This window comes from Monodelphis domestica, chromosome 2 (assembly GCF_027887165.1).
Source record: "Monodelphis domestica isolate mMonDom1 chromosome 2, mMonDom1.pri, whole genome shotgun sequence".
Lineage (NCBI taxonomy): Eukaryota > Metazoa > Chordata > Mammalia > Didelphimorphia > Didelphidae > Monodelphis > Monodelphis domestica.
The window spans coordinates 460,081,732-460,153,820 of record NC_077228.1 but is presented as its reverse complement, the minus strand read 5'-3'; the positions used below and the strand labels follow the sequence as shown (position 1 = coordinate 460,153,820).

The following is a 72,089-nucleotide window of genomic DNA, read 5'->3' as shown; positions in this document are numbered from 1 at the left end:
AGTCTGGTTCTGGGCTTGTTCAGCTACTGGTATAGCAAGCCTGGCTGACTGGGCAACACTAAGCTCCCCTACTCCCAGCTAGCCTTCTCTCTTTCTCTAGCCTACTTTTTGCTATTTAATAAATAAACATTATAAAATGAGGATTCAGTCTCCAGAGAATTTAAAGTATAACTTCCCCCAAGGTCGGTAAGCAAAGATTAAATGACCATATTGTGACTGTGAAGCACCCTGCCCCCTTTTATGATTATCATAGTATTAGCCTCTATGATTATTTTAATAAAAGAATCATTCGTTTTGAGTGAATAGGCAAAGTGGTACAGTTTGCTTCATAGAATGATAGGGATTAGCTAGAAAAGTTAGTTTAGGGTGGTAAAGCCTATAACCAAAAGTTACTCCCAAGCCTACCACACCCTGTTGGGTGCAAGCTCAGGACCCTCAGGAAGGAGGTGGAGGCCGGCTTTGGATGGAGGCTCAAGAAGGTCACACAAGGAGGGCCACTCTTGTTTCTAGAAACTGCTGACTCCTAATATTGTCAATAAAAGCCACCAATAGTGCAATAGTGCAAAGATCTTTGAAAGGTCAGCAATAATAATCCCAAGTGGTCTTCTTTTGCATTCACCAATTAAGAACTGCCTATGTGAAAGATAGGAGCATCTTTTTCCCTTTTTTATATCACTGTCACTATGTCAAAAGATTTCTCTCTATAAAAAAGGACATCTTCTAAGGCTCAGGGTCTCTGGTGGGATCGGGGTCTGAATTTATTGGGAGGTGGGCTTCCTCTCAATGAACCTATTATTTAGCTTGGAGTTCTATATTGGTGTAATAAATTTTCACCACAGTTCTAGATTAAATGAGATGGCTATTGGGGTCCCTTTCACCTCTGAAATTCTATGTAAGAGTACTGTCTGTCCTCACCAACTATGCATATTCAATGGGTCTATATGTACTTACTTTGCTTTACCTTACCAGGGGATAAATCCCTCACAGAGCCAGTTTGCAAATAAACAAGCAATTGTCACTTCCTTGAATTCAATACTTTCTGGAACTTTTGGTAACTTTAGTTCCCTGGCACATCATGGATCTCTGCTGCTGCTGCTGCTTCTTCATTCTTCCTATTTCACTCTTCCTTCCTTCCTTCCTTCCTTCCTTCCTTCCTTCCTTCCTTCCTTCCTTCCTTCCTTCCTTCCTCCCTTCCTTCCTTCCTTCCTTCCTTCCTTCCTTCCTTCCTTCCTTCCTTCCTTCCTTCCTTCCTTCCTTCCTTCCTTCCTTCCTTCCTCCCTCCCTCCCTTCCTCCCTTCTACTTTCTTTTTTCTTCCTTCTCCCCCCCCTTTCCTCCATCCTTCATTCCTTTGTCATGATAATAATAATAGCCTTTCAACCAGCTGCAATATTCTTTCTGTTGGTGCCATTTAAGTCAGTGTTCTGCAATGTCTCTGGGAAGGATTTTGTCTGTGAAAGCCACTCTTGTCCCCCAGCTTGTCTTTCTAGTAAATCAAACCCACATGTTTGGATGCATCTGCTGTATGACAACAACTTTTGACTCCACCTGGGCTGAGTGCCCAACTTGAATGAAATCCAGTCACTACAGGCCTGTTTAAGACACCCTTCTGATTCATGGTGCTTTTTGGTTATAAAAGAAATCATCTTGGACCTTATACAAAGATGCTCAGTAAGGAACAGCTAGGCGGATCAGTGGCTAGAAAGCCAGGACTGGAGTCTTGAGGCCCTGGGTTCCCATTTGGCTTCAGATATTTCCTAGCTGTGTGGCCCTAGGTAAGTCATTTAACCCCAATTGCTTAGCCCTTGGAACCTATATTCACTGTCCAATCTAAGACAAAAAGTAAGGTTTTTAAAAAAAAATGACCAGTAAATGTTTGCTGTACTATAGTACTTTTTGCTTCTACTGGATGAAATATGATAATGTTTATAAATGATTTCACATGGTGCCTGGCACATAGGCCAGTCAGTCACATGTTTTAAGTACCTACTATGTGCCAGACACTGTGCTAATCCCTGAGGATACAGAAAGATGCAAAGGATAGTCCCTGCCCTCAGGAAACTCACAATCTAATGAATAGCAGGCAATAAATAAATGCTTGGTTCCTTCTTTCCTTCCTTCCTTCCTTCCTTTGTATAAATGGAGATTTTGAACCTTAGTCTTCATCCCCAGAAGTCCTTGGTATTTCCCAGAATTCCCTATAATCTCTCCTGTGTCTCCATATTGGCGAGATCCCATTATTGGTATTTAACTGGCAGTAAGGCCTCCCCACGTTCTCTTCCTTTGCAATGATGCAGCAAGTATGGTGGTAAGGTGGGGATGGCTGAAATGGCTAACCAGCCATGGGCACGTGGTTTTTATTTTGTATCCTCTTTATTCCTTGATTTCTAACGATCCTTAATAAACCTCATAACATATAATTTTATTATTAGAGATATAAATTTAATTTTTACACCTTCCTCCCTTCCTTCCTTCCTTCCTTCCTTCCTTCCTTCCTTCCTTCCTTCCTTCCTTCCTTCCTTCCTTCCTTCCTTCCTTCCTTCCTTCCTTCCTCCCTTCCTCCCTTCCTCCCTCTCTTCCTCCCTTCCTCCCTCCCTCCCTCCCTCCCTCCCTCCCTTCCTCCCTTCCTTCCTTCCTTCCTTCCTTCCTTCCTTCCTTCCTTCCTTCCTTCCTTCCTTCCTTCCTTCCTTCCTTCCTTCCTTCCTTCCTTCCTTCCTTCCTTCCTTCCTTCCTTCCTTCCATCCTTCCTTTCTTCCTTCCTTCCTTCCTTCCTTCCTTCCTTCCTTCCATCCTTCCTTTCTTCCTTCCTTCCTTCCTTCCTTCCTCCCTCCCTCCCTCCCTCCCTCCCTCCCTTCCTCCCTTCTTCCCTTCCTTCCATTTTCTATCCTTCCTTTCACCCTCCTAGTTTTGTGAAATTGGCCATTTAAGGCTTTTACAAATTTTGGTAAAGTAAAAAATGAGAAATTGGAGAGAGATACCCAATCCTGCTCAAAACTCAGAGAATTTTTTTCTTATAGTTAAGATCCCCTCTATCATTTCAGAGCTTTAAAAGTAGAAGGGAACTCAGAGGATATCCAAACTTTTCTCCTCCATCCCCAGGCAAGAATCTTCCTCTACAGCTTCCCTGACAAGGGGAGTCCTCCAGCCTATACTATGGAACCTCCAAGGGCAGGTTGCTACCTCCTTTCTGAAATGATTCATTCCACTATAGCCCAGGTCTGATGATTAGAAAATCCCCTATGATATGTAATTAGAATTTACTTATATGTGTATATATTATTTCCCCTAACAGATTATAAATTCCCTGAGAGCAGAGACAATTTTTTCTTTAAATCTCTGTATCCCCAGGTCATAGTACAATGCCTATCACATATTGAATGCTTAATAAACGCCTGTTAAATGGATAGATGGATGAAGGGATGGATGAATCAATGAATGAATGATATCCTTAAGGGCAAACACTATGTCTAATTCATCTTTTTGTTTGTTTGAAACTATCTTCCATCTTAGAATCAATACTATGTATGGGTTCCAAGGCAGAAGAGCAGTAAGGGCTAGGCAATGAGGGTTAAGTGACTTGTCCAAGGTCACACCACTAGGAAGTGTCTAAGGCCATATTTGAATCCAAGATCTCCCATCTCCAGATCTGGCTCTCAATCCACTGAGACACTCACTGCCCTCCTGTCTAATTCATCTTCATGGTTTCCACCATGCCTTACATTTCAGTCAATCTGCAAGCATTTACTAAACACATACTGTGTTCCTGGCACTGTGCTAGGCTCTGGGGATGCTGAGATCCAGTGAAACAAACACTCCCTGCTTTGAAGGCACTTACGTGTTAGAGGAGACAATATGTATGTATGTAATGGATGAGGGCGCAGGCCTGTGCCCTTTCTTGTCCCAAGCCAAGACAATAAAGAGGCTTGGTGAGCTCACTTCCAGACATACCTAATAGAGGCCCTGCCCCTGACTCCTTAGCACTGCAAGTTCCCTCTGACTATTTACTGTAATCATATTATATGATGACAAAAAGGGTTTTTATTGGTTGCTGAGCCAAAGCTGTGTGTGCCTTCAAAGAGCTCTAGCTCATGATCTCTCCTTCTCTCTCTTCCTCTTCCATCTCCTCCAGCCCCAACCAGATCCCCATGTATTTATGAACGCATAAAACCTGTTTCTTTTGTCTCTTTTTGTTTATTCTTTCTGGATCTCAGGAGCCAAAATTGACCTCGTGAGCTCTGAAATGTTGGAAAAGTCATCAAAGGTGCCCTCAGAGTTGCTAGCTGGGTCTGATGGCTGAATTCAATGAGGAGGTAGATGAGGAGGGACCTACTTGACCTGACTTGACTAGCACTGGATGAACCTGATAGCTGACTAGTTGAGCAAGGAAATGACTTGTCCACTAAGTATACCACCCCCAAAATGAACTTGGTGGGGATTCTGAAAAGACAGAAAAGAAGCCTAAATCCACATTATTAGTGTAAGATTCAAGTTTCAGTGGGATGAGGTTATTATTAACAGGAGAAAAGGGGCACCTGGGGGGCTCAAAGAACAGAGAGCCAGGCCTGAAGATGGGAAGTCTTGGATTCAAATCTGACCTTAGGTACTTCCTAGCTATGTGACTGGGAAAATCACTTAATCCCCATTGCCTAGCCTTTACTACTCTTCTGTTTTGGAACCAATATACAGTATTGATTCTAAGATGGAAGGTAAGGATTTTAAAAAATGAATTAGATATTTAGTGTCTGCCATTAAGGATATCATTGTTTTCTGCCTTGGAGCTAATATACAATATTGATTCCAAGACTGAAGGTAAGATTAAAAACAACAACAACAAAAAAAAAAACAGGAGGCAGGCTTTTAGTTAACCAAAAAGGGTAAGAGGAATGACCCTGAGTCCTGAATAACAAAAATTAATAAAATGGATTTAAGAGTCCCTTAGATGGCAAGGATATTAAATCAAACAAAACTTTAAAGAAATTAATTCAGACTATTCAATGGAAAGACCAGTACTGAAGCTGAAGCCCAAGTATTTTGGCCACATAAGGAGACAAGATTCATTGGAAACGACTGATGTTGGGTAAGATTGAAGGCAAAAGGCAAAGGGGATGCCAGAGAATGAGATGGAGAGATAGTGCCATCGAAGCAACAAATGTGATCTTGGGCTGACTTTGAGAGATAGTGGAGAACAGAAGGGCCTGCCATGCTGTGATCCATAGGGTCACTGAGTCAGACACAACTGAACAACAATAAAAGGGAATCAAAAATTCTTTAATACTAATGTGCATTTTCCACCACTTTTGTCATGAAGTTTTCAGCTTCGCTTCTAACACCTGTCTTTTCATTGCCCTTTGGGTTATCACACATCTGATTCTTCCAGGAGCCCCTTCCTGTCCAAGGTCTTCCAGTAAAACTAAAACCAAAGATCTTGAGAGACAAATACTTGGAAGAGCTCTTCTTTTCCAAGCTTCCTGACAACGCTCTTTTTTCTTCTTTGTTCTCTCCTGATTAGACACTGAGCCCCACTTTCATCCCTACCCTATCCTTGAAAGAAGAAACCCTCAGAATCTAGTTATCCTTGTATAAAAATTAAAATTAATGTCAAATAATAAAAATATTATATTTTAAGGGATTTATTAATGATCATTAGAAGCAAAGGAATAAGAAGGTATCAAAATAAAAAAAAATAAAAAAACAATGTGCCCATGACTAATCAGCTTGTTCAAAATCCCTGAGCTTACCACCACCATGCTTGCAATAGGAAGTAAAGAGACCAGAGCAGACATGCCCACTGAATTTATCCCCTGTCTGTAGGAAGTACATAAGGACAGAAAGTCAGTGGGCTCTAGGAAATTTAGGGGGGGGTTGTTGTTTTTTTTGAGGGTAACAGATTTTCAATTATACACTTGGAACAGTTGGATGACTTGGACCTTGCTAGACCCCCTGCCCTTCAGAGCAGACATGGATGTTCCAACAACTTGGATGAGTAGGAATACAAATAAAAGCATTCCAGTAGGCTGTTAAAAAGGAGAAGCTTCTTGCCTTAGCATCTGTCCTACTGTTGTACCCTTGTGAAAGGAATTCTTTATTCTCTTTGTCTACTTTGAGTTAACAGTCAACTCTTTCTTTTAGTACCCCTACTTAGTACCTAGATTAAGTAAAGAGAGCTCTATCCTTTTAATCCAATCAATAAGAACTTTGAAAATTCCATGATAAAAAACTTAACACCTTCAGAAGCTTATAATAAGAATTAACACCTTCAGAGATGAGAAGTAGATCCGACAAGACACTGCCTCCCTGGGTGGTTCTGGGCAGTTTGGAAGCTGTGATTGGCCCCTGTGAAGAGGGAAAGGGACAAGAAGCCACTATAAAAGGTTCTGAATTTCTGGGGCTGGGAAGTCAGGTTCAAGAAGGAAATAGGCTTCAAGAAGGAAATCTGCTTTAGGAAGAGTCAATTTCAGGAGTCATTCTCAGCTTAAGTTGTCTTGATCTGCCTTTTGGAGGGAACTTGGGTGAGTGAATAGCTGGCTTTCCTTTCCTGACTTCAGGAGAGAGTTTAACTTCGTTTGAGAAAGTCAACAAGTACCTGGCTGAGTTGAGCACCAGAGCAATATTTAATGTGATAGGCTAGACATCTTCTCTATTCCTTTTTGTATTTCTCTACTTTCACTTTCCACCTCTTTTGTAAATAAAAGCTATTAAAAGTCATTTTGACTTTGAGCTATAATACTTTAAATTGGCAACCACAATATTATTTATAATTTTCATTTATTTTAGTCAAACCATTAAAATTTCATTCTTATACTCTTCAGATTCCTGAGTATGACTGTCTGACGTTACAATATAACCCAAGAATTCCTGACCTTGCCATCTATCCTACAATATGTACCTTTAGAACTTCTTGACTTTACCATCCTTCCTACAATAGAACTATCTCTCTAGATGTTGTCTCTTCCAAATGGAATATATGAGCATAGACCATTCTATGTTTCTATTTCTATCCCCAGTATTTAGTACAAAGGGTGGCATTCCCTAAGTACTTCATAAATGCATTTTCATTTGTTATGTTGTTCCAAGATTCAGTCATATAATAGCTCCTGGTGAATACTAGATTTGAAAAGATGGGCTCTTGAGGCAGGAAGCAACTTGAGATCATTGAAATGATCACCCAACACAATAGGAACAACTTGCTGATGCAAGGAATAGGGTGCTATACCTACAGGAATGAAGACTTAAGTTCAAATTCAGCCTCAGACATGTGTGACCCTGAGCAAGCCATTTAAATTTCTTTTTGCCTCAGTTTCCTTTATCTGTAAATTGAGATAATAATACCCTCTTCCTCCCAGGGCATTGTGAGAATCAAATGATATAATAATCAAAAAACCCTTAACACAGTTCCTGGCACATGGTAAACACTATATAAGTATTAGCTATCTTTTTTCTCCAACCCCCTATCTTCCTCTGTAGTTCTAGTCTGAGCTCATTGTCTATCTTCTGTTTCTAAGCCATACATATACCAAAGAACTAATTCAATTCAACAAATATTTATTCATATCAGAAACTCAAGGCCCTGAGGGAAATAAAAAGAAAAAAAAAGCAACAGTAGTTCCTTCCCTCAGTGAGTTGACATTCTGCTAATGGGAGGTCAGAGCTGGAGGGAGTGAGGAGGACAGATCTACAAGGTAGGTAAATACATAGAAAATACACACAAAGGCTGCCCCAAGCCTATGCATGTGGTAGTTTACAGAATAAGGAAGTAAATTTTAAAAGGACTGTTTTTCAAAACAAAGCACAATTCCCAATTGAATCCATGTAGATTTTTAATATTGCAACATTTCAATCTTCCATTGAGTCAGCAGGAGTTTTATTCTGTCCCAGGTGCCATGCTAGAGGCTGGGTGTGCAAAGATCACAACTAAGCGTCCTTCCCCTCAAGGAGCTTACATTCTGATCATTAGAATGTAAACTCCATTATGAATCTAAGGCTTAGCACAGTAGCTCTCTCATGTGTGTTGACTGACTAATTTTTTCTCTAGAGACTTCCAAACAGGGTTAGAGGGTGAGGTGAGAGGGGAAATATTTAAAGCAAATGTCATGTTTATTGGGTGCTCCAATTGGCTAACTCAAGACTGAATCTGAGGCCAATTTAGAAATTTCAGGAACTAATCAAATAGAATAGCTAGGTCTCTAAGAGCTCCCTAGCAGATAACTTCTGGCAGAACACTAAGGAAACTGAGTTTATTCAAAAGCCAATTATAGAACTTTATTTGGACTGCTCAGTCTAGATAAAGTAGCATATGAATTCATGATTCCCCCAACATACACCTTTCCCTTCCAGTGGAACTTCCAACAAATAAGTTCAAAGTGAAAATGGGGGTCAGCTAAGTGGCTCAGTAGATTGAGAGCCAGGCTAGGGGAGTCCTGGGTTCAAATCTGACATCAGATACTTCCCAGCTGTGTGACCCTGGGCAAGTCACTTAACCCCCCTTGCCTAGCCCTTACCAATCTTCTGCCCTGTAACCAATACATAGTATTGATTCTAAGATGGAAGATAAGGGTTTTAAAAAAAAAGACAATGTTTCTAAGTACTTTACTAAGTGGTTTTCTTGTAGACTTTTAGAAGAAAAGTTTTAGGTGGGGTCACTCCCTTTTTTCATTTGAGGTCATGATCCATCCAAATTAGAATGCAAAGTTGGAGAAAGAGCTGGAAACATAACAACATAATAGCCAATTCTAAACACACAAAAAGGAGTGGAAAAATTCTTTCCTAATATGTCGACCACATTCCTACCCCAAAGAAGCTCTGTTTAGAAAGCATGAATTATGATATAATAAATTCTTGGTTACAGAATGACAGCATGGTGAAGCAGAGGGTGCCCTGAACTTGGAGTCACAGGATCCGAGTTTGAATCCTAACTCTGCTCTTTACTACCCATATGACTTTGGGCTAGATGCTCCTTTCTCTCAGACTCAGTTTCCTCATTTGTAAAGTGAGAGAGTTGGACTGGATGACTTCTAAGGACCCTCCCAGATCTAGATCCATGGTTTCTAATGGTAGGGAAATGAGACATTCTAATTAATTTTATATTTGATTACTTTAGTTCCACAAGATACATTTAAAAAATATATATATATATATATAGTTGACATATTGATATATATAGTTGACTTATGATAGTATCACTCTAGTTCCATAAGCTACATTAAAAATATATTGAGATATATATATACTTATATTGATATATATTATTGACTTATGGTATGATATATATAGGTATATATTATTGATTTATATTATGATATGCATTGATATATTGTTGACTTATGATATATATTGCTATATATCATTGACATATATATATATATATCGTACTATAAGTCAACAATATATATCAATATAAGTCAACTATATATATATATATAAATTTTAAAATGTAGCTTATGGAACTAAAGTAATCAAATATATATATATGTGCATATGTATATATATATTTTTTTTTTTTTTAGTAGCGTGGGCAGCTAGTAAATAGCGAAATCAAGAAAAACTGATTTCAAATCTGGGCTCGGATACTAGTTGTATAATCCAGGGCAGATCACTTAACCTTTTTTTGCCTCAATTTTCTCTTCTGTAAAATGACTGAAGAAGGAGATAGAAAACCACTGCAGTATCTTTGCCAAGAAAACCCAAAATGGGGAGAGGAAGAGTCAACACAACTGAAATGAGTAAATAACACCAACAAGGTCGTGTGGGATAGGGAACAGAGTGATACTGGATTCAGATTTTGCTTTACATACTGACTACGTGACCCAGAACAAGTCGCTGAACCTCCTAATGTCCCTAGACAAAGGCCATCAAGGATAGTCTGGGGGTTCCCTTCATAGAGAAACCTGAGGTCTGCCCACACAATATACACAAAAACCATGCAAGGTCTTGTGCATACAAAGATAGGATAAGGAAAAGCCAGTGTCTGCTCTTTAGGAGCTTACACATACACAAAGAAGAATGAAGAAATGGAAGGTGGAGGCAGGGTGGAGAATGGGCTAACAATTGGAGAAATCAGGAAAACCCTTGAGGAAGCAATACTTGAGTTAAACCTTGTATGGAGTTAGGAATTCTAGGAGACATAGTAGAAAAGAGAAAAATAGCATTTCAGACTTGGAGGGCATCAGGTCCAAGAATGAGTCTGGGGAACCAACCCAAAATGGTCCAGTCTGCTTGGAATGTAGAGTTCTTCCAACCCAGAGCCCCCAAAATGAGTCAGCCCAAGGCTCTGCTCCAGGTACTCCATAACCTCTCTGCCTCCCTTTCTAGCACAAAGTCATAAAACTAGTTAGTTGGGAACTGGAGAGCCAAAACCTCACTCTAACTCCAAACCTAATACTTTTTTGGCACAGTGAATAAAGCACTGGTCCTAGAGTCAGGAAGACCTGAGTTCAGGGTCCATTAACCCCATTTTCCTCAGTTTCCTCATCTGTAAAATCATCTGGATAGGACATGGCAAACCACTACAGTGTCTTTGCCAAGATGGGGTCACAGAGTCAGAAACAACTGAACAACAGCAATCTTTCCTCTCATTTTTTCCTTAACAACTCAGAAGATACACTCTATGTTCCTCTGGACCAGGGGTCCCCAAATTATGACCCGTGGGCCACATGCGGCCTCCTGAGGCCATGTATCCGGCTCTCACCTCACTTCCGGAAGGGGCACCTCTTTCATTGATGGTCAGTGAGAGGAGCACTGTATGTGGCAGCACTGCAAAGCTTGGTGTCGCTCACCTACAGTACTACTTCTGGTGACATAGTTCTTTCCATGGTGTCTTTTTCTTAGAGTAACTGAACAAGTAACTGAGAGTCAGGCCTAGAGATGGGAGGTCCTAGGTTCAAATATGGCCTTAGACACTTCCTAGCTGTGTGACCCTGGACAAGTCACTTAACCCCCATTGCCTAGCCCTTACCACTCTTCTGCCTTGGAGCCAATACACAGTATTGACTTCAAGATGAAAGATATGGGTTTAAAAAAAAAGAAAAAGAAAAAAAGAAAAAGAAAAAGGGGGTCTCTGGTGTGATCCCTCAGCGTTTATGAGCAACCAGTCAGAAGTGGGCCAGAGATAACACCCGGCTCCTTCAGAGCTTATGTTGTCTCCCACACAGTCATACCTCTCCTTCTCCTATGCTTCCTCACTCTACCTCCTTCCATGTGTGAATTTTAGATTTACTCTACCCTGCTTAGTCTAACAAAAACAGGAATGTCTACACCCCTACTTAAGGATTAAGTATTGAGAAGGATGGCCTATGACAGACATGTGCTAGCAAATGACAAATCAGAAACAACTGATAGACCCCTGGGCTGTCCTAAATCTAGCTTAAGCTACCATTGGTATATGTGAGACATAGGAAAGTGATGTAAAACTTCCTCTTTTTGGCCTCTTGGCGCAGAGAGATGACTGGCAGCAGCATGAGGAGCATCTTGGTGTATTGGGATGGCGGCAGCTATTGTCAGGGTTAGGCGGTGAGCGTCCTTGATACAATACTGGGGGAAGCTTAGTAACCTAGTTCAAGTGAGGCATCTTCACTGAGCTCTCTCGGAGTTTAGGCTGATTCTTTCTCCTTTACCTTCCAAAACACTATCTTCTTAGGAAGCCCCTAATCTTCTGAGAAGACCTCGTGGTGGAGGTCTTTGAACTCCCCCTGGCACAGGCCAGGTGGGAGAAATCCTATACCCTTTCCCTCTCTCTTCTTCTTAATTCCTTCCCTCTATATTAATTAAAGCACCATAAAATTTCCAAACTGACTTGGTTATTTTATTTGGGATTTTCCCCGGTGACCAATTAAATTTAGATGAAGTTACAACCCTAAAATTTCCCCTTACACGTGACAGTTTGAGTTCCTACCTTTTCCCCTAATAGCTGGACCCAGGAGGACAGTTATAGCCTAACCACGACTCTGGTGTCCACAGAAGCAGCTATGGATAGGATTATTATTTTCCAGAATTTGAAGGGACCTCAAAGGCCTTCTAATTCAATCTCCTTTTCCAGGTTCATCCAGGTGATGATCAGGATTATATTCCTAAAAAGAGGCAAGATTGGAACTCGGGTCTTTTGGCTCCATGGTCTGCTCTTTCCACAGCTTCCCCAATAGCTGATGGATCCAGAATAATTTGGCTGGTTGTCTGGAATGGTCAGCCATTCTGTAAATCCTTAGTTCATCCCAGAACTGCTAAACAAGGTCTGTGGGGCCCCTGGACACCAAAAGCAGGCAAAGGTTATCTGAAGGACTCCAAAGGAAAAGAGAATAATGTGATTGTGCCTGGGAGGAGGGGGATGGAGTCACTTCCTTATTGTTCCAAACCTTTGGCAGGCTCCCCGGGCTTTCAGCCTCATTCTTCCACTCTTTCAACAAACATTTAACAATAAAGTGCTAATTATACTAAGGGGAGGGAAGAAGAGGGCCAGGCAAGAAGAAGGGCAGAGAACAAGGGAATGAAGAGGAAGTCCCAGTTGGAGACACAAAAACTCTAATGGAGAGCAAGGAGGGGCCATTTATAAGCTGATTCCTAATGGGATGTTCACGGAGGACTCGGTCCTCTGGGGTGAGGGACTTCTTTTTTTTTTTATTTTAACTTTATAGGTAATGAGGGTTAAGTGACTTGCCCAGGGTCCCACAGCTAGAAAGTATCTGAGGTCAAATTTGAACCCAGAACCTCCCACCTCTGGGACTCTCAATCCACTGAGCCACCCAGCTACCCCCTATCATTTTATTTTTATTATCAGACAAAGCTCACTTCCATCTTGGCCACTGTTGTAAGGGCACATTCATACAAAACCAACCCCCCACATAAAACCATAAATATGCCAACGGAAAAGACAGTATGCTTTGATCCACATCCATCTGACTCCAACAGTCCTTTCTCTGAATGTGGACAGCATTCCCCATTATAAGTCTTTCAGGATTGTCCCAGATCGTTGCATAAATAATTTTTAAACAGTCATTTTTAGGACTTTTCAAAAAAATCACTTATGGTTTATTCTGAATGATAAAAGGAAGATTAAATAATTTAAAAATGAATCTGGGGAGATCTTTTCAGCTGGTGTGTCACAAAGGATAAAAAAGAGGCGGCTTTGTTCAAGGAGGCAAAGGAGAGCTGATGTTCTGATTGCTCCTCTATGATCATAATAATTTATAGTAAGACACACCCAACAGTAGCACAGTAAAGAGTGTGTACAGAGATTTTGTGTTCTAGTTGTTTTAGATTCCCAGAGTCCAAGATAAAGCTGAATGTCAAGAGGGAGCTCTGAAGCCCAGTAGATAGAGAGCTTTTGGGAGATGGGAGGTCCTGGGTTCAAATGTGGCTGCAGACTCTTCCTAGCTATGTGACCCTGGACAAGTCACTCTAGCCTTTACCACTCTTCTGTCTTAGAATTGCTGCTAAGGGGTGAGCTGGATGGCTTGGTGGACTGAGAGCCAGTCCCAGAGGCAGGAGGTTTGGGGTTCAAATCTGACCTCAGACACTTCCCAGCTGTGTAACCCTGGGAGTATTAACTCCCATTGCCTAACCTTTATGATTCTTCTACCTTGGGATCAATACACAATATTGATTCCAAGATGGAATGTAGGAGTTAAAAAAAAAAGAATTGAGAATAGAGGGCAAAGATTTTTAAAAATAAATAACGTTGAATGGGAGTTGGTTGGTTGGTTGTTAAACCCTTGCCTTCCATCTTGGAATCAACACTGTATATTGGTTCTAAGGCAGAAGAGTGGTAAAGGCTAGGCAAAGGGGGTCACACATCTATTGATTGGTTGCTTTTAGATTCTTTTTTTTTTAACCCTTACCTTCCATCTTGGAATCAATACTGTATATTGGTTCTAAGGCAGAAGAGTGGTAAGGGCTAGGCAAAGGGGGTCACACATCTATTGATTGGTTGCTTTTAGTTTCTTTTTTTTTTTTTAACCCTTACCTTCCATCTTGGAATCAATACTGTATATTGGTTCTAAGGCAAAAGAGTGGTAAGGGCTAGGCAAAGGGGTTAAGTGACTTGCCCAGGGTCACACAGCTGGGAAGTGTCTGAGGCCAGATTTGAACCCAGGACCTCCCATCTCTAGACCTGGCTCTCAATACACTGAGCCATCCAGCTGCCTTAGTTGGTTGCTTTTAAGTGACTGAGAATATTAGCTTCTTAAAGGTAACCTTAAAGGTTCCAGATACTTTTTCACTCTTAGGCAATGATGCCTTTTCATGGATTTGGGGATTCAAGGGGGGAAAAAGAGGTAACAAATTCATCATAAAATTATCCTGATTTAGGGTAGTGAAATCTTTTTTACTTCCCTGTCTTAAGGCTCTCTCTTCTCTCATATTCTGTAATAGCACGGAGTTTTCTTGGTCGGGTTTATAATCCTGTCATTCTTTTCCTGGATCCAAATAGGTTTCCTTATCGTGAATCTAGCTAATCATTAGAGTGACTCTTTCTTTTGCTAATCGCACCTTTCACATCTCATATCTCTCCCTTATTCTCCCTTCTCATAGAGGCTATCCTAGGACAGGTCATCTTCCTCTTGGCCTCTTTTCATTCCTGAATGTCTTCAAGACAGCCAAAGGAGAGCCTCTTCCCTGGAGCCTGTCTTCACCCCCTCAGAAGCTGGGACCTTCCCTCCCTAAACAATCGAGGACATCTTTTGTACTCTATTTTATAAATATTATTTTCTCCCTCTATAGAATGTAAGTTCCTTAAGGGCAGGAATCATTTTTTTCCCTTTGTGTCCCAAGCACCCAGCACAGTGCTCAGTACTTACAAGTCAAGTCAAGTCAAGCCAACTAGCATTTACTGAATATAATGGGCTAGGTGCCAGCACTAGGGATAGGAAAAAAAAAGGTAAAAAATTGATTGATCACCTGACACCTGAATTAATCCAGCACTCTTCTAATCGATCCTTTGCCTGCCATCTTTCATCTTTTCCTAATCCATCCTGTCCACCATCACTAAATTAATTTTCCTACAACTCCACTTTCATCTTGGCATTTTCCTATATACAAATCTTTGATGGCTCCTTCCCCAAAACTTGCCAATAGGATCAAGTCCAAATTTCTTATCCTGGAAGATAAAGTCTGATGTAACCTAAACTCTCCTTATAGCCAGTATTTATATATTTAAGGTTTGCAAAGAATTTTTCAGATAGGATCTCATCTGGTCCTCTCCATCAATCCTGGGAACCATCATTATTCCTCTTTTACAGATGAGGAAACCAAGGCAGACAGAGGGTAAGTGATAGCTACTGAGTGTCTGAGGCTAGATTTGAACTTGGATATTCTAGAATCAAGAAAATCCTGTGGACAGCCTTGGTGTCAGTGGGTCATAAAGAGTTGGACACAACTGAACAACAACAAATTCCAGAATCCAAGTCCAGAGCTCTATCCGCTTAAGCCACTTAAAACTCTTCTTTATCTCTTCAACCCAGGGTAGACAAGGGTTCTCACTGCTGTTGCCTGGACACCTGATCTTCTTGACTTTATCTTATGCTGTTCCCCTGCCTAGTGTACCCTACTTGTCTTCTAGCCAAATCTAACACTTCTTTTAAACTTTAAAAGATTTATTTAATTAAATTAAATTAAAATTTAATTTAATTAAAAAAAATTAAAATGTAAAGCCTTACCAGATTTCTGCCTTTTTAGTTTAAAACCCTTACCTTCCATCTTCGAGTCCTGTGTATTGGTTCTATGGCAGAAGAGTGGTAAGGGCTAGGCAATGGCAGTCAAGTGACTTGCTCAGGGCCACACAGCTAGGAAGTGTCTGAGGTTGGATTTGAAATCCTGAGATTCATTATCAAGAAATCTAATGAGGGAGCAGCTGGGTAGCTCAGTGGATTGAGAGATAGATAGATTGAGAGTGGATAGAGATGGGAGGTCCTGAGTTCAAGAGATGGAAAAAACTTGGAGTTCATCTAGTTCAACCACACCTAAGCAAGAATTCTCTCATTCAGCCTTGTCTGAAGACCTCTATTTAAAGAGGAGAATCCCTTCTCTCCAGAGATAGTTCATGTTGCTTTAAAAAAATGTTTTTTTTCTCCTATCAAGCCTAAATATGTTCCTTGGGGTTTCTACTCATTGTTTTCCATTTCTCCCCAAGTTCCAAGCTGAATAAAATGAACCCCACCCCCACCCCTTTACATGACAACCCCTTAAATACTTGCAAGGCAGTTATCACATTTCTCCTAAGTTGTTTCTCATCCAGGTTATTAATGACTTTGGAAAGCTTGGTAGAGTAATGGAGATAGGAGCCAGAGTCCAGGAGGTTAAGTAGTGAATGGGCCGTAGAAAGAAGGCAGAGGCTATAAACGATTTTTTAAGAGAAAAAAAGTTGGACAGTGGAAAGAAAGAAAAAAGCTGGTCAATAGTCTGAGGGCATAATAGGGGCAAGCAAAGTTATTTTTTCTTTATTTTTTAACATAGAGAAGACCTAAATTTATTTATCATCAGAGGAAGAAAATAAAGAGGCATCAAACAATTCATGGCTGATGGGACAAAGTCCAATAATTATTTTTTCATTCAAAGATATTTATTTTCCCAATTATATGTAATAACAATTTTCAACACACATTTTCTAAAAATGTAAGATCCAAATTGTCCCCTCTCTCCCTTTCCTCCCCCACTCAGAGATAGTAAGCAATTTAATCTGGATTGTACATGTATTATCATGTAAAATATATTTCCATATAGGTCATTGATATGAGAGAATACCCATATAAAACCAAAACCCCAAAATAAAACTCTATAAACTAATGTGGAAGAGAGTATGTTTTGATCTACATCTGATTCCAACAATTCTTTCTTTGGAGGTGGATAGCATCCTTTGTCATGAGTCCTTCATAATTGTCTCAGATCATTATATTGCTGAGAGTAGCTAAATCTTTTACAGCTGATCATCAATCATACAGCATTGTTTTTACTGTATACAATGTTCTTCTGGTTCCGAGTATTTCATTCTGTGGATCAGTTTGTGTAGATCTTTCCAGCTTTTCCTGAAATCATCCTGCTTATCATTTCTTATAGCACAAGAGTATTTCATCATCCACTTGTTTAGCCATTCCCTAATTGATGGATTGATGGACATCCTCTCAATTTCCAATTCTGTAAGTCTTTCCCCCTTTTTTAAGATCTCCTTGGAATACAGACCTCGCCATGGTATTATAGGATCAAAATATATGCAATTTTATGGCCATTTTGGCATAGTTCCAAATTGCCCTCCAGAATGGTTGGATCAGATCACAATTCCACCAACAATGCATTCATGTTCCAATTTTAAAGCCTTAAGGTTCTTAACATGGAGATCATGGTCCCTCAAGGGGTCTATGGGTAAATTTCAAGAGGTTTACAAATTTGGATGGGGGGAAAACTGCATCTTTTCCAATAGAATTTATTTTTTGTAATCCTAGATATTTTATTTTAAATATTTAAAGTAAAAAAAAATAAATATTTAAAATCATTGTTCTGAGAAGGGCTCCATAGGCTTCACCAGATTGCCTCTTGGCTCATTCTTCCTGACTACAAACAAGCCCAGGTCCTTAAAAGAAACTTCATTGGACTTTAAGCTTTCCTCAAATTAGCATCCTATATCTCTTCTGCTTTCAAAGCAGAACTCTAAACAAAAGTTATTTATATTTGCTGCCTGTAGTAAAAGTTACCAGTGACTTCTTACGTGGCAAATGCCATGGCTTTTCTCGGTCCTCATCCTTTTTGATCTTTCTTCCTTTTTTGACACTCCTTAGCCATCTCTCCTCCTGGATAATTACTCCTTTCTGAGTTTTTGTGACTCCCTTTTCTTGTTTTACTTTCCTGACACTCCACAGCTTTCTTTGCTGCATAATAGGATCATAGATTTATATCCAAGAGGGACCCACTCCAGCCCCCTCCTATTATGGATGAGGAAACTGAGGTCCATCAAGGTTCAGTGACTTATCCAAGGTCACTTATGATCTGTGGTGGGATATCAATCCACTTCCTCCTCATTCTAAGCCAGACTCCCTGTACATTGTACCATGTTGCCTCTCATCTAATCATCAGCCCCTAATCTGGGAGTATCCCAAGGCTCTGTCCACAGCCTTCTAATCTTCTTTCTACACATTTTCATTTGGTGACCTAAGGAGTCCTGGACCTTGCCATCTGTGTTGTACCTTGGCACCCCTAGGACTTATAGTATCTACATTTTCTTTCATGCATTGTTTCCTACAATTAGAATTTGAGTTCCTTAGGGTCAGAGACCATCTTTTTTCTTCCCTCTGGATCTCCAACATTTGCCATAGTGCTTGGCTCAGAATAAGCCTTTAATAAAAATCTTTTCATTCATTCATTCTCAGAATTCCCAATTTATCTCAAAGCTCAGTTCAAAGGCTTTTTCCCATTCCTCTCTGGTGCTAGTGCCTCCCTCATCCCCTGTTACCTTTATATTTATTTATCTGTATACATTATTTCCTTGTAATAGGACATAAGCTACTTAAGGGCAGAGACTGAGAGACTGCTTCATTTTTGATTTTTTATGCCCAGTTCTTCTTAAAATTTTTGGGACACAGCATGTGCTTAAGAAATGTCTGCAAATTAACTGAATATTGTGCTTGGGGGTGATTGAGATTAAGGCAATGGGAAACTGCTAACAGATTGTATAAACTGTAGAAGAGCCTGCAACAAAGCAGAGATCTTAAACAAAAAAAATTCATGATGAGGGGGCAGCGGGGTGGCTCAGTGGATTGAGAGTCAGGTCTAGAGATGGGAGGTCCTGGGTTCAAATTTGGCTTCAGACACTTCCCAGCTGTGTGACCCTGGACAAGTCACTTAACCCCCATTGCCTAGCCCTCACCACTTTTTTTTTCCATTTGAATAAGTTTATTTAGTCAATTTAGAACATTATTCCTTGGTTACAATAATCACATTATTTCCCTCCCTCCCCTCCACCCACTCTTCCCGCAGTCAACACACAATTTCATTGGGTATTACATGTGTCCTTGATCAGAACCCATCCTTGCTACTCTTCTGCCTTGGACTGCCATACACAGTGTTGACTCCAAGGTGGAATGTAAGGGTTTAAAAAAAAAATTCATGATGTGAGTACTTAACTATTGATAGCTAGATCATTGAACAGTATTCACTGCCTAGGTATTTCCATGAAGATTTCTGCAAACTTGTTTAAAATGCCAGACATTCTAAACTGAAATACAACCAAACTTAAAAAAAAAATTCATTGATGCCTTTTGTTTTTTACATTATAGTCATTTCTGGGAATGTTTCCCCAGCACCTTACAGTTAGATATAAATCCTCCCTAGTAATACCAAAAAAAAAAGAAAAGAAAAGAAAAAGAAAAACATCTGATATAGTGACCACATCTGACAAGATATTTACAACATCTTGAACTAGTTGTCCCCTGCCTGTCTCCCATGAGAAGGGATCTGTGTTTCATAATCTCTTTTTGGGGATTGTGATTGAAAACCATCTTTTCAGAAGTAGAATGAAAAGCATTTTTGAAATGCAAATATAATATCTCTATACCTAGAACAGTTCCTGAAGATGGTTTAGATCAGAGGACTAATTCTGAGAGTAAACAAAGAAAGAAATTAAGTATTACTTTCATTAAAAAAAATAATTTTCCACTGGAGAATTTAAAAATTCTGTCATATACGTCATGCAATTTATGATGATGTTAAGAATTTCTAACCTTCCTTATAGCCCTCAAATTGGCAGAGCATTGATGACTACTCTGAATTTACCAACAATATTGCTAAAACAAATAAAAATTCAACCTTCATCTTCAATGACCTCTCTGAAACTCTTGACATTGTTGACACCATTCCTGGTTTTGGGCATTTGATAATGCCACTCTATCTTGGTTTTGCTATTAATCTAATCTTTTCTTCTTAGTCTCCTTGAATTAAAATGTGATCTCTATTCAGGTAACTTCCAAATCCAGTCCTAATCGCTTTCCTAAATGCAGGTTCCACATTACAAACTGCCTGCTGGACAGACACATCTGAATGGTTTTGAGGCACCCCAAAGTCAAATATCCAGACTAGATCTCATATTTTCTTCCATCCCATCTCTCCTGTGTGCAGGGGCCCCACCACCCTTGCAGAAACCTGGGTCCCCAACTACAACAATCAGTAAACTTTTAAGTGCCTACTGTGTGACAAACATGTGCCTGAGAATATAAAAAGAGGCAAAACACAGTCCCTGATCTCAAGTGGTTTACAATCTAACAGGGAAGATGATATGCAAACAAATGTGTTGATTCCACCTCACTACATCAGCGTCTTTCAGTTCAAGTCCATAACCTCTACCCTAGCTCACACACCCATCTCCTCTTGTTTGGATTATTTCAACAGCTTCTTAATTGGTCTCCCAACTTCTAGTTTCTCCTTGCTGCCTTTTACCACTCACAGAAGTGTGAAATTAGTATTTCCAACTCACACATATATACTTCATGTCTTCAAAAAATCTATGAGGGGCAGCTGGGTGGCTCAATGATAGAGAGTCAGACCTGGAGATGGGAGGTTCTGGATTCAAATCTGACCTTGGATACTTCCTAGATATGTGACACTGGACAAGTCACTTGTCCCCCATTGCCTAGCCCTTACCGCTCTTCTGACTTGGAACCAATACAAGGTATTGATTCTAAGACAGAAAGTAAGGGTTAAAAAAAAAAGATCTGTGATTTCACCATTGTGGATACTCCTCGTGAATATCACAACCACAAAATGCCTTAGAAGATGGTTTTCTTGAGTTGCTATTGACTGAAACTCTTCATTACTTGGTGGTGAACCTTTTAGCAATGACTTTCTTCACTCAGAAAGATCTGTCACTGAATTCAAATTTGAAACCTTTCCATTTTGAGAAGACCTTGTCAGAACTTGTGTTCTGTTCCTGTGGCAGGGCCTTTCTTCTGGAACTTGAGGCCATTTCCATGCTTTGCCAAAGTATTTAGAGGAAATTGTGGAGGAATTCATGATTACATTGCCACTAATAAAATTTATAAATAACTTCAGAATTTCTTATTCCATTTTAGAAATACACATGCTCACACAGAAAAAATGATTATTGGCACAAGCCATTGGAAAATTATGGTAATCATTGTATATTTATTTTAAATTGCCATAGAAATTTCTTTCCTTCCTTCTTTCCTTCCTTCTTTCCTCTCTCTTTCCTTCTTTCTTTCTTTTACTCTTTTCACTTTCTTTCTCTCTTTCCTTCTTTCTTTCTTCACTTTTCTTTCCTTCTTTCTTTCTTCACTTTCTTTCCTTCTTTCTTTCTTCACTTTCTTTCCTTTCTTTCTTTCTTTCTTTCTTTCTTTCTTTCTTTCTTTCTTTCTTTCTTTCTTTCTTTCTTTCTTTCTTTCTTTCTTTCTTTCTTTCTTTCTTTCTTTCTTTCTTTCTTTCTTTCTTTCTTTCTTTCTTTCTTTCTTTCTTTCTTTCTTTCTTTCTTTCTTTCCTTTCTTTTTTATGTTGCAATTTTGGACTTTGATTTCTAAACTGAATTATCATACCCAGTTCCACTACTTCTTCTGGATGAACAAGAATGTTCACCTGATTTGGCATCTGCAAAGCAAAACTCACATAATTATCAGTTCTGATCTTAAAATTTCTCTATTCTGGATATGTGAGTCATAAGGTTTCTTCTGGTGGTTGTAAAGGAAGGGAATGGAGGAAAAAGGAAACATTATTACAAGTAATTACAACACAGTACAAATATTATGTGATATAAGTATTTTTATTCCAGGAATGGCATGAGACTTTTGACCTCACTATATCAGAAGATCCCAGGCCTGGCCTTTCCATAAGACCCTCACCAAAGGGAATTCCAGAGCTGAGAAGGCTAGTATCTCTCTACCTAATGTCAGGAATTGATAGAACAAAGATCATCTTTACTTTTGGTGTCATTTCAAGTTTGAGTTGTAGAAGGGCAGAGACTTCCTGGATTTAGTCACTTCTCTACCACTTATTATTTATGTGACCTTAGGCAAGCTTCTTCATGTTTCTCATTTCATTTTCTTCATCTATAAAATGAGAAGGTTGGGCTAGATAACCTATAAATCTATGATCCTATGGTCAAATGTGATCATACTTACCCCCTTATATTAAAACTTTAGAGCTGATCTATCAGTATATAGGTGTTGGGCATATTCCACAAGGTGAAGAACAAATTGGGTCTAGAATTGAATAGAAGGTTAGAAGAATACAAGGCTTTCCCCAGTTGACGAATGGCCAAAAGATACGAGTATGCAATTCTCAGATGAAGAAATTAAAATTGTCTTTAATTATATGAAAAACTGCTCCAAATTACTATTAACTAGAGAAATGCAAATGAAAACAACTCCGAGGTACCACCTCCCACCTTTCAGACTGGCTAACATGACAAAAAAGGAAAACTAAATGCAAGAAGGGATCTGGGAAAACCGCAGCACTAATACACTGTTGGTGGAGCTGTGAACAGATGCAATCATTCTGGAGAGCAATTTGGAACCTGCCTAAAGGGCCATCAAACTGTTCATATCCTTTGACCCAGCAATACTTCTAGTACTAAATCTGTATCATGAAGAGATTAAAGATGGGGGAAAAGGACCTACATGTACAAAAATATTCACAGGAGCAGTTTTTGTGGTGGCAATGAACTAGAAACTGAAGGGATCCCCATCAACTGGGGAATGGCTGAAAAAGATGGGGTTTATGATTATAATGGAATACTATTGTGCCATAAGAAATGACAAACAGGACAATCATGAAAAAACCTGGAAAGACATACAAAGTGATGCAAAGTGAAGTGAGCAGAACGAGGAGAATGTTGTACATAGTAGCAGAAATAATGTACGATGGTCAACTGTGTAGTAGTAGTAGTAGTCTCCCGGTAACCGAGAATGACGATTGTCTTTGTGCGTTTTCATCTATGGTGTATAGATGAGTGTGCACAAAGACACTTGTGCGTGAAAGAGATTTAAGTGGAAAAGTCGTTGCACAGAGACAGTCCAGCTATAATTAGCAACACAAGGATTCAAGAGAACTCCAAAGGGCTCATGATGAAAAAAGGCTATCCACCCCCAGAGAAGGAACTGCTGAAGATCTGAATGCAGATTGAAGCACACCACTCTTCACTTTATTTCCTTCATGAGTTTTTCTCTAATTATAAATAATGTTTCTTTCACATGGCAAACACAGAAATATATATTATGTGATGGCACAAGTACAACCTATATCATATTATCTGCTATCTTTGGGGATGGGTGAAGAGAGGAGGGAAGGAAAGAACATAGATTGAAAAAAATGCCAGAAAAGGATTATTAAAATTCCATATACATATAATCTGGAAAAAATGTAAAATAAAATAAAACAAAAAGAATTGAACAAGAAGGAGAGGTTAGGCTGGTTTGCATTACTGTTTCCAATGACTCCCAAGCTTCTTCCTGAAACAAAATCTCATCTTTTTAACATCAATATTCTTTAAGTGATGCTTTACGGCCATAAATCGTGGAATACTACAATCTTGGAACCTTAAACAAAGAGCAACAGAGAGATATATGGTGGGCATGAATGGACTACAGCATTTTTTTCAAGGACAAATTGTGAGCGCAGAAGAGCATAAAAATATATCATCAGAGATGTATGATTAGAAAAAGGAAATGGGTGGGTGATATATCCAGGGAAACTCATGTGCTACACTGATGGCCCCATCGTGCCAATCGATCAGCATTTATTAAGCTGGGCTAGGGAATGAGGATACAAAGACAAAAATTTAAATAGTCTCTGTTTTCAAGATTTCAAGATTTCTTAATTCTATTAAGAGAAATATCGGAGGTGGGGAATGGCACTGACCAAGGAATCCTTTAGGAGCATGAACGTGTTTTGCTGCATCCACCCCACTGAACTGCAGAGGATGTGTAGGCATTGTTTCTGGTCTCTTTACCTCGTGAAGATGTAGAACCTTTCAAGTGGCTGCTGAGCCAGAACTAAGAATGATTACAAAAGGCATTAACTGGGTGATTTGGTCCTTCTTTCTTGCCTGACTGGTTTGAATGAGGCCTTAATATCCCCACCTGGCTAGGAAGACATGTGTCTGCCGCTCTTAGGTGGAGTATTGCATTGGCCAAGACCTTGTGAGCTTTGGAAGGTTAGGAAAGCAAGCCTTGGGGGTCTGGGGGGCTGGAGACTGTGCCAGATTGGGTAGACAGAAGAGCCTGGTGAAGAACAAAGTCCCAAGGTACCTGCTAGGAGGGGATCGACAGGCTCTCCATAGCTGGAAATGAGTTTTATGGGATGAATGCTTTCTATAACCAACTTTAAGCCCATTCTCTCTAGGGACAGAGTACTACTTCTGGGAGTGTTTCCTCCTTGCCCCCGTCACCCCCATACCACAGGGGAGAAATGTTTGTACTCTTGTTCTTACTGTATCTTTTCAGCAAATGTCCTTGTAAAAACGAATTATGTTCACTGGTAAGGCAATACTGGAATACTAATCACTGGAGGGTGCTGATGATATAAGGGGGATATGAACTAATGATATTGGGGGAGAGAACATATATGGGGGGACAAGCTGATGACATTAGAATAAGACTCCCCAAACCTTAGAAACCTAAGGAGAAAGAATAGTCTTGCTATTCTGACTCATTTTTTTAAGTGAGAATTGGGATTAGAATTCTCAGTCACAGAGGCTACATAAATCCAAAGTCTTTTTGAAAGGTATGCACTAGTAATTGGGGGGTGGGGGGTGTCCAGGGGCCTGCTGTAGGAGTAGCACTTGGGCTGACCTTTGAAGAGGTGTAGATGAGTCAGAAGTATAATCCAGGTTTGGGAATGACCTGTGCAAAGTACACAATGATAGAGATGGAATGTCATGTGTGAAGAATATCAAGAAGACTTATTTGTGGGCATCCGGGTGGCTCAGGGGATTGAGGGCCAGACTTAGAGATGGGAGGTCCTGGGTTCAACAGGCCTTGGACATTTCCAAGCTTTGAGACCCATTGCCTAGCCCTTACCACTGTTCTGTCTTGGAGCCAATACACAGTATTGATTCTAAGATGGAAGGTAAGGGTTATAAAAAAAAAAAAGAAAGAAATGGCAATTGATTGGATATGTAAGGTGAAGGAGGCCCAACACTGGAACAAAATGAGGCACTTCTAGGTCATTCAACCATTAGCCACAAGGGAAGAAGGATACTCAACCAAGGTAGGTCCTGAGGTCATCTTTGAGTTCTCAGCTGAGTGTAAGTCGTTTGCCTGAGTTGCCTGTGATGATCCATTAGTCATGCTTCAGAGGGTTATCTGGAGCTTCTGATGGCTATTTTGGTCTCAGGTGACCAGGAAATGTTAACAGACTGAGACTTTGGTTCTCTGAGCCAACCTAGTCTTGAGGATGGGTCTAATACCATAAAAAAAATTTTTTTAAGCCTTTATCTTTTGTTTTAGTATCAATTCTAAGTTAGAAGAATGGCAAGGGCTGCCCAGAGACAGGACACATTTGAACACAGGTCCTCCCAATACCAAGCCAGTTACTCTATCTAGTGTGCTACCTAGCTGCCTCAAAAACTCTTTCTTTTAACACCAATTGCCTTCTAGTATTGTAGCTGTCAGTTAAGTCCTACTCTGAAATTGCTGAAGAAATTGAAATTGAAGAAAAAGTGCAATGGAGAGGGATATAGTGGGAGGGTGAACAGGCTGCAACCTCTTACAATGAAGGAATTAAGTAACAGGAATGTAAATCCTAGACATATATGACCTCTAAAAAGATAGGTGGGTTACATAGCAAGAAGAATAACTTATGAACAATCCATGTGATTCATTGGCTTCCACTCAACTAAGTCCTGGAAGTAAGTCCCCAGCACAAATTATTAGAAACCCACAATTTAAGAGGTAAAGGGAGAGACTTCTAATCAATACTAGCATTTATTATTCGAGAACTAGGATTCAAATTTAATTATCTTCCAAGTAGTTAGAGGAGTCCAGAGGGACTAAGGATTATTTTGGTGTTATGAGTGTTTTTTAGCTCAGAGGCAACTTAGTGTATCTCAGGGTGAAGAAAATTCTGGAGATGAGGAGCTTTTGGTTCAAATAATAAAATGTATCCAGAAGACATTGATAAAGTTGGTATTAAGGGATGGAGATTTCTTCTTGGCATCCATAGCTTTTAAAATATATTTTCAAGCTTTTTGGCTAAGTTCAGATTTTCATAGTTTTGAGCCAGATACATATTTCCTAGTCAGGAGCCCAGGGTTGGTTCTGGGTTCCCAGCACCAGTAGGCAGGCAAGGAAGGAGAGGTTGCAATTTGTATCACAGAAGGGAATGCTCAGATCTTTGAGATCACAGACCCATTAGCATATATAAAAGACAAGTATTTATTCCCTTTTCCCCTACATCTATTTCACATTCCATACCCACTCCTCCCAAGACCATAAGCTCCTTGAGGGCAGGTCTATCATTAAAAACAAAACAATTGTGTATCTTTTTAAAAATCTTTGAGTTTTGGGGGGCAGCTAGGTGGCTCTATGGTTTGAAAGTCAGGCTTAGAGGCAAGAAGTCCTGAGTTCAAATGTGGTCTCAGATACTTCCTAGCTGTATGACCTTGGGCAGTCACTTAACCCCCATTGCTGCTTCTTACCACTCTTCTGCTTTGGAACCAATGCATAGTATTGATTTTAAGGGAAGGTAAGAATTTTAAAAAAATATCTTTGGGTTCTAATTCTGCCCCATAGGCTGGAAAATTGTGCGACCTGCTTGGCAAGTTAGTTACCTGTTGCCTCAGTTTCCTCATTTGTAAAATGAGCATACAGGGTTGTTGTGAGAACCAAAAGGTATAAAACATGTAAAGTACTTTGAAAACTTTACAATTCTATGTATAAGTGCTAGCAAGTATTAGTATCGTCATCCGCAGGGCTTAGAACACAGAATAGGGGCAAGATACTTATGTACATCTTTCTGCATTTCCTTCTCCGGGTTCGGGTTCCTTCTTCTCTGTTTCTTTCTCATCACATTCGGAGGACTGGACCAATAGGAGCCCCGTTTGTATCTTGACTTTGTACCCCAGAGAGCCTGCCCAGTGATGCAGGTGAGCTTAGGGGATCCCTGGGAGGTTCTGGAAGAGGCAGGGGGTCCGTTGGCTCTGGACCCAGGGCCTTCTCTTCTGCTCTGGGCACTGGCCATAGTGAGTGGAGGGGCGTGGGCGCAGTGGGCTGCGATGGATGCCAGATCGCTGACGTTACCTCTAGGCTTCAGCTGGGGGGCGCCCCCAGCTCCCGGCGCAGCCCCGCCCCAAGCCCCCTCCCTCCTTCTCCCAGGCCCCGCCCGGCCCTACCCGAGGGCACGAGGTGGCTGGAGCCTCTACGGGCTGGGGGGGTGGGGGGAGGAGAAGAGGGAGAGGGGGAAGGGCTCTAACTTTCCTCTGCGTTTTTCAATTGGTCAGGCTTGCCCCGCTCGGAAAGAGAGGGCGGGGAGGAGGAGCATCCCCATTGGTCGGCCTCCTTCGCCAATCCCTAAAGGCCTTGGGTACAGGGGCGGGGGGCAGTTTGCGGGAGCCGCGGCGCGGGTGGTGCAGGGGAATTCGGATCCTAGACTAGAACGTTCTGCTGGCCGTCGTCTAGTCCTGCACCAGGGCCCAACCTGGACCACTGTCTCTGTCTCTGAGCACTTCGTCCTACCGCTGTCTCCCGGGACGCCACGCGGAGCATCCTACACAGCTGACGCCGCCGTCGAGGGCCCAGGAAAGGAGGCAGGACCCACTACTGTGGACACTGACACACGGGACCAGACCCGAGTCACGAACCATGACCCACTTCAACAAGGGCCCTTCTTACGGGCTCTCAGCCGAAGTCAAGAATAAGGTAAAGGCGGTTTGACCCGCAGGCGGCGGCCATCCTAGCGTGGGGTTGGGCGGGGTGGGGCGCCCTGGGGTTGGGGCGGCGCAGGAGACTGATGGGCGGACTGGCAAGGGACCCTCAGTCCTCGGCACTCCACCCCCCCCCCCCCGTCTCCTCCGCCCTCTCCGGCTTTGTTCCCAGCGCCGCGGAGCCTCCTGGGGTGACTCGAGGCGTCTGGTCAGGAGCCGAAGCGCCGTGCTCGCTTCCCTGTGGTGGGGCGCCCCCTCCTCGTCCCATTTACTTTAGCCTTCGAGAGCTCTGGAGGGGCCTGCGCCAAGCTGGGATGGGCGCCCCTTCCTCCCTCCAGGGGCCGTCTGTTAGATCGCCTGGCTGCTGGCAGACTGGCCACTGCTCCTCCTCCTCCTCTTCTTCCTTCCCTCCCACCCACCCACCTCCTCCCCATTCCCCGGCCCGCCGCGGCGGTTGTGAATCTGGGCGGCTACGTGGCCAAATCCCAGGTCCCTTATTGTTCCTTTCCAGACGGAGGGAGGGAGGGAGAGATGCTGCGCGCTTGGCTCTGCTCGCTTTGCTCCAACCTCCGCTCAGTTCCTTCCTTCTCCCAGCGCAGGGGCTGGCGAAGGTGGCGCCCCGGACATCGCCGCAGCCACTACAATGGCTGGGGAGGCTGCTCTCTCTCGGGCGCTGTCCCCTCCGCCCGAGCGATGCGCCCGCTGGGAGGTGGATTTGGCTGCGGATTTGGGAACTTGTGTAACGCGCTGCCAAGTTTGCAGTCGCTTGTACTTTACGCAAAGCCTCGCTATCTTTTGTTGTTTTTTTAAAGTACCCAGTAATAATGGGCTTGGGTGTTTGGGCTTTATAGATAGCGCTTTTTATCTTTCATCTTCTGCTGCGCCCGTTGGTGTCTTTTGCCTGGTACTGGGTATGGGGGTATTTGCCTCCTTTTGGCTAAGGGGAAAAGATGAGAGGAGTTTCCTTCTCCCCCTTTTTCTAAATCCCCTTCTTCCTTCCTCCCTCCCTACATTCCAAGCACATTACATCAGGGGCTTCTGGGGGGGAAGAAACCAACCAATCGGCGCGGATCCGTGCACAGAATGCTCATTGTCTCTCCTTTTTGCTGTTGCAGCCAAAAGAGAGCCACAAAGCTGGGCTGCCGTACTTCGATTTCCATTAACCTCCTGAGAACTGAAGCATTTCAGGATCGCCACTGAATTCACCTGACTGTCTAGTGTTTTAAAGATAGCCTTAAGTTACACACTGCTACTGTCAAATCGACACAACTAGCACTATTATTGAACTAGTGCTTATTTTAGAAAGAAATTGCCCTCTCACAAGGGAGTGTCTTGCTTATCTGCTTGTCTCTCCCCCCCTCCCCCCATCCTATTAGGGACATAATAAGAAAATGTTTATCATGGCTTAATTTTTATTTGGTTTAATTTTCAGCTATTTAAACTAAGGGTGTGTGTGATACACACATACACAAAATTAATGACATCTTATTTGGGAGTAGAAGATTGTTAGAGACTAAATTGTAATGGGCTGTTAATTCTGTAGCAGTTATTCTTATTGGGGGCTTGGAAGTCTCCTACTGAAGAAAGAACCATTTGTTAGGCTCATTATTTTGGGATACCTATTGAGATATCAGGAAAAGCAACAATAAATGAACTTTGTAAATCCTTTGAATTTTAATTTATTTTTACTTTAGCTAGTTATACCTTAGAATTTAGGTAATCTGATGTGGATCTTCTCTGGTTTGCAAATCTCATCTCTTACCTTCCCTTTCTATTCAGTTCTTGTCTACTTTGTCCAATAAGACTTCCCAGAGGTTTCACTCCTGCTAGAGAACTTCCGCTGGATATTTTTACATTTCCCAAGTACCAGTGCTGAACTCAAGTGTGGCCATTTGTTAGCCTGCCTTTCTTTTCTTCTACCAGCCTTTCCTATTCTTCTATTTTCTTAATTTGGGGAGATCATCTTAGAGAATATGCTTTTAATGTCTATTTGTTTCAATTGCCATTTGGGTTACTCACAACTCTGATTTTTGAAAGATTATGATGTTCAAAAATTCACAACCATATATCATTGCTGGGAGAACATTTATGTTTATTATTGCACTGGGAAGTAGGTTGGGATTGTCACAATCCCAAATGCAACCAGCCTGCTTATTTCTACCTATTCAGGGCCCAAATAATTGAACATCTGAAGTGCCTGTCCTAGATATTTATGTTTGGATATGTTAACAGGTTCCTCAAATATATACAGTAGTCTGGATCATAGGTGTCAAGCATATGGGCCTTACCACTACTAAGTGCAGCTGGAACTAGATTAAAATAAGATTGGGAAATATTTAACAAAATAAATGATCAATAAAACATAAGTAATGTTAATATTCTGGTTTTCTAAGTCAGTGTGGGGCCCTCAGGGATCATTTGTGGCCCCATTTCCATTTTCATTTGACACCACTGGTCTGGACAATAGTAATTTTTCATCCATTGAATATTTTCTATATGGATCTTTACGCTGCTGATCTCTTGAGTATTCATGGTTGACTTTGAGGTCTTGTTATCTGTTATCATAGTGTTGTATAGGAGCTGTTCCTCAGTCAAAGCTTTTAATACTTTTCATTTAGGAACAAGGATCACTTGAACTCTTTTTGTTGAGCATTTAGTGAAATGAATCTGGAAAATTTTGTTTTTGCGATTTTATATGTGTGTATATGTATTTATATATATATGTATGTATAACCTGTGAATACATACATATGTGTGTGTATATATATATTTTGAGTTCAAGAACCAAGCTTCTGCACCCTTATTTGATAATAAACGTCACTTGACTCCCCAAACTACTTTGGCATTAAAAAATTTAGTTTTTTCTGTTACTAGTAGAATTGCTTTTGAAATGAGAATCTCCTCCCTCTCCAGATCCTCTTTCTGGTACTCTAGCCCCATTGTATAGGTGTTAATTTTGGAAAGCTACTTCAAATGTTTGCATTGTAGGAAGTGTGTGTGTGGGAATCAACATTTTTAAACATGCTCTGATACTTTTCATGTCTTGACTCATGAATATGCTTGGCATATTCCTATAAATTGTAGCTAGTTTCATGAACCTGGGGGTGATGACTACTCTTGGCAGACAACAATAATTTCTCTTAGCCTTTTGTATAGTTCTCTACATATATGAGGTACAGATAACTTTGGCAGTTCTTCAAATGGTTTATTTTTCTTGGCAGTGAATGACTGCTATACTTTGCAGAATAATGGGTAGTTCTTGCCCTTTCCTAATTGGTCATTGAGTACATAAAAGTTAACATTTAAAGAAACTTTAAATACCAAGGTGGTATGTATAGTTTAATAAGAGCTAAAATTTATGTTGATATTAGCTAAAGATAAATGACATAGAAAGTACTATTATCTGTATTACCTTGGGAAGTGTATTATGTCCCTTTTATGGAAAAGGAAACTGGAAAAGTTTAAAATAACTTCCTTGGGTGACACAAAACTAATTAGCGTCTGAAGCAGCATTTGAGCTCGGATCTTCTTGTCTTTGTCTAATGCTCTACCTTCTATGCCAAATACTGTTTCTTAATAAAATCAGATTATAGAATGTGAAAGTTGGAAGGTCCTCAGAGCCCTTTAGTCCAGTCTTTTTATAGCATATCTGACAAATAATCATCCATCTCCTACTCATTGGACTACTTTACTTGTTAGGAAATTTTCTTTCAAGCTTGAGCTGTGGCACCTTTCACTCATTACTCCTAATAATGGGGCCAAGAAGAAAAAAGGTCTTATCCCTCTTCCATATATTAAGCCATAGATATACAGAATTTCATAATTGGACCTTCATGAAGCTCCTCCATGGCATCCTTTGCCAGAACCTCTCAAATGAAGAGAAACTCAAAACTTAGCTCATTCCACTTTGGGTTAGCTTTAGTGGTTAGAAAGTTTTCCCCCATGTGAAGCTATCTCTTCACAATTTATCCATTATTTCTAGTTCCCTAGGTACCACGAAGAATTTTTATAGCTATCGTAGCCACCCCTAGACTTATTCTCCAGATTAAAACAGCTTCAATTTCTTCAACTCCAAAATGCATGGCCCTTCCACTTTCCATTAATTTCCATGTAATGACTCCTGCAGCTTTAGCTTCTTGGCCAAAAGCTCTGATTGGGCTCTACAGTGCTAGAAAGGTTTTAAGTATGAGTCTGAATAAGGGTCAGTCTTGCTCATTAAGGAGGGTCTTTACTGGGTTGGATAATTTGATGAATTTTTTGTACACAGAAATTAATGGAGGGCCTATTGTAGAGGAATTGTGATTATGTAGAAGGGTAGGGTAGTGGGAAGTTAACCTACACTAATGAAATTATAGATCTTTAAAGTATTGATATTTTTTGGTCAGGAAATTTGAAATTTGAGGGCACTTACACTTTGAAAAGAGATCATTTTTACATCTGAGAAGTTAAGTAATCTCTTGTGGGCAGTTTAAGATAAACAAAGGCACAGGGGATGTCTAAAGGCAAATTAAACACAATTGTGAATCTTCAGCCTTAAAACAATCCCCTGAATTCATTAATTGAATTAAATAAGCATTTATTAATCATTTGCTATGTGCTAGGTTCTAGGCTAGGTTCTGAGGCAATAAAGGTACAAGGTATATCCTTAAGGAGCTTATGTTTTCCTAGGATGTGTGAGCTAAGTCTCTAAAGTACTAATAGGTATAGAGTGGAATCATGAACTTGTTCACTAAACCTTTATGTACAAGAACAGAAATCTTCAGAGAGACAATGGAGACAAATATTACTTTATGCCCATTACTTTTGTCAACTTGGAAAAACACAGAACTCCTAAAGTAGTTAGCAAAACCAAGTCTTTAATTAGGAAATATTCAGCTGCCACAGAGTCAAGCACCTAAAAACCACACAAAGCCAAGGGCTCTGGGACTTTGGGAATGGTATCTCTGTGAGAATCAACCCTGGAGATGATTCTCTGAAGAACGATAAAACATAGGGATCTTTTATAACATTTTCGGAACTCAGGACATAACCTGATAGGTTGTACGTAGACTTGGAAAAGAGGCTGCAGTCTACTACAATGGATACTAAAGGGATGGTTCCTGCACTGGTGTTGGTCTTCTTGGGACTGGATCTCTGATACCATGGGGGAAACTTCTAGGACAAAAAGGGTACTTAACATTTGATTAGATCTACTAGTCCCACTGAAACTGAGATCATTAAGTAATTTAAGGTCTGTTGTTCAATTAATCTGGGGTTTCCCTGTGAGTGATCTCTCAGGGAGTGGGGTAAACCTAGGGCTCCCAAAAAACCCAGTTGACACTTTAAAAATAAGAATAAAAAATTGGAATCTGTTCAGAAAATTTGGGCACCTCCACATTGGATTCATCATCTCCATTTTTTGAAAAGAAATGTCTGTGTGGCTTGGTGATACATCAATAATAATATGAGGTAAGGTTAAGGTCATTCATGGCAAACTGCCCACCTTTCTTGGTGCCATTGTTTATATGCTAATCCAACAGAACATTTTAAAGTTGTTTTTCAGACATGTCTGACTCTTCTTGACCTCAATTGGGATTTTCTTAGCAAAGCTACTGCAGTGCCTTGTCATTTCTTTTTTCAGTTCATTATACAGATGAAGAGCTGAGCAGTGCCCAGAGTCACACAGCTAGTGTTTGAGGCTGCATTTAAACTGGGAAGATGAGTCTTCCTGACTAGGTCCTAAACTCCACTGCGCCACCTAGTTGTCAACAGTGCTTATGCTACAGAAATTTATATAGCATTTGTTTGCAACTTGCAGATTTCAGAAGTTTTTAAGGCAAAACCCATGGCATGTATCTTTATATATAACATATACTAGTTTTGGGTACTTAGAAATGAAGAATAAATTAAAATAATAGTCAAGTTATTTCAGCTTCTAATTGTTCTTTTTTCAGTTAGCATCATGGTAGCTTAAATTAATCATACCTGTAAAGTTAACCCTGAAACACAGTGCAAACTCCTCCAGTGGTTCATCATTACTTCTATGATAAAGTCAATTCTACCAGCATTACTATTTAATATTTATTCTGTGCCAGGTTCTGTGTGAAAAGTAAAGTTCCAGGATAGAAAAAAAAAACAAAAGACAGTCCCTGCACTTCAAAGAGCTCACAGTCTTTAAGAGACAGCACCCAAACAACTAGGTAAAAACCAGATTGATCTTTATCTTTCTAATAAATTGGCTTCTTAAACTGTTGTGTCTTGGATACCTTTGGCAGTCAGGTGAAGCCTATGGACTTCTTCCAGTATAACTTTTAAAAAATCAATTAAAAAAATTATTGGAGGAAGGAAATGCTACATTTCAGTTTAAAGTTAAAAATAAAATCACATTATTTTCCTATCCAAATTCACAGACCCCCTGAAATCTAACCATGAGTTGCCCGGGGAGGTGAGGTCATAGACTCCAAGTTAAGAACTGCTTTAAAGACTTTTTAGTTAATATGTAAAATTCTGTACTATGTTAGTAACTTTGGGTACTAAAGTCTCTTGTAAAACCTTACATGCTGTTTGCTTCATTAGTCTTTCCTCTAGGAGTCTACTTGTACACAGTAATATTATCATTCAAGTAGATATGAGAGGATCTTAGTGAGTGAATGACAAAGCATTTATTAAGAGCTGACTGAGTGCCAGGCACTGTGTTACATGCTGGAGATACAGATGCTAGCAAGAAAGACAGATCTTGTACTCTAGGAGCTTATAGCACATAATATGAAACAAGAAAGAGGAGAGATAGTGTGAGATGTGGAAACCTGGTTCTGGGAGATATTAGACTGCCTATCAAAGTCCAGAATCCCAAGAGCAAAGAACAGATTCAGAGGCAAAATGAGGATGAAGATGAAGGTCTAAATACAGGCAACTTATTTGGAAATGTCAGAAAAGCTGGCCTGGACTCCCAAACCTAAACAATTATGAGGGAGTTATGAGGCTGTAATGATAGAACACTAGACCTAGAGTCAGGAAGACCAGAGTTGGATTCCACTTTCAAATGTTGATGAGCTGTGATCTTGGACTAGTCACTTACCCTTTTTAACCTCAGTTTTCTCATCTTTAAGATGGGGAAAATAATAGTACCCACTACACAGGATGTTGTGAGAATAAAATTAGATGATATATGTAAAATGTGTGCAAACTTAGAAGATTGCATATAAGTTTTAGCTATTACATGAAAGGAATTTAATCATTTGATGTCCAAAATAGGTTTCTATAGTTAGCTGCCTATACTGAGATGATCTTTTTAGAAATTCAAGTCCATTTTCTCTTGTCACTGTTAATAGTTTTGTCTTTTTTTAATTGAATAAGCTCCCTAAGCAAAAGTACCATACCTCTTAGTTTTGTTTTCTTATGACTGGTATTGATTAAAGATCATATCCAGTTTTTTTTTTCCCCAGCAGCTGTTAATCCAAGTGGGTATTTCATTTATTCTGTATTCTACTCTTCCCCTTAACATTTTAATCAATTTGCTGTTTGTTAACCTTTTTTTTGGGGGGGAAGGGAGGAGGAGTTCACCAAAACTAAATTCCAAAAACCCAAAAAACTCCTCACCCATAATAATTCTGATTTTTTTTTGATTACCTGTAGAATTAATTTAACCATTATGTTTCTCTTAGTACCTGAGTTCAGGATTGTTCTTGCAAAAGGATTAAGACATTTAGAATATGCCTATAATTTTCTTTGTTTAAAAATTATTGAAAATCTATTTTGTCTCTTTATCTTTTGCTTATTGCTGAGGAAGGGAAATGAGAACCTGTAATAAATATACAGTCAAGCAAAACAAAACTCCCACATTAACCATGACCAAAAAAAAAGTCTCATTCTGCAACTAGTCTGTTGCTTCTCTGTCAAGAAGTGGGTAACACACTTCAACTGTCCTGTGGAATCATGGTTGGTCAGAGTTGTTAAGTCTTTTGTTTGTTTTTAAGGTGGTTGTCATTCTACACTATATTGGTTTTGCCTAGTTTACTTTTGCATCAGTTCACAGAAGTCTCCAGAGGTTTCTCTGAAATACTCTTTCATCATTTCTTAAAAGTGCAATTATATTCCATTCCATTCCATATAACATAATTTTTCCAGGTGATGGATACCTCCTTGGTTTGTATTTTGTGCCACCACAAAATTCTATAAATGTTTGTACTTAGGGAACATTTTCTGTTTGGTCTTTCTGGGTAGCTTTACATCAAGTTTCTCCAATTGTGGTTTGGAGCTTTTTTTAAAGATGTATTTTATTGATAAAATTGGATTTCTGTGAAAATTGTTTCCCCTTCTCCTCAGATAGTTACTCTAACCAACTGCCAAAGTGATTTTACTTGTAAGTGCATATCTGAACATATTATTTCCCTACTCCAGTACAAAGGCCAGTGGCTCCCTATTGCCTCTAGGGTAAAGTCAAGTTAAGAACATCTACTATGTACTGTGCTTAATTAAGTGTACTGAGATACAAAGAAAGCCTAGAGACCAACCAGTCCCTGATCTCATGCAAACAACTATTGGCTAAGACTTTAGGTACTTATTTCCTTTCACTTAAAACCTCAGAAGTGAATGTTTTTCCATGGTTACATGAATCATGTTCTTTCCCTCCCCTCCTTCCACTCCACCTCCCATAGCCAATGAGCAGTTCCACTGGGTTTTACATGTCATTGATCAAAACCTATTTCCATATTATTAGCATTTGCACTAGGGTGATCTTTTAGAGTCTGCATCCCCAATCATATCCCCATTGAACCATGTGATCAAACAGTTGTTTTTCTTCTGTGTTTCTGCTCCCACAGTTCTTTCTCTGCATGTGGATAGAGTTCTTTCTCATAAGTCCCTCAGAATTGACCTGGATCATTGCATTGCTGCTAGTAGAGAAGTCTATTCTATTCTGTTGTGCCATAGTGTATCCATCTCTGTGTATAAGGTTCTTCTGACTCTGTTTCTTTGACTCTGCATCAATTCCTGGAGGTTGTTCCAGTTCACATGGAATTCCTCCAGTTCATTATTCCTTTGAGCACGAGAGTATTCCATCACCAACATGTATCACAATTTGTTCAGCCCTTCCCCAATCGAAGGGCATCCCCTCATTTTCCAATTTTTTTTTTGTCACCACAAAGAGCAAGGCATAAATATTTTTGTACAAATCTTTTTTCTTATTATACCTTTGGAGTATTAACCCAGTAGTGGTATGGCTGGATCAAAGGGTAGACAAGTCTTTAGTGCCTGTTGGGCAGTTCCAAATTGCCTTCCAGAATGGTTAATTCAATTCACAACTTCACCAGCGGTGCACCTCTGTATTATTTTTTAATTTAATGAAGAGGGAAAAGAAATATAATGGTTAATTTTTTTAAGTATTAAAGGGGAAACAATTTTTTTTGGTTTGTTGACATTTTCTGGTTCTTTTTATGTAGAGTTAAAAAATATATTAGTACCTACCAGGTCCCAGGTGTGATAAAGAAATCAATAAGTAAGACAGGCCTTTTCCTTAAGGAGCTCCTAAAAAGTTAGTCCCTTCCCTGGTTTTTCTTGCCCAGCCAGCCTCCACCATAGTGGATAGAGCTGCTCTTGGAGTCAGGAAGAAGCTTGAGTTCAAGTTTTGCCTGGGACACATCCAAGCTATGTGGACTTGGCATTTCACTTCTCAATGCTCTAGGCCATTTTCTTTTTCTTTTTCAAAACCCTTACCTTCCACCTTAGACTCAATACTGTGTATTGGTTCTGAGGCAGAAGAGTGGTAAGGGCTAGGCAATGGGGGTCAAGTGACTTGCCCAGGGTCACACAGCTGGGAAGTGTCTGAGGTCAAATTTGAACCCAGGACCTCCCATCTCTGGGCCTGGCTCTCAATCCACTGAGCCACCCAGCTGCCCCCTCTAGGCCATTTTCTAAGACTATTTAGTGGTGGAGAATGAGCTGGCTTACATTAATGGAGGAATTTCCTTATCCAGGTATTCTTAGGCCTGTTAAATCTGGTCCAGTTCCTATCTCTATCTAGATAAACATGTTTTCTTTTTCTTTTCTGAGATAGAACATGAATTCTTATCTTCTAACTCCAAAAACCACACCACATTTTCCTGTGACCCTCACTCTTGCATTGTTTGAAAGCTCTCCCCAGGCTTTTGGGGGAGGGAGGGAATCACACTTTTTTATGTGAGATGAGGGTTTAGGTCTTTTGAACTTTTCTTCTGTACCTTGGCAGGAAGAATATGAGGTTTTTAGTATATTTGTCTTATAGGTCTTATGTTTTGATGAGGTCACTTAGATCTAAAAAATTTGCATCGGATTTGTAGTTCTGAAAATATATGTAATTTTTTACTTTTGGGTATTACCCTCTCTGTCTAAAGATGTGAAGCATGCTTCCATCATCTGTCTTTTGGAGTTTTGTTTATTGCATTGATAATGCGTTGAAATATTTTTATTTTATTTTTATTTTATTTTTTTGGTTACAATACTCACTTTATTTCCCTCCCTCCCCTCCACCCACCCTTCCTGCAGCTGTGGAGCAATTTCATTAGGTATTACAATGCATGGAAATCTTCAGTCTCTCACAGTGGCTTTTTTTAAAAAAACAAATTGTAGTTATTATCTAAATTATTTTTGTGGTTCTGCTTACTTCTGAATTAGTTTATACAAGCCTTCCCAGATTTTTTTGAATGTATCCCTTTCCTTATTTCTCACAGTGCAATTATATTATATTCCATTTCCTAGTAGGAAACAAACTTTGTTTCCAGTTTTTTGCTCTAATGACAAAAATTACTATAAATATATATATATATGCATATATATATATATACACACACACATATTTGTGTGTGTGTATGAAGTAGAAGTCTCATAGTATTCATGAGTCAGAGGGCATAGTCGTAGCCTAGTGTTATTGTTCAGTTGTGTTTGACTCTTCCTGACCCCATTTTGGAGGTTTCTTGGCAAGATACTGGAATGGTTTGCCATTTCTTTATTCCATTTTAATTTACAAATGAGAAAACTGAGATAAACGGGCTTAAATGACTCCCAGGGTCACACAGCTAGTCAGGGTCTGAGGCAAGATTTGAAATCAGGAAGATGAGTCCTTCTGACTCCAGGCCTGGCCCATGATCCAGTGGGCCACCTAGGTTGCCAGTTACTGAGGGCAGAACTCAGCAAAATTATGGCTCCAGGGCCAAATGGCTACTGGTTGTTGTTGTTGTTGGTTTTTTTTGTAAGGGCCAGCTAGCTAAGTAAGAATTGTTTTTAGGTATCTGAGTTCAGAACTGTCTTCGGACCCTGCCTAGTTGTGACCCTGGGCAAGAAACCTAATCCCAGTTACCTAGCTCTTGCCACTCTTTTGCCTTATTATGCATATCAATTCTAAGATGGAAAGTATAGGTTTAAAAACAATTGTCTTTACACTTTTAAAATACTGCTAGCCTTGGCCTATGGGCCTTTGTTTGCTGCCCTGGCTTTAGTGGTTTTACTGGCTTGTGTACTGAATTCTTCCAGAATGGTGGGACCATTCACAGTTCAGCCAGGAGAGTTGCGTGCCCTCCCAATTCCCTTCCAGTGATTGTTACTCCTTCCCCCAACCCCCCTTTTGTTGCCAGTTTAATGGGTATGAGGTGGAACGTTGGTTGTTTGAATTCTTAGTGATTGGAGGCTTTCTTTATGTAGTTACTGATAGCTGGCATTTTTTATTTGGGAATTATCTGCTCCTATTCCAGTCCTTCTGGATTCTTCCCTTTCCCTAATTGTCAGTAAGAAATGAGAGTTCTCCCTGCTAGGATTGTCCTCAGTACAGCCGGATCATTCAACACAAGTGGGTATGGTTTTTATCTATTGAAACAAGAAAGATGGTGGTTCCTGTCTGCTTGGCTGCTGCTCCTTCAGGACTGTAGGGTCTTGGCATCCAGCTTGTAGTTGAGACTTCCTCTCTGTTGTCTCCTCCAAGGCAGGAGCTGCCTTGCAGTTCTTTGTATTCCTGGGACTTAGCACAGTGCCTCAAACTTGGGGAGCCTTTTGCAAAGGCTTCATTGCTTCTTTTGTTCAATCCCTACAGTCTCCCTCATTCCAGTTTTCCTCTGCTCTCTCTGGTCTATTAAATAGCCTCTTGATTATTCCCTCCAAATTCAAGCCTCTCCCCTTTCTGAGCTATCCTCTGTACACAGATGAAAAAAGGACGCTAAAGCACAGGTTTGGCCTCGTATTAACAGACTTTCAGTGTCTCCTAGAGAGCTTTGGGAAAATTTCAAGTGCCTCTGCTTGGCATTTACAGCCTTCTGTAATCTGGCACCATCTTACCTTTCCAGTCTTGTTTTTATCTCTCCCTCCCCTTCACATGATCTTTGTTTCACCTAAACTGGACTACTACTTGTTCCTTGTATTTGAGATTCTTTCTCGTATCCTCTGGACATTTGTGCAGGTTTTCATAGGACCTGGACTTCAGCCTCCCCTTTTAGGCTTTCTGAATACTTTTTTTCCTAAACAAAAAAAAAAAAAAAAGAATTCTAGGAGCTAGGTGGGAAGCTGATATATGGTATCTTTTAAGAATTGGGTGGGCTTAAGTAAGCTAATGAATATTATTAGGATTTTTGTGTGTGTTAATGAATGAATGAAAAAAGCTTTTACTGAGCACTTACTATGTGCCAGGCACTATGCCAAGTGCCGAGTATTTAAAAAAGAAAAGAAATCCTCTAACCCCAAGGACTTTGTATACCTGAATTGCTGCAAAAAATCTCCAAGAAGTAGACTGGCTATAGAGAGAGAGCAGGAGCAAGGGTTAACAGGAATTATTCCATCGATTCTTTTGTTATCCTCTTAAGGACCACAGCTCCAAATTCCCTGTAGCTGAAACCCCAGATATATATAGTCTCCCCCAATTAGAATGAGATAACTTGAAGGTATGCCAGAACTTAACATAGTGCTTGCCACCTAGCATGTACACTTAATAAGTGTTTCTTTTTTCATTTATGAGCAGCTTGAGTGCCCTTCACTTAGAAGAAAGCTTCTAGCCTAAACTACAACTGAGTAAGAATCTTGTTTGAAACAATTCTGAGTAATTAGTTATCCTTTTAAAAAGAATGACTGATTATTTTTTCCCTTGCACTGGTTTTTCTAGTTGGGGGTATGATTGGGATAGTAGGAAGTTGTACTCCTTATTTAGGAACAAAGGAGCTGACTTGACTTATAAAAATAAGGTCCTTTCTATGACAAAATTCCATGATACAATGGTTCACTGGTAAAATGTTTTATGTGTTTCTATTTAAAGTGAAAAGTCTGTTTTCTTTTAAAAAAAAGATAAAAAAGTCAATTTGTCATTAAAAATACTTCTTAGCTTCTCTTTTCTAATTTTCTATAATGAGGAAATTGACTGCTTTAGAAGGTACATAGTGGAGAGAGAGATGTCTGGCCTTTGTGACTCAGTTTGAGTGACTGCCCTGCCTTGAAATGGAGAGGCTATTTGATGCATGAGAACTATTTTTCACCTCTTCGAGGTACACAAAAGAATGCCACTTTTAACAATGTCAATGCCACAGAGTTCTGGATGGATAAAATGTTAAAACTGGACCCCTGTACCTTGGCACCTAGAGCCACCACCTCAATGAGGACAGCTGTCTCCATCCATGATCATGTGGGTCATCCAGCAATATGGGCACCCTTCAGCTTGGCAGCCAAAATACATCCCTCACTTTCATTGAGCCAGGCACCTTGTTTTCTTTTTTTTTTTAAAGAGTATATACAGTTTATTGACTTTTAAAAATATAATTCTAAATTATTTTTTTGAAAAATTTATTTAATTAGTCAATTTAGAACATTTTCCCTTGCTTATGTAAGGGGGGGGCAGGATTAATTTTATTTATTTTTAAATTTTATTTATTTATTTGGCTTTTGAACATTATTTTTATTTAGTCAATTTCAAACATTATTCATTGGATACATAAATCATTTTCTTTTCAAAGGGTTGGACTGGATTATTTAAGAGTGTGGTCACCAGGAATCTAATTTATTCCAAAGAGATTTATTTACAATTTTTTTACAAATTGTAGAAAGAGTGAAATCAGAAAATCAGAGAGGATAAGGTAAGTCTCTCCTGAGGTTAGTTTTTTCAGAAAATCCAGCAGTTAAGAGTCAACTTTTCACTCACCATGTGTCAGTTCAAAGGAAGAGATTTTAGAACAGCTTCACAAGGAACAGGGTCTCAGGTACAGTCTCTACTCCAAAGAATGAAGAATTGTGTCCAGTCTCCAATTCCTAAGAATGAAGAACTCCCTCTCACAGGAAGTGACAGCTCCTTTTAAAGACGCTTCTTTTGTGTCACTTCCTGTGTCTTCCCCTACTTTTATGTCTACCAATCACAGTTGAAGCTTTGCTTTAAGACTGCTCAGGGGCAGTTAGTTTAATTCTGATTCGTCACCCACTATTGCACAGACCTCCCACTTAATGATTAAGTGGGATGTTTATACTTCTGGTGATTAGATCTAAAAATGGGCAGATCTCCATACTCAACTTTTTTTTTTTTTAACCCTTACCTTCTGTCTTGGAGTCAATACTGTGTATTGGCTCCAAGGCAGAAGAGTGGTAAGGGCTAGGCAATGGGGGTCAAGTGACTTGCTCAGGGTCACACAGCTAGGAAGTGGCTGAGGCCAGGTTTGAACCTAGGACCTCCTGTCTCTAGGCCTGGCTCTCAATGTACTGAGCTACCCAGCTGCCCCCTCCATACTCAACTTTTAAGTAGAGTGTTTACACTTTTGGTGATTAAATCTAAAAAATAGGCAGGGGTTACAATTTTAATCTTCATAATCAGAGGAGAGTTAATTTTAATCTTTGCAGTTACAAGAATAATATTTTTTCCCTCCCCTCACTCTACTCCTTCCTGTAGCCAACATGCAATTCCACTGGGTTTTACATGTGTCCTTGATCAAAACCTATTTCCATGTTGTTGATGTTTTCACTAGGGTGATCAGTTGGAGTCTACATCTCCAATAATATTCCTATCGACCCATGTAATCAAGCAGTTGTTTTTCCTCCGAATGTGGGTAGTGCTCTGTCTTGTAAATCCCTCTTGAGTTGTTCAGGCACCTCATTTTTCATTATGCTCAGGGCCAGGCTGGCATCAGTGATTTTGTAGACAGTTTGTCAGACCTGCTCAGGACTCCTCTGTCCTGTTCAAACACCTCAACAGTTACCCATGGACAGGGATATTAGGAGTGAGGGAAATTAATAAGTATCATTTCTGCAATTGTGATTCATGGAATATAGTTCTGGACCAACCTGATCTCAATCCTCTGAGCAGTCTGTAATTTGTCAGTTTCTTCCTTATAAGTTGTGTTCTTCCTCTGTTGGAGATTTTGAATCTGCAAAATGTAGGTTGATATTACATGAACAGTTTAAAAGCTAGCTACCATGTTTCACTTTTGGCTTATTTTGCATTTGTAGTCAACTAAAATTTCCATTTTCTTAATATGAATTACTGAAGTCCAGTAGTTTCCCCTTACCTATACATTTTACATTTCTCTCAAATTTTGTGTTTAAACTAATTGTTAGCTTGTCCAAAGAACCTGGAATGCTACTAAAGGCCTCCTTCCAAGTAGAAATGGATTTAGTAATTGATATTCTTTGGATATAAGCATTCACCTTGCTCTAATTGTATGCTTTTACAATCTGGCTTACATTACTATAACACAAAGTTAGTTTGATAAACCTTCTTAGTGAATCTGTGATTGTCCCTGATGTCCATGGACTCTTTTTTTAAGCACTCAAAAACAACCATTTTTTACTAATTTGTGCCAGAGTTTTATTGGTAATTGGTGTTAAGCTCTGACTAGTATATAGTTTCCAGAATCCATATTTTAACTTGCTTTAAAAATTGAGTCCTTCTGGCATCTCTCCATGATTCTTGAAAGAATTATAGTGGTGCTGTTTAATAGGCATGTAAAGTTAGATGTTAAACAGATCATTTGCCACTTTGATGGAGAAGGTACAGCAGAGTCTACTGTTGAAGCAAGATAGATACCTGTAAATGGTAAAATTCTACAGATGTTCTCTACTTAGAGATGATATTGTGCTGATTTGATTGAACCCCAGAACACTGTAATCTTCTGAAAGTGATCTGTAACCACTCAAAGGAGTCTGACTTGCCCATCTACTCAGGAAAGACGAAGTAGATGAAGGATGCCTATTTCTCAGATCTTACCATATATTTGGATCAACAGCCTATACAGTTTGTGTAAATATATTTATATATAGACTGGAGAATACAGACAGACTGAATTTTTTATGTGTGTTGTCTCCCTCAAGTAGAGTGAGCTCCTTCAGAACAGGAGCTATTTCCTTTTTTCTGTTTGTATCCCCAGTGTGTAGCACATAGTAAGCACTTATTAAAGGTTTTTTTCATTCTTCTATGGACAAATTAGGACCAGTATTTAATAGGAAGAAGAAAGTATGGACGGGTGCGGTTTGGTCATCATTGGTGGCATGTTTGAGTATGTGATTTGTTTTTCCCCCTGCTTTGAGTGATTCTGCTCACTCATAGTAACCTCCTATAAGGGTCAAGCTTCATTCAGCCCCCTGTCTTTCTCTTTACTCTCTAGGTCTGAAATATCACCTCTGTATGATTGATATATGGTACCCCATCCTAGAAAGAAAACATGGTAAATAAAGAAGAAAGAGAAGTTACATGTAAAAGCAATTTTCGGCATTTGTTTTCTAAAATTTCGAGTTCCATATTTTCTTCTCTCCTTTTCCCTCGCCCTGAGATAGTAAGCAATTTGCTGTTGGCTATATGTGTGCTATCATATAAAACATATATCTGTATTTGTCATATTGTAGAAGACATGTAGAAGAAAAGCCATGAAGAAAATAAAATGACCACAGAATTTCACAGATATCTATTCAAGCCCATAACTTCCCAAGAATCTCCTCTTCAAAGTGTCCAACAAATGGCCATCTACTCTGTGCTTAAAGATCACAGGAGAGAAACCTGCCCCTGGAAGATGTAACTTGACTCTTTTGTCTTTTCTAACAGTAAGAATGATCTTCAGGTTAGGAAAGATAAAACAGTTCATTATTTCCATCTAACTCTAGAACTCTAAAATCTTTAGTTCAGATTATTTCCTAATATTGTACTTTCTTTAAGAAACAGAGGCCTAATACAGACAAGCCAGCTGAATATGGCACAATTGATAGAGTGCCAGACTTGGAGTCAGGAAGATTCATCTTTTCAAGTTTAAAATCTGGCTTCAAATCTAGCTGGGTGACCCTGAGCAAATCACTTAACCCTGTTTGTCTCAGTTTCCTCATCTGTAAATGGAGCTGGAGAAGGAAATTAGCAAAACCATCCTAGTTTCTTTGCCAAGAAAACCTGAAATGGGATCACAAAGTTGAACAACAATTATAGTTAAGAGTAATTTAAAGTTCAAGATTTTTTGATTCACAAATAATGTGGCATGAGTGACAGTACAGAGTCTTGTACAATACACTTCTAATCTTCTCTTTAATCTTTATGTGCTGTAAGCCCCAAAGGCAAAAAGTATATTTTATTTTTATTTTTTTAATTTTTTAAAAATTTTATTTAATTGATTAATTTAGAGTATTCCAGGATTGCAAAAATCATGTTCTTTCCCACCTTTCCCCAAACCCCCTCCCATAGCTGATGCACAATTCCACTGGGTTTTACATGTGTCATTGGTCAAGACCTATTTCCATATTATTGATATTTACACTAGGGTGATCATTTAGGGTTTATAACCCCAATCATATCCCCATTGACCCATGTGATCAAGCAGTTGTCAAAAAATATATGTTAAATGAAATAAATAGTATTGATTTTACAATAATTTTGGGAGAAATCAGTCAGAGAATAGGATTAAAGTACTTTATTCAGGATATTCTGCCTATATCATTTCTAGCCCCCTTTCAAAGGTTTATGTCTGGTTAATTTATAATTTTCTTTACATTGTTGGTACAAAATATATGAAGAAAACTTCAGTGAAAATTTAATTTGATCTCAAAAATATCAGCTATGGTTATTTTGAATTTTCCTATGATTAACTGAAATCACGCTGAATGAAGGAGTCTATATACTTCCTGTACATAGATTCACAAAATCAACTGTATTTGGAGGAAGTGTGGATAGCCAGTAATTTTACTTGAATAGGATCTTATGCTATGTAATAAGAACCCCTCAAGGAAACTAATGGACTCTTAGGCTTCAGTGATCTTATTATTTTGATGGTGTGCCTTGAGGTTGAAGGATGTGGAACCAGTATCCTTCAAGGACTGGTTGAAAGGACTGGTTGTTTTTGACAGGAGTTGGGTATGGGCAGGGCTGAGGCATGAAGAGGTAGGGGAAAATATTATTTTGGTTCAAAAATATTTGAAGGGTTGTTAATTTTTAGCAAAGTAGGCATTTTGTTCAACCTGCTGTCTTCCCACCAACACTCTTAACAGGCTTATCTATTATAATAAATGATATCTAGCCTAAATGCCTCACTTTTTACAAGTGAGGTAGTAATTGGACCATAGGAGGGGAGTGATTTAGCCAAGCTCTTGTTTATGGCAGACAGTCCATTACAGCATCACAGGATTTTTACTTGTTTCTTTTTCCTTAAAAAAATGTAGTACATTGCTTGTCAGAATACAGCAAGATCATGTTCATGGGATTTTCAGTGCACTTTACTTCCTCTCCTTGAATTTCCTCCTTAAAAAATGGATTATATGTGGTCAGTATCTGAAAAGATTTCCTTTTTCAGATCAGGAGGTAACTCACAGAACATGTTCTGTGATTCTAACAGGTTCTATTTTTAGTTGAAATCTAGACAAAGTAATCTATACAGTATAATCACAGAATCAGTCTTTCTAATAAATAAGAACAAGAACTGCTGCTTAGACTAAGATTGACTTGTCTTTTCTTCTGGATGCTGTTATTTCGTAAAAGCTTTTACATTATAGATTAAACAGGCAGACAATCGTTTCCTCAGTTTTTGCAAAGTGTTTTGAAATCTGCCAACTCTGCAGCAGTTTGAGATGCACTTTGGGATTTATCCCATGGGATGTGTTAAATGGGAATAAAAGTATGGGCATTTAAGAATCCATTTGGTATTTTTCTTCAGTACCGTATGTTAGTATTTTAGGTACAGCTATAGAGATTTTTAAAAAAAATTTTTGTATCCCCAGTTCCTTTTTAATGTCTTCTCAATAGGCATTTAATAATTTAAGTGGAGGTAGGTGAGATTTGTAGTACATTTAAATAGGTAAGCCTCTCTGTATTTTAAAATCCAAATGATTTGAAAACTTTCCCCCAATATTAGCTCTTTGAGATGCATCTTTTTTTTTAGCAAGATTTTCTGAATAATGTGGATTCATCTCACAATCATTGAGTTTCCAGTGTTCTAAATCAAATCTATTTAGAAATATTGCTTCCATATATGTAAAGGCTATTCCTTGAGACACAGTATAGAGGGATAAGCATTGGTTTGGGATGCAGGAGTTCTGAGTTAACAGTTCAAATTTGCTCTTTGACATTGGAGAGCTTCTGGATAAGTGATTTGCACCTCTTGTGAACATTTGTAAAATGAGGAATTCTTTTTTTTAATTTTTATTTAGAGTATTTTTCCATGGTTACATGATTCATAATCCCCCCCCCCCCCCCATCTCTCCCTTGGGTTATATATGCATCATTGTTCAAAACCTATTTCCATGTTATTCCAATCTGCAGTAGAGCGATCCTTTGACATCAGAACCCTAATCAGATCCCTGTCACGCTACTTGATTGAGCATATATTTTTCTAATGCATTTCTGGTTCCAAAGTTCTTTCTCTAGATGTGGATAGCATTCTTTTCTCACAAGTTCCTCTGGATTGTCCTGTATTGTTGCATTGCTGCTAGTAGAAAAGTTTATTACATTTGATTGTGCCACAGTGTATCAGTCTCTGTGTACAATGTTTTCCTGGTTCTGCTCCTCTCACTCTGCATCACTTCCTGGATGTTGTTCCAGTTCACATGGAATTCCTCCAGTTCATTATTCCTTTGAATACAATAGTATTCCATCACCGACAGATACCACAATTTGTTCAGCCATTCCCCAATTGAAGGGCATCCCCTCATTTTCCAATTTTTTGCCACCATAAAGAGCGCAGCTATGAATATTCTTGTACAAATCTTTTTCATTATCTCTTTGGGGTACAAACCCAGCAGTGCTATGGCTGGGTCAAAGGGTAGACATTCATTTAAAGCCCTTTGGGCATAGTTCCAAATTGCCCTCCAGAATGGTTGGACCAATTCACAACTCTACCAACAGTGTATTAGTGTCCCAATCTTGCCACATCCCCTCCAACATTCATTACTTTCCTTTGCTGTCATGTTAGCCAATCTGCTAGGTGTGAGGTGATACCTCAGAGTTGTTTTGTTTTAATTTGCATTTCTCTAATCATGAGGGATTTAAAATACTTTTTCATGTGCTTATTGATAGTTTCAATTTCATCATGTGAAAACTGCCTATTCATGTCCCTTGACCATTGGGGGACGGCTTGATTATTTGTGAATTTGACTTAGTTTCATATATTATAAATATTACATATTTGGGGAAATTAAACCTTTGTCAGAGAGTTTTGTTATAAAAATGTTCTCCCAGGTTGTTGCTTTCCTTCTAAATTTGGTTTTGTTTGTACAAAAACTTTTAATCTGATAAAATCAAAGTCATTCATTTTACATTTTGCAATGTTTCCTATCTTTTTTTTTTTCCAAGATGACTTTTATTTATTTATTTTTAAACCCTTACCTTCTGTCTTGGAGTCAATACTGTGTATTGGCTCCAAGGCAGAAGAGTGGTAAGGGCTAGGCAATGGGGGTCAAGTGACTTGCTCAGGGTCACACAACTAGGAAGTGTCTAAGGCCAGATATGAACCTAGGATCTCCTGTCTCTAAGCTTGGCTCTCAATCCATAGCTGCCCTTCAACATGACTTTTAATGTTGTTTCCTATCTCTTAATTGGTCTTTCTTTTCCAACAGATCTGACAGGTATCTATGTTCACCCAATTTATTTATGATTTCACTCTTTATATTTAAGTCATTTACCCATTTTGAATTTATCTTGGTAAAAATTAGGAGTTCTATAGATAACATTTAAGTTCCTTTTCACTTCTTACACTATATCTAAAAGGATATATCTGTTTCTCTACTCAAGTTCTTTTGTCAGGACTGCTATTTATGTACATATAGATTTTGTATGTGGACATTTCTTTACCATAATGGAGATTTGGATGAATATATAACCATATTAATTATTTAGGGACTGGTTCACTGTTTTCTTCTTTTTCTGCTGTCTTTTTGGGACATTTGAGGTAGTGTGATAGCTTAGAGAACACTAGATAGTCGGCCAAACCTAGATTCTGATCCAGACTCCACTACTCAATAGCTGTGTGATGCTAGGCAATGGTTATTCAATCTCGGTAGTGCTCATTTCTCTCATCTGTAAACAAGATGCTTGGACTAGAATCTGGGGTTGGCAAACTATGGCTAGCCTTGACAGTCTGTTGTTTCTGAATGGTCTGCAAATTAAGAATAACGTTTACATTTTTAAATTGTTTGCTTTTATATTTGAAAAACAGGCTGCACTAGATTACCTCTAGGGCCTTTCTTTCCACCCAAAGGTATAGGTTAAAATTTGGTTAAAATTTTTTCTAATTTTTGTTTGTTATTTATGCTGTATCTCAGATAATATGTGTCCTTTAGGTTGGTTTCTGTATTTGTCTTGTAGCACAATTTGACCTTTCAGACCATTAACCCTTCTTTTTCCTGGGCTTTATTTCTTATTCTGGTAACCAGAACATCTTAAACCTTTTTTAATACCAGTTATATATGAGTTATATATTCCTGGTGGCAGGAAGACATGTTTGTGGCAATTGACTTTCCAAGTTGTGGAAGATTTTCACTAAGGAAACATTGTTAGAAACCTCTTTTAGGGGACAGCTGGGTAGCTCAGTGGATTGAGAGCCAGACCTAGAGACAGGAAGTCCTAGGTTCAGATCTGGCCTCAGACACTCTCCAGCTGTGTGACCCTGGGCAAGTCACTTCATCCCCATTGCCTAGCCCTTACCACTCTTCTGCCTTGGAACCAATACACAGTATTGATTCTAAGACAGAAGGTATGGGTTTAAAAAAAAAGAAATCTCTTTTAGAGTGCAGTCTTAGCTTCTGTGAAAATGTAATTTAAAAAAGGTTTTGTGGGAAAGCCTGAGAATATAACCAGTATTTTTAGTATTAACTTTAACATAATCATACAGCTTACATGAAAACAATTTATTGTAAGTTCTAATTAGCAAATTTTGTTTCCTGTGGGTTTAACTCAATCCCACCCTTACAGGAGATGACTTTACCTTCCACTTTACTAAGAATTTCTCACTGGAACTCCAGTTCCTCTATTTTATGCCCTTGCCAGCCTGCCTGCTTCCCAAGCCCCACCTAGTGCTGGTATTGGAGGGCTCAGCAAGATCAGATGCCTGACTTCAAACACTAGCTGGGCATCCTTGAGGCCTGGGGTCTCCCTCTTATCATGAAAGAGACATATCACAGCCCTTGAACCTGAGATCTTGATTCCAAATCTAGCATTCTTTCCACTATATTTCCATGATAGTTCTACCTGACTATATGGAAGTCTCCCTTGCTTTCTAAGGTGTTTGCTTTTGCTTCCACTGGTAGGATACATCTGGTTTGAAAAGAGCAACTCTGGTTCTGCAGCTCCGCAGTGCTCAACAATTGCTCCTGTAAACTTTTTTTTTTTAAAACCCTTACCTTCTGTCTTGGAGCCAATACTGTGTATTGGCTCCAAGGCAGAATTGTGGTAAGGGCTAGGCAATGGGGGTCAAGTGACTTGCCCAGGGTCACACATCTGGGAAGTGTCTGAGGTCAGATTTGAACCTAGGACCTCCCGTCTCTAGGACTGGCTCTCAATCCACTGTGCTACCCAGCTGCCCCAGCTCCTGCAAACTTAAGATCACCCTGCTTGTCAAGGCCATGGCCATTTCTTTGAACTTTGATTTTCCTAAGCCCTGAGTGGTCAACTTTATGTTTCTGACCAAACCTAGATTTTCTTTTCCATTTGTTTGTGTACATTATTCTTATTTCTGTTTTTTTTAACTCCCTAAGTTGTAAGCCCCATGAGGGCAAGACTTCCTTAATTTTAGTAATCTAACTCATTGGTGTATTGTATTATTTCATTGATTTGGTATCTGAGCTAGCTTTCAGGAAAAGAATTTCAACAATATAACTTGTGGCAGTAATGTATTCTAGACCTGCATAAACTCATAGAGGTGGGAGAGTAGATTTAAAGGATGTAAGGGCACCCTTCAGTCCAGTGAGGTAAGAATATAGAACATGGAGAGGGTAATACAATTTATGAAAGAAGATTAGATTGGTAGGCTAGCAGTGGGTTGGGGAAGGCCTTAAATTTAGGCTTAAGAGTTTGTATCAGTTTCTAATGGCAATAGGTTACTGCTGAAAATTTTTGGAAAAAGGAGGCAGAGTTTTGTAGACTTTGTGTAAAGGTACACAGAAGCAGAAGTTTTAAAATTATATCCTTAAGGCAAGAAGGTTGAAGTCTAGACATGGTTGAAAGTTCTTGACAAAGGAGAGAAGTCATTAGGGAGAATGAGTATATACTTTTAAAATATCACTTTGGCAAGTTGTGGGGGAGATAGATTGAAGAAGGAGAGAGAACAGAGAGGATGCTGCAGCATTAGACAGATGGGAAGTGATGAAAGAATGCCTGAACCCTGGATTGAGTAGAGAGAATTGATGGGAAATGACAATCAACAAGATTTGGCAGCTGTTGGAGATGAGAGAAAATGAGGAGTAGTAATTAAGACTCAGTTTATAATCGTCAGTGACTAGAAATGTAGTGGTGACTTCAGTAGAAATTCCCCTCAGAAGAAAGGGTGAAGTTTGGAAGGATGGGAACTATAATATGTGATTTTCTCTTTTTTTGGCATGTAAAATTTGAGATGCCTATGGCAAGTCAAAGCAGAGATGAGATACATTAGGAAATAATTGAAGGAAGACTTAAGAGATATGAGGAAATCATTGAGTTAATGACACAAGAGCTCTTTTACTTTAAAATTTGTGACCTCAAACAATCCAGATTGTACAAAGTTAATGTTTATCTCAGTTATTTGAGTTTTTTTAATTGTCTTAAAAGAAAAACCTTAAAACCTTTGGCTTTAGAGCCATTTTCCATATCATCTTTTTAAGGACACTTTAAATTTAGGTGTAATTTTTTGTGGGAAAAAGTCCCCAGTCATTTATTCTGAGAATGAGAATATTAGAAATATTTAGGAAGCAGGGTGAAACAGGCTTTCATCATATGGTAGGTGTCCTCATAGTAAAATATGGTCAATAGACTAGCATTTAGTGTTTAAAGTGTGCCAGACACTGCCTTAATCCCTAAGGACACAAAAAGGGCAAAATATTCTCCCCCTATTAAAGGAGCTCCCATTTTCATGGGAGAGATGCTATGCAAATAATGATGTATGTACTATCTAAGGGGAATGAGATTTCAATAGGCAGGCCCTAGCAGCAGAGAAAAGCCTTGAGAAGGTAGAGTTTGATTTTGGTCTGGAACCGTAGGAAAAGTCAATGGACCTCTACTTGAAGACCTCCAAGGAGGAAGGAGGCAGCACCTCACCCATGGCTCTCACAGTCCATTGCACTTTGGGTTAGCTTTGACTGGAAACTTTTTCTGACCTCAGGCCTAAATTGGACTCTTTGTCACCTCCCCTCACTACTGCTGGTTCTGCCCTCTGGGGCTAAACAGAACACGTCCAGACCCTCTTCCACAGCAGCCCTTCAGGTGCCTGAAAACAACTATCATGTCTCCTCCTAGGTCTGCTTATAACTTATAACTCTCGGAGCATTTTCTTAAGGAATCTTTACTTTAAACCAATGGGGTTTCATGGCACTCTGGGCCTTGGTCTCTTTGTGGTCTTTTATCAGTTAAACTTGTGTTGTTAATAGAGGTGTTTGTAGAGCATAGATTTAGTGCTGAGGTCATTTGTTTTAGCCCTGTGGCACCTCCTCCTCTCCCCCATTTTTCAAATGAAGATCTTCCTAGGTCACATGGCCAGGGACTGAGGAGTGTCTGACCCTAAAGTCTTTCTGACTCCCAAGCCCAGTACCAAAAGCACCCTCCAGTTTCCTAGGTGCAGTCGTCTCCGCTGCACGTGTGCCCAGTACACAAGACATCCTGCCACATGCCATATTCTGGACTTGGGGAATTTTTCATCACTTAATTTGCCCTCTGTCGAATGTTAGGTGGATTGCTTTTGAATAATGTTGAATCTCATTGAGTTTCATCAGTGGAGTTAAGTGATTTGCCCCACAGTTACACAGCTTGTAGAATATGTTAGAGGCAGAATTTGAATTTGGATCTTCCTAACTCCAGGTGCAATCCCCTACTGACTGCATTACCCAACTGCCTAACATCTGTTAGGGTTCTCATTTTGGGATTATCCCCTCCCAAAGCTATAATCCTCTAGAGTAAATCTCTAAAACAAATTTCTTTAAGAAATTATTACAGTATATTGAGCATGAGATAGTAACAGATTTCTTTCAAATAAGTCTAGAATGAAGATAACTTATAAAAATGATCCCTTGGGGGCAGCTGGGTGGCTCAATGAATTGAGAGCCAGGCCTACTGATGGGAGGTCCTGGATTCAAATGTGGCCTCAGACCCTTCCTAGCTGTGTGACCCTGGGCAAGTCACTTAACCCGCATTGCCTATCCTTCCTTTACTGTTCTTCTGCCTTGGAACCAATACATAGTAATACAGAAGGTAAGGGTTAAAAAAAAAATGATCTCTTTAATTATGACAAGGTGGTCATCTCCATTACAGATTTCCTTGGTGTTCAGCTATTTTTTTCCAACTTCTTGAGTACCATTTCTCTTTTTCTTCTTTGTCATTGATGGAAGCTAACATAATTGTTCTATTTTGTGACTTTTTCTGTTTATCCTCTATCCAGTTTCATCTATAAATGATCTAAAGATGATATAGCTTTATGTGGAACTTTACAATAAGATTTTTTTCTACAATAAGATTTTTTTTAAACCCTTACCTTACATCTTAGAATCACTACTGTGTATTGGTTCCAAGGCAGAAGAGCAATAAGGGCTAGGCAATGGAGGGAGGTTAAGTGACTTGTCCAGGGTCACACATCTGGGAAGTGTCTGAGGTCAGATTTGAACCTAAGACCTCCCATCTCTAGGCTGTCTTTCAATCCACTGAACCCCCTACTTGTCCCCTTACTCTAAGATTTTTATGACTATAAATTATTTTCATTTCCACTAGTTTTACAGGTAAGATGATGACCAAATTACTAAATTTCAGATTTGGAAGGTTCATCATCATCCACCCAGACATAAAAGGTATGGAGGGGAGGTGAGAAAACATTTCAGGCATGAAGAAAGGAAAATAGCTAAGAAATGGTCTAGAATATTAAATATTCAATAATTTCAGTTCAAAGCAGTAATAATGTGACTCATACATTTTTGGAAAAGGAAGCAGAAGACATAATTAATTTTCATAGAAACACAACACATACTACCAGACTTCATCTACAAATTTAATGTTTAACTATTAACATAATCAAGGAGGAAATAGTGAGAAAAGGTAAGAAGGAAGGGGTAATGGCCTCCTATTCAAACTACATCATAAGGTTACAATCATCAAAACAATTTGGTACTGGTAGAATAATAGTTTACAGATGTCAGTGCAACAAACTAAACAAGGGAGACTCAGAAATTATGTCTTTCCATATTAGAATGTGAGCTCATTAAAGGCAGGGACCTTTTTTGTCTTTGTTGTTATTCCCAACATTTAGCACAGTGCCTGGCACAGAGTAATTGCTTAATAGATGCTACTTGCCTTGACAGATAGGTAATCTACAAAGAAATGTGAAAAAGATTAATAATAGCACAGTTAGGACAGTGTGCACACTGATTAGGGTTTCCAAGATATATTAAAATCAATAACCTTTCCTCAGGACATGAATGCTAAATGATATGAACAAACATTTCTCAAAAAGAACTGTAAGATATTCACGACCACATGAAAAAATGTTCCAGATCACAAATAATAAGAGAAATGTAAATCAAAACAACCCTGAGGTTTCACCTCATACTCTGCAGAAAAGAAAAATGACAAAGAATGTTGGAAAGGTTGTATACAGATAGGCACATTAATACATTATTGGTGAAGCTATGAAATGGTACAATCATTTTAGAAAGTAACTTGAAATTATGCAAATAAGTGATTGATATCTCCCTATCCTTGGAACCAGATTTCATTACTGATTTACATCCCAAGGAAGCCAGTTGATAATAAAAAAGTATACATATAATCCCAAAATAGTTATAGCTTTTTATGATAGCTAACAATTGGAAACATAGATTCCCATCAGTTGGGGAGAGCTAAACAAATGGTAGTGCATAAATGTAACTGAACATTATTACTGTGCTATAAGAAATTATGAATGTGATGAATATAGAGAGGAATGGAAGGATCTATATGAACTGATGCTGAGTAAATTTAGCAGAACCCAGGAAATAATATAGTAATTCCAATAATGTAAATGGAGAAAACAATACCACCAGAAAATGTAACAAAATTAAAAGATCAAGTGGGACTCATGAAAAAATACACAAAGATGTCCCCAACCTCCTGCTTGGTGGCAGTGGGAGATCTACAAGTGTTATTCATTATACAAGTTCTTGGACTTTTTCAGCGTATCAGTCAGTTGTATTGATTTTTCTTTTTCTCCAAAAAAGTCTTTGTCATAAGAGAAGACTGTTGGAGAGGAGGCAGAGGGTTACATGAGATGACATATTAAAAGCTAGACCCCAAACTATATAGAGATGATAGATTGGAATTGAACACAGCACCTAAAATAATTTTAAAGAATGTAGTTGGATTCTATGATTTGCTTTGGTATCAAATACTTATTTTGCTTATCTTATTGAGATTATTATTTGATAACTTTTAAGTTGTTATTTGCTGATTATAATACCAGTTTCTTTGGGCAAGAGTAGGAGTCTTCTATGAAAAAAAATCTTGGCCACTTACTCATTTTGCTGAATGGGTAAAAAGAGAATTTTTAGAAGTGGTTTTAGAAAAAAACCACAGAGAATGTAAATGTTTCGTCTGTTAATTTGGCAAATTTATTTTGAAGGTATGAAGTTTATCCTGAATTTTGTGGCAAAATGCTTGATTGATAACTAGTTACCTAGCTCTCTACTTTTACGTTTTCATATTTGTTCCCCACGTGAATTTTGGCTTAAACATTTTTTATTATTCTATATATGTAATTTATAATTTAAAAATATTCAGATGAAGTGTTCATAGGCTACGTACATTGCACAGTCAAAAGAATCTCCAACAAAAAAAATGTTTAGAAACCCTGCCCTAGTTGCTTCTTCATTCTCCAGGTTCTCTTATATTTACTTTGTGTACAGTTCTCTGTAGATGTTTCATTTTTTGTCTTTGTTGTAGTCCCAGAGCCTAGTAGATAGAAGAAATTTATTGTTTCTTGTCTGATTTATTAAGTTGTAGTCTGAAGCCTTCTTTGACTCTACTCATTTTCCCAATTTATCTTTTAAAAGATATGTCTTGTTTTCTCACCAGCCACATCTCTTCCTGAACTTTAGTACTCAACTTTCTTTTTAAAAATTAATTAAGAAAGAATATTTTCTGAAGTTTTCTGAAGCAGAAAGATACAAATTATCTTCTTCTCCTCTCCCAGAGATGATAAGCAATTTGATCTGAATTATACATGTATAATCATGCAAAACATTGTTCCATGTTTTTCATTTTTGTAAGAGAACATTCATGTAAAACCAAAACCCCAAAATAAAAACACAATTAACTAAAGTGAAAAAAGTATGCTTTAATCAGCATTCCAACTCTAATAGTTCTTTCTCTGGCAATAGATAATAATCTTTGTCCTAAGTCCTTCAGAATTGTCCTGGATCATTGTATTGCTGAGAGTAACTAAGTCTTTCACAGTCGATCATCCCACAGTTTTGCTGTTACTGGGTACAATGTTCTCCCAGTTCTGCTCACTTTGCTCTGCATCTCAGTTAGTGAAGGTCTTTCTAGCTCTTTCTGAAATTATCCTGTTCATCATTTCTTATAGCACAATAGTATTCCATCACCATCATATACCACAATTTGTTTAGCTGTTCTCTAATTGATGGATATTCCCTCAATTTCCAGTTCTTTGCCACCACCAAAAGAGCTACTATAAATATTTTTTGTACAAGTCGGTCCTTTTCCCTTTTCTTTTTAATCTCTTTGAGATTCAGACCTAGTAGTGGTATTACAGGATCAAAGGGTATGCACAGTTTTATATCCCTTTTGGCAAAGTTCCAGAATCCAGAATGATTGGATCAGTTCATAACTCCATGTATCATTAGTATCCCCATTTTGCCACATCCCCTCTAATAATTATCACTTTCATTTACTGTCATACTGGTCAATCTGACAAGTTTGTCATTTAATTGTCATTTCCAGTTTTCTTCCTTCCTCAAGCTCCTCCCTATCTATGAGAAGTCATTAAAAAAATTTTTTTTTACTAAAACTCAGTCACTATATCTTCTGAGGAGACCATCCAATTAAATATCTAGAGTAAATCTCCAAATACTAGTTTAAATTTAATGGGTAATAAAAAAAACTGTTGTATAGTGTCACTTGAAGTCTTAATAGTTAAATACTAAACTATTGGGATGAATGTATATACCTCTGTGTGTGTAAAAATAAAATCTTTTGAGCAGTTGTGTTGGCAGCCTATGATTTTATTATCTTATTACCACTCACAAATGAGCTTTCATTTAATTAACCCTCCCAATTCTCTAGGATATGAAAAGTTGGAACACAAGTATAGATGGTATATATATCTCCAAGTACTAGTTTAAATTTAATGGGTGATAAAAAAAAAACAAAAACTGTTGTATAGTATCACCTGAAGTCTTAATAGTTAAATACTAAAATATCTTTCTTGAAGTCCTTAAAATTAAATATTAAAATATCTATCTGTTTACAGATTGCCTCCAAATATGACCACCAGGCAGAGGAAGATCTTCGCAATTGGATAGAAGAAGTTACAGGCTTGAGCATTGGGACAAACTTTCAGCTGGGCTTAAAAGATGGCATCATACTCTGCGAGTAAGTTTGCACCCAGAAGATTTATTCCGGATAATCCAGGCTTGTCTGCTTTCTGAGATTTTTCTTGGTGTGACCTGTCTTTCTGTGCTCCAGCGAGGAACTATTAGATACTTTCAGAACTAGAATCACATACAAATTTTCTTGTAGTTCTTTAAAAGCTGGCATTTATGTTGTGTATAAATTTAGATATGACAATATTTGTCTCAGTATTTTTTTTTCCCTTTCAGACTTATAAACAAGCTACAGCCAGGTTCAGTGAAGAAAGTTAATGAATCTTCATTAAACTGGCCTCAGGTAAGCAGAAAATGCACAGTTCACTTTGAATGATTTCTTTGTTATGGATGTTCGTGAGTTAGGTTTCAGCACAGCCATTTTATCAAAAATTTGAGTAAGCATTTCCTTTTAATAGGATTCTGAATTATTCCTAGACTTTGTGGTTTATAGATCTTCCAAAAACCTGGTTGTCATTTGAAATAAAATGCCTTGAATAAAATCTTGCATTGGGGATAGTTGGTTTATTTATAAGTAAGATGGATTCGGTAAAATGCAGTGGTACATGTGGGTGTGGGGAGTGAATGTGTAGCTGCCAATTACTGCTCCTTTTCCCTGGGTCTCTCTTTTTATGGGTGTAAGAAATTCAGGGAGGAAACATGCCCACCCTTCCCCAGTGCTGGGAGGCACCAGTTCTGTGGTTTGAAGACCTTGGGAGTTGCTTGGGCACTGAGTATTTAAGTGACTTGCCTGGAGTCCCAGAGCAGTCTGGGGCAGAAAGAAATGCGGCTGAGCCCCCCACAGGCCTCCACTGCTCTCAGCCAGCTTTTGGTGTATGGTGCCATGCTTATGTAGTGCCCCTGCACTAACAAGTAGCATTCAGACAGGATTCGAAGTTGCGATGAAGCACATGGTGTTTTGACCTGATAATTTCCAACCTCCAGAAAGGTGCAGGACCTATGTTTGAGTTGGTCGATGGTTTTTTTCCTTCAGTGAGCCCAAATCTGTTTCCCTCAAGTTAACTTTTTCTTTCATGTACTTAAGATTCTTAACCATGACTGAGACCTCCCAGAGACCTTGAGGCAGCTTTATATTAGGATTTCCTTTGTCATCCTGGTTGCTTCGTAGGTGAGCTCTATTTTGCAGATATTCCTTTTAAAGTGCAGAGCTCAAAATTGAACATAGATATGTGATCAACTATATTGGGATGAATGTATATACCTCTGTGTGTGTAAAAATAAAATCTTTTCTTTTGAGCAGTTGTGTTGGCAGCCTATGATTTTATTATCTTATTACCACTCACAAATGAGCTTTCATTTAATTAACCCTCCCAATTCTCTAGGATATGAAAAGTTGGAACACAAGTGTAGATGGTATAGAAGTAATCATGATCTCATTAGGTTAAGCCCATCTGTCCTTCTAGCCCATCAGGCTATTTTTGAGTACTGACATTCTTGGCCAATTTGCAATCCCTTCCAGATCTTTTATATTCATATTTGATGAGTCTATCTAAAATATCTTCTCTGAAACCCAAGTAGAGTAATTTGCCCTCTATCACCAAACACGCTTTTTATGCAGCCTGGAAATCTCAATATTTATTGGTTATTCTTCCACCAAAGTTTTCATTCCTTTGTACTATTTTGTAGATTTTGCCTTCACCATATTGTCCTATTATCCTTCTCACCTTTTAATAAAAATAGCTAGCATTCATATAGTACTTCAGGTTTGCAAAGTGTCTTACAGGAATCATCTTATTCAATCTTCATGGCAATTCTGGATGATAGTTGCCCATTTTACAGATGGGGGAAATAGGCAGAGGTTAAGTGACTTGGGACTTGACAATAAGTGTCTAAAGCTGAATTTGACCTTAAATTTTCCTGCTTCCAGGTACATTGATCTTTCCATTGCACCACTTAGTTGCCTCTACCCCATTTCAGGTCCTCATCTTGACCAATTCTTCCCTTTTCAGTCACAGGCCTCCACCTCTCTTCCAATCTCTTTTATTCAGTGCTCCCAGATTAATTTTACTAAAGCATTATTCCACTCCAGTTCCTACCTGGCTCAGAAACATTCCATAGCTTCCTTCTACCCACAGAATAAAGTCTAAATACAACCCACTCGCTTCTGTTACCTGCACTGCCCTGAACCTGCTTTATTCACCCAAAATATTCTCTTCCTGTTGTCTGCCTCTGTCAGCTTCATCTCTCCTTTGTGAAACTTCCTTGAGATACCAACTAGAAATTGAACTTTTTTCTTTGAATTCTTATAGTTCTTATTCTAAAGGAGATGAACTTGACAGAGCTTCTAAAATTTCCCTTTAATAGCATTTTGATTTGATGCTTTTGTATCTTACATAGTACTTATTGTTATTTGTATGTTCTGTTAGATTAGAAGTCCTTGCCTTAGAACTTGCTTAGAACTTAGAATATTAGCTCAGTGGATTGAGACAGGCCTAGAGAGGGAGGGGAGGTTCAAATCTGGCCTCAGACACTTCCCAGCTGTGTGACCCTGGGCAAGTCACTTGACCCCTATTATTTCAACTCAACAAGCATTTATTTAGCACCTACTGTGTGCCCTGCACTGTGCTAAGTGCTGGTTATACCAAAGAAAGGCAAAAGACAGCCTCTCCTCTTGAGGATCTCAGTCTAATGGGAGATACAACATGCATTTTCCTACAGAATAAATTGGAGATAGCCAGTAGAGGGAAAGCACTAGCTTTCAGGAGGCTCAGGAAAGACTTCCTGCAGATGAGGGGATGTTAGCTAGGACTTCAGGGAGGCAGGGGACGGACGAGGAGAAAGAGGGACAGCCAGGCAGTGTCTGGTGGATGGGCAGTGAGGTCAGATTACAAAGGCCTGGATCCTAGAGGATTTTAAAATATTAGATTCTGGTGGTGAAAGGGAGTGACAGGAGTTGATTGAAAACAGAGTGTGGACTAGAGTGGGGAAAGACTTGAGGCAGGGAGATGTCCCCTGAAAGGATCTTCTACTCAGGTGAGTAGATACCAAGGTGTGCACTCAATGGCAGCAGTGTCAGAGGAGAGAAGGGGGCATAGATGAAAGATGTGGCCAAGGGGAAGTCAAGAGCACATGACAACAAGTTAGATGTGGGCAGCGAGAGGGTAGCGTTGGCCCTGACACTTAGACTGGTGGTGATGCCTTTAAATAGCTTAAGACATCCAGTTTGCGATGTTCAGTAGGCATTGAACATTCAAGTCTGGATGTTAGGAGGAATGTTAGAGCTGGATAAATCTGACAGTCATCAGCACAGATAGAGATAATTAAAGTTGGAGATCATAAAAGAAGAGGACCCAATATGATGGGGGGGGGGGGGTACTTGCAGTTAATGTCAGTAGCTTTAAGATGAGGGATGAATTGGGTAGAAATTTTAATGATATAATATAGTTCAGAAAAATAAGAGCATTCTAATTATTTTATTAAAGATTTAGGTTATTCTTTGTCAAAATGATGTGTAAGTATCTTTGAAGATTTTTTGTATAAAACCTATCTGATTTCCTCCTTCCCCTCTATAGCAGAGTTTCTTAACAGTTTTTTAAGTCATGGACTCCTTTGGCAATCTAAAGCCTAAAGACTCCCTTCTCAAAGTACTGTTTTTGAATGCATAATATACGTAGAATTACAAAGGAAGCAAAGTAGGTTGAAATATAGCTATCAAAATATTGAAAAAGGAAACCTTAAAAGTTCATAGACTCCAATTCAGAACACCTTCCCTAGAGTAAATTATTTAGTAACTACCCTATGAAGGAAGATGTCCTTTTCTAAACAGTAACTAAATTGATTTAAAAAAAATTTTTTTTTTACTAATACCTAGGCCTTAAGCACCAGACTGTTTAGTTCCAGAATTTTAATTTGACCATCTTTCCTTTTTTAGTTGGAGAACATTGGTAACTTTATTAAAGCCATTCAAGCTTATGGTATGAAGCCACATGACATCTTTGAAGCAAATGATCTCTTTGAAAATGGAAACATGACCCAAGTTCAGACTACATTGGTAGCTTTAGCAGGTCTGGTATGTATATATTTTTTAACTAAAATAAAACCAATTGTTGATGAGAGACTATTACATTGAAGGTTTGGGGAAATTAACTTTCAGCAGAAAAATATACCATAAGTGACTTCACTGAAAGCGAGATATACAAAGAAATATTATAATATTAGCATGACTTGATTTGAGAATTTGTCCCCTATTTCAAAAATCGGGTAAAATGTCCTGATGTTTACCTTTTAAAGAAACTTAGACAAACATTTTGGTATTTTGGTTCCTTCTTCCAGGCATAATTTTTTTCCCTCTTTCATTATAAGATTCTGATGGTAAATTCATGGTTTAAATGGTCATCCTGAAATACATTTTTATACTATATCTAGGCTAAAACAAAAGGATTCCATACGACAATTGACATTGGTGTCAAATATGCAGAAAAGCAAGCAAGGCGTTTTGATGAAGGAAAACTAAAAGCTGGACAAAGTGTGATTGGCCTGCAGGCAAGTAACACATGCTATTTTTATATATGCTCCCTAAAAATATTTTTGTTTTCTTTCTACAAAATAACCATGCATTAAGTTTTTATAAATTGTCTGATCTGCTATAAGGAGGTAAATATGTTAGTTGTCTTTCTGTTCAAATTTCCATAACAACTAAGCTAACTGGGGAGGAGAGGGGACAGGAAGATAGCCATTAAAAAGGCTATATAATGGTATAAATTATATAGCTCTTAAGTATTGTCCAGTGAGGTACGACATTTAAAAGGTAGTATTTAACTGAAAATCAAACTTAAGGAATTGGAATGGTAATGGGATACATTTTGACTTGTCTAATCCTCTTTCCTCAAAGAAAAGTACTTAAAATATTTTTGTTAATCAAAACTTGTTTTTATTTTAAGGAAATTGATTTTGCAGAATTTTAAGCTCATGCAAATGACAAAAATGAATTCTTTAAAAAATGTGGATGTTTTAGCATAAGACTTAAATATATATAAAACTTAAGTGGTTAAATGTGGATGTTGCAGCTTTGCTGTATTTAGACATTGGGGATATCCATGCAAATGGGAACCAAGTCAAAGAAACCTGGGGAAAATTCCTTTTGGCACATAGTTTTTGTAATTATATAAATGTGTGTTTTGAAAGTTGAGGATTTCCTATCATGCAGTGGAACCAAAGAAATACTGCTTGTGGACCTCAAAAGAACTGGAAAGTGTTAGCTTATGTTTTAGGTGACATATTATATATGAAAGCAGATACCATTTTCTAAGGTCATGGTAAACTTGTGAATGCCTTATGTAAGAGTTAAAAAATTAAAGTTGGACTAAATATATAAGAATGTGGTTGCTGAAATTAATATATCTCAAGTCAAATGACTTTAGTAGTAGTATTATTTATTTATAAAATAGAGGTAAAGAGTAAGGTAGAGAAATGAGAAAGAGGATAGAGTAAGAAATCAAGTTTAATGAGATCTGCTCTGGTACCTGGCTTTGCTCCGCAGGGCTCCAAAAGCCCAGCCAGAGGGCTGAGAGGTAAATTAGGTATCTATCACCCACGCAATCTCTGAAAGAGAGGTCTATCTGATGTTAATTTTTCCAGAAGTCAGGAAAGGAAGGTCAGCTTTTTCTACTCACCCATCCAAAGTAAAGATCAGTCTCACCAAATGATCTTCCACCAACCTTCACAACCTAAAAAGAACTCCAACCACCACTTTGAAAAACTTCCTGCAAAAAAAAAAACTCCGTCTCACAGGAAGTTGTAACTACTTTTAAAGACCTTTTTGCATCACTTCCTGTGCCTTCCTCCACTTTATGTGAACCAATTATAGATTATAAATTTTCTTAGGACTGCCTAGGGGCAGTCAGTCATTTCTGAGTTGTCACCCACTTTAGCATGGACCTCCCCTCACTTAAGCATAAAACGGGGGCGTGTACACTTCTGGTGATTAAAACTAAAAATGGGTAGGGGAGAGTTAATCCCATCTTCACACTTATCAACATCAATAAAAAGAAGAACATTTATTCCTTTGTGATTTTGCTTTTGCCAAAGGCATTGTTAAAAAAAAGGTAATTTGTGCTTTTACTTGTTCGTGATATTTGGATGGTCAGACTTGCCTTGATAATCTAGATTGCTGCATATGTTAGTCCACAAAGTCATTTTAGTATATATAGGACCAGGCTGAAAAGAATTGGTGGGGTGAGGAAGAGAATAAAAGCCTGGAGACCTAAAACGGGTCTAATAATTTAATCTAAATCCTCAGTTTTAAAATGTCCTTAGAAAGGTGGGCCAAATATTAAAATTGTGTGGTTCTTCACAGGGATGCATTCTTATAGTAGTCTTAGGGATATTTGGGACCAGAACCATACTTAGAGCCATCTACAGCCTTACTCTGACCCAACTTTGTTTTATTGCTGTGATTTTTTGAGAACATTCTGGAGTCATCAGGAACTGATAGCCAGGAAAGCCATCAAGGACTCAAAAATGAATGGTAGAAGGCTGAGGCTAGATCTTTATAGCCCTGTTTGTTATTGTTCACAGGGTCAGCAATGGGATTTGGATCCTACTCTACTGATTGTCTATATCCTATCAGCGTTTTCTTTTTTTGTGCTTCCCCCTCCCCCAAAGTAACTCCAGAGCTGGGAAAAACATTGGTACATTTTTACTTTATCCTGTAGAGAACCTTGTCAGTTGTTAGTTACTACAGTACAAATCCCTCCAACTTGTTGGCATTCTTAGTAAGAAGAGTGAGCACTTTGCTAACACTTACATATATCAGCAATTCTTCAATTTTTTTCCTACCCCCCAAAAGCTCCAACTGTGCATAGTGCCCTAACACTTAGGTAAATACAAGTGATTCCTCACAAAACAGGGGAAACATTGTGGAGGGAAGTTGTGCTTTGGTTTAAATGTTATAACAATCTATGTTGGTAAGGACATAGTTGGTGTTTTCTTCTCCCTTTATGTGTAAAGTCTTATAGCAGTAGATAATCTGGCTTGAGAGTCCTTGGGAGCAGCTAGGTAGCTTGTGGATAGAGATTCAGGCCTGAAGATGGGAGGTCCTGGGTCCAGTGTGGTCTCAGATCCCTGGGCCAGACACTTAACTCCTAATGCCTAGCTTTTACTCCTCTTCTGCCTTGAATTGCTACTTAATCTTGATTCTAAGATGGAAGGGGAAGGGAGGGTTTTTTGTATTTTTTTTAAGACGGGGAGAGAGAGCGCATCCTGGATAGAAAAGTCAAATTTTTTTTTAATTTGCCTACCCTTTTTATAGACTATCATTTTAATTCTTTCTGAAGTTTGAAAAATGAAATAATGGAACTCTTCAATATTCTTCCATTTTAAAGTGTTGAATGTCATTAAAGCAAAATTCAGATTAATTTTTTGTTTTGTAGGATTCTGTGATCCTTGAGATAATTAAAGAAACTCTAGCATTATAAAACCAGGCTTGGTGTTGTTTTTCAAAACAATATGGTCTTAAAGACTAATCTGTTAGCCCAGGGATATATAGTCTTTCTATGAGACTGGAATTAGAATCATATTTCACTTCTAATAATATAATTCTTAAAAGCATGTCTTCTAAATTTGAGGCCTATTTTTCACAGTTGTAACTATATAGATTGCCCTCCCCACCCCCCACCCCCAATTTTCTTAAAAGATGGGAACCAACAAATGTGCCAGCCAGGCAGGAATGACTGCTTATGGGACTAGGAGGCATCTTTATGATCCCAAAATGCAAACTGACAAGCCTTTTGACCAGACAACAATTAGTCTGCAGATGGGCACTAACAAAGGAGCCAGTCAGGTAAGTGCTTCTTTGGATTTTTTGTGATGATAATTTTAAGATGGACTGTGTCATATGAACAAGGTGGAAATGCTGCCTCTGTTATAAAAACCTGATCTTCAGAATAAAATGCAATTCCTTTTGAAAACAGGAAGTCTGTGGTGGAGAAAAAGATAAGCTTCTTAAAAATCCTGTGCTTAAAATTCCTTGGTAGGATTATTGTAATTTTAAGGAATGTATTCTATCTAGGGTATATAACAGTGCTATGCACAGAGACATGCAAGTCTTCCTAAGGCATAGGTATTTGTTATCAGAGGATGTGCTACTTAAGTCACCAAGTATTTGTGGGGTCCATATTGTTTATAGAATGAGTAACATCAGATTTAGACATCGATGCTGTTAGCATACCTAGTAACTGATCCAGTTCAGGCTGACTTATTTCAATCAGAACATTTTAACCAGAGTACATTTTGCTCAGAGAATCCCAAACTCGCTCAAAGGTGTTTATCTCGGATGCTGTTCTGATTAGTTTTTCCTATTCCGATTTCATATGCTAGGCTGGAATGTTAGCACCCGGTACCAGAAGAGACATCTATGATCAGAAGCTAACATTACAGCCAGTGGACAACTCAACGATTTCGCTACAGATGGGTACCAACAAAGTTGCTTCTCAGAAAGGAATGAGTGTCTATGGGCTTGGACGACAAGTCTATGATCCCAAATATTGTGCTGCACCAACAGAACCTGTAATACATAACGGAAGCCAAGGAACAGGAACAAATGGGTCTGAAATCAGTGATAGTGATTATCAGGCAGAATATCCAGATGACTATCATGTAGAGTACCAAGATGACTATCCAAGAGATTGTGAATATTATAGTGACCAGGCCAATGATGATTAGATTTGCACAGAAAAAGCTCAGTATTAGTCCATTGTTTTATTCAGTGAAAACCAAGCTAGCCTTGTGTAATTTTTATCTTGTCTTCCTAAAACACTATTATGCTTATTGTACCTAAAAGAAATATTGCCTTACATACATTCCTTTTTCCTTTCTCTGCCTCTTCCCTAAATAGATGCCTTTTAGTGCTGTAACAATTATATTCTACAGCATAACCAATAATTCGCATATGAAGTAAAAAGGAATACTGTGAAAGGAGAGTTCTCTTGTACAGCCAGTTCTTTTCTTAAAGATCTATGCATTTTTACAATCTTCTACTTCAACTGGTATTTTACAAAGGACCACAGGAAACTTTCTTTTTTCTTTTTTTTACAGTTTAGTCCTGTCTGGTTTCTACATGGAAGACTGAAACTTTCATGCTTATTGTTAAATGTGTTTTTTGCCAACTAAATCTGAGATGCAGCATTTTAGAGATTTAAATATCATTGTTTCTACAGTATTGTTTGCTAATTTTAAAATAAAGTCATGATCAATGTGCATTTGTGATTAAATGTGTATTCATTCTAATCCCTAAGCTGACCAAACACTTAAGGAGTAGTGTTACTAAAGGAGCTTGTACAAAGTGAGCCTGCAGAAGTTTTAGGTTTGGACAGTGAGTGCATTTACTCTTCCTGTTTGTGCCAATGTATCAATGTAGAGTTGTTGCTTTGTTTTCTTCAGCTGTATTTATTGCTGCATTTCTCAGCATAAACTGATCTCATTGTATTTTTTATAAATAAATATTTTTTTTGAACACTTTATATGAACCAAAGGCTGGTCATTTTCTAGTTACTTTCTAGTACAGATAAAATAATAATGATGTCATTCAGCCCAGAATAATTACTTTTCTAAACCTTGAAGTTTTTCACATGCCACTCCATTCATATTTAGCAGAAAAGCCTCATTTTGACTATTGAAGTGACATCTACAAAATCAAATTTTTCACTTAAACACATTCAACAATATCCATGAATGAGAAGCATGTCAGTCATTTATTTGCTCAGTGTCCCAGATTGGAGCACATATTCCTGGTGGGTGAAATTCTTTGATGTGGTTCATTTTTCAAAATATTAATGCTATTTGTTTTTTATGTCCCCCTCCCCCCAACTGATTTGTGAACATTGTTGTTCTACTCATCCTACAAGCCTTTGTTTGTAACAAACTTCAAAAAAACCAAACCTTTTTTTAACAAAAATATTTTCTCTTTCCATGTGGGGTGGGAGGGACAAAAACTTCATAAGCAAACAAATCTGCCGTGTCAACCAGAACAGATCCCCATCTCATCCATTTTCCAAGTCTTTTCCCTGTTATGGTAGAAATTACAGGAATATAAATGAATTTAAGTGTAGTAAAAGTTGGTTTGGAGAGGCTAGCATGACTGCATGCTAGGAACCTTAGAGGAGATTCTGAAATGTGGGAAGAGAGATTTTGAAGGAGCAACGACCAACAGTGCTCTTCCTGTCTTGGATCTGAGAGAGGAAGGAACTGATCTCTGCCGAGCCTGTTTTCTACCAGCCTGTGAGTGAGAGGAGGGAAACCTTTTCATTTCTTTGGGAGTGCCTTTCCTCACCTGAGGAAACCATCCTGAAGAAGATCCTACAGACTCTCAACCCTGACAAAAAGACATCGAGGTCCAGAGGCAGTTGTTGGTGTGAGGGCTGAGGGTCAACTTCAGACCCAGCCTAGCTGGGTTGAACTCCAACATCCTGAGTTGATCCTTTTCATCCTGAAACCTGCCTCATCCTGATAAACCAACAAAGGGAGGATTTATAGTGTCAGGAAGAATAGAGAGGGCTTTTTGGGTTATCAACCAGAAGCAGAGGAAGGGTTTGTAGGGAGCCTCAAGAAATAGAAGCATCCACCTTGAGGTGGCTTTAGAGCAAAGTGGGAAGTGAGAGGGTTAGTGATTAGGACATCCTCAATCCTCCCTCCCTCTTATTTACCAATAAACCTGTTAGTTTTTACAACTGCTAGGAAGACTTAGTTGTGGCTGTTCCAGTAGAGTAAAGCACAGACTATAAAACAGTAAAACTGCACTAAAAGGGGACTGAGATATCATCCACATACCTCAGTGACCCACTATTTCAACCCTTTTTTTCAAAATTTTTTCAAATTTCAAATAAGGTACATATTGTGATATATACACCTTAGTCCCCCTTCCGACTGGCCTCTCCAGGAAACGGATGGAGACAATTCTCTTCCCTTTTGGGCCAGCCTCCCCTTGAGTTCTGTAGGGTATAATGGGTTTTCCTGATTCACTTGTTAATTATTAGACCCATGCTGTGGACACCGAAAGCAAACCGCTAGGTATACTTGAGTGGATGTTGGTAAGCCAAGGCTCAAGCAGCTGGGAGAATGCCCGCTTCACCTTCATGTAGGTGCTGGAGCTGGCCCTTGGAGGAAGCGAGAGTCTTGGGATGTGAAAGTGGAGAAGCAGGGGGAGGCATGGGACAATGAACCCTGGGGGTGGAATCTTGTGTGCAAAATGGTAGACACGTCATGCAATGCCGTCAGCAAGTGTAAAGACAATTTTATAGTTGCGACTTAAAAATCTAAATTAATTATTGGTCCCAGAATTCCCTATAATCCCACCTGAGTCTCCATGTAGGCGAGATCACAATGGGTACTTAACTGGCAGTAACGTCTCCCACGTCTTCTTCCATTGCAATGATGTAGCAAGTGTATCAAGTAAACTAAGCGGGGGATTTTGAATGGGCTAATCGGTCACGGGCACGTGGTTTTAATTTTGTATCCTTGATTGCTAATACTCCTTAATAAACCTCATAAAATATGTTTTTATTACCGATATTAATTTTTACACAAGTAAGATAAAGCCTGGCTGGGAAGGGCTTTAAATGCCAAGAGAAGTTCATCTTTGAAACCCTAAAAGCCCCCTCTGTAGCTCTCGGCACAGCTTGGGTGAGGGTGGATTTGGAGTAGGGGTAGATGGGAGGCAGGACAGCAGCAAAAAGACATCTGCAGTCGTCTGAGAGAGGGTGGGTATAGAGGAAAGAGGACACCAGGGCCACAGAGAGAGAATTGATGGGGGTGTGGGGGGGTTGGGGATCCTGAACAACCGAGGATTCCACAGAGGCGATGAAACGGGGGGACTAGAAAGATGGGGCAGCCCAAAGAGAATACAAAGAAGGTGGGACAGGGTACGAGTTAACAAAAGCTTGGTCTTTGTGGAGCATGGATGGGAGGTAAGATGAATTTTTGGTTTAAAAAAAAAAAGAAAGAAAGAAACTTCTGCAAAGTTTTACCCAGGGAAGGGTGAGTTCAAGAGAACTGGACAAACACTGAATTTTAGTTATTTAAACATGTTCTCAGAAAGAAAAGCCTCGTCTTAAAGGTGGACTTGTACGTTGCAGTTCCATTTTTAGACATTTCTATTGGAGCTGGTGCTCAGATTACTCGTCTTGGAAGGATATAAAGTTCACCTCTTTGTTGCTACAGGTAGACTTATCCAAGTTAAGTGATGCCTATTTATCCAGATGACTGACAACCCCAGTGGCTAAAGGACCACCTATGAAGGCAGGAATCGAACATTTACTAAATGCCTACTATGTGCCAGGCATTGTGCAGGGGATAACAGAGGAAGGAGTGATTTGAGGAAGGGGAACCAATTAGGCTGATGATGAGACCTTAATCTAAAACGGTAGACATGTGGAGAAAAAAGGGTTTTAAGAGATGTTGTGGAGGGAGAAACAACAAAATGTGGCAACTAACTGGATATGTGGAGTGAAGAAACATGAGTTCAGTTAATTGTAAGTATGTAGTCATTTTTAGTCATGTCCCTTTTAGGGTTTTCTTGGCAAAGAATGGAGTGTTTTACACGATTTCCTTCTCAGTTCATCTTGGAGACAAAGAAACAAGCCAATGGGCTTAAGTGATTTGTCCAGGGTCACAGCTAGTGTCTGAGGCTGGATTTGAACTTGGGATCTTCCCGATGCCAGGCCTGGCATTCTATCCATTGTACCACCTTCCTCCACAGAGAGACTAAAAAATGGTGCGTTTGACAGAATTTTAGACAAATGAGAGAGGGAGTAGGTTTTGGGGAAAAAATAGTAAATTCAGTCTGAATTTGAGATGTTTCAGGAACATCCACTTTGGGATTGACGCTCAGGGGTGACAGTGGGACCAAGTATAGGTCGATGAGTCATCTGCATAGGGATAACTTGAGTTTTTATAGTTGCTGAGGTCACTATGAAGAAAGAGACAGGACAGAGGCTTGGGTAGTACCCACAGGTAGGACTGTGACATGAATGATAAATCAGCAAACAAGGCTGACAAGCTTTCAGAAAGAAAACCAGGAATGAGGAGTGTCAAAATCCTATTCAAGGAAGGATGACCTGGGCAAGTCACTTGACCCCCATTGCCTAGCCCTTAGCACTCTTCTGCCTTGGAACCAACACACAGTATTGATTCTAAGATGGAAGGTCAGGGAGAAAGAAAGAAAGGAAAGAAGGAAGGAAGGGACGAAAGAAAGAAGGAAGGAAGAAAGGAAGGGATAAAAGGAAGGAAGGAAGATAATAATGTCAAATGCCATAGACTGATCAAAGAGGAAGAACACAGAAAAGACTAGCAGTAATGGCAATGATTAGGTCACTGGGAACTGTGGAGCAAGTAGTTTCCATTGAGTTATGGAAGTCAGATTGCAAAGGGTGGAGAAGTGAGTGAATGAAAGGAAATTCCTAGGAATTTGGTCAAGGAAGAGCCAGGTCCATTTGAGTACGATGGGAAGGTCACGTGAAGATTTTTTTTTTAAGGATCTGGATGGTTGTTTTCATTTATTCCATTTCATACCCCATTTGGGTTTTCTTGGCAAAGATACTGGAGTAGATTGCCATTTCCTCAAGCTCATTTTACAGATGAGAAACTGAGGCATACGTGAAGATTTTTTTTAAGGATCAGGATGGTGGTTTTCATTTATTCCATTTCATACCCCATTTGGGTTTTCTTGGCAAAGATACTGGAGAAGATTGCCATTTCCTCAAGCTCATTTTACAGATGAGAAACGGAGGCATACAGGGATGCTTAGGGTCACACAGTCAGTGAGTGTCTGAGGCTGGATTCCAGCTTGGGTCGTCCTGACTCCAGGGTCATTACTCTATCCACCATGCCATCAAGAATGATTTCTCTCTGCCCTGGATTGCTTCCTTCCATAATATCATGCAAGAGTTGTTGGCCAGAGAAAAGTAAATCTAGGTTTAAATGAGATGCCATCAGAGAATTTATGTTGGTTCAATTAGTTAAGCAGCAATTCGACAAACATTCATTCATCTTCTGCTATGTTTAAGGCACTATGCTAGAGATGGAGAGAAAATGAATCGGTCCCTGCCTTTGAGTTTTATATCCAACAGA

The 72,089-nt window shown here is 39.0% G+C and overlaps 1 protein-coding gene across 1 annotated transcript; it reads left to right on the top strand.

Annotated features, from left to right (window-relative positions):
• Nucleotides 1-27,208: 27,208 nt before the first annotated feature.
• On the top strand, nucleotides 27,209-67,484 carry CNN3 (calponin 3). The gene is made up of 7 exons (XM_007485003.3): nucleotides 27,209-27,828; nucleotides 57,896-58,017; nucleotides 58,245-58,311; nucleotides 61,900-62,037; nucleotides 62,394-62,510; nucleotides 65,662-65,808; nucleotides 66,345-67,484. Exons 1-7 carry the CDS (start codon nucleotides 27,772-27,774, stop codon nucleotides 66,687-66,689), a joined length of 993 nt encoding a protein of 330 aa, XP_007485065.1. The 5' UTR covers nucleotides 27,209-27,771; the 3' UTR covers nucleotides 66,690-67,484.
• Nucleotides 67,485-72,089: the final 4,605 nt, after the last annotated feature.

Coding starts and splice junctions, on each gene's coding strand:
- CNN3 (XM_007485003.3), top strand. CDS start 27,772: ATGACCCACTTCAACAAGGGCCCTTCTTACGGGCTCTCAGCCGAAGTC. Junction 58,312..61,899: donor CTTCATTAAACTGGCCTCAG/GTAAGCAGAAAA, acceptor TTCCTTTTTTAG/TTGGAGAACATTGGTAACTT. Junction 62,511..65,661: donor AAAGTGTGATTGGCCTGCAG/GCAAGTAACACA, acceptor TTTTCTTAAAAG/ATGGGAACCAACAAATGTGC.